This window comes from Electrophorus electricus, chromosome 16, assembly GCF_013358815.1.
Source record: "Electrophorus electricus isolate fEleEle1 chromosome 16, fEleEle1.pri, whole genome shotgun sequence".
Classification (NCBI taxonomy): Eukaryota; Metazoa; Chordata; class Actinopteri; order Gymnotiformes; family Gymnotidae; genus Electrophorus; species Electrophorus electricus.
The window spans coordinates 5,593,122-5,665,210 of record NC_049550.1 but is presented as its reverse complement, the minus strand read 5'-3'; the positions used below and the strand labels follow the sequence as shown (position 1 = coordinate 5,665,210).

The window sequence follows — 72,089 nt, the reverse complement described above, 5'->3', positions numbered from 1 at the left end:
CTTGACTTGCATGTCTCCTTTTGGGTATATGTTAGTTAAGGTTGCAAAACCATTCCCTCTGATTGTGTGGTAATCTATCAGCCACTCTGGCTCCCTTATCTCCTGACACGTCATTACTTGGTGAATTTAATATATACATGTTGATGGCTATTTCACAGCTGCTTGTGATTTCAAGCTGTGCTTGATTGCTCTAATTTTAAGCAACGTGTTGATTTCCCAACCCACTCTTATAGCCACATACTTGGCCTGGTTTGTTCATCTGGTCTAAGCAATGTCAGTGTTTCTGCATCCCAGATAGGTATTTCTAGTCACTGTCTTATTGAATCTAGTTTTGGCTTCCTTCTGCCTAAGCAGAAAAAGAGTATTAGCATAACCTATCGCAGGAATAAATCAGTTGATCCCCAATCATTCTCTGCCTCTACACAAGCTTTATCACTCTCAGACACTACTACATTAACCTGCACAGATGATATCCTCTCTAATTACAAACACACCAACTCTATAGCTCTTGATGCATATGCAGCCTTGAAAACCAAGCTTCTCTCACTCCAGGCCTTGAAAGCAATATGCCTAGAGCATATTTAAGAAAAAAAAAACAAAAAACAGCAACAACAATAAAACACCAGCCTTAGTTTTCATTATAGACTATAATTACCAAATGCCGACATAAAGGTCTGTTCTCAATGCTGCTGGCTCATCCCATTTCACCTAATTAACAGCTCAAATTGGAGGCCTGGACACTTTTCTCTAGTGTAAATCACTCATAAGTGCCATTGCCTCTGGTGCCATAGGCTCTGCTGGGTTATGTGAATCACTCCTCCATGTCTTTCCAAACAATATTTGCTGTATTTTTAAAACTTTACTTACCATCTTACTTCTGAGTTCTCACCATTGTTCTTTTTTTTCTTTTTTAAATTGAACTCCCTGTTTACTCTTCACTGATTTTCTCACCAACTCTCAATCCTTTATTAAGGAGTAATTTACAAAATCTAATTCAACATGTCTTGCCTGCTTGTTTGATATTACTGTTCCTATTTTTTTAATTATTCAATACATCTCTTGCCTCTGGCATTGTGCCACTAGGTTAAAAAATTGGTGCAGTCACAGCAACTGACTGAAGTTTTAAGAAAAGTGATTTAAATCCTACCAATCTAGACAAATACTATGCAAACTCAGATCTGTTGTTTGTTGCCAAATTGATAGAAAGAATTGTTGCCTCCCAGGCAGAGTCAAACAATCTCTTTGCACATATCCAGTCTGGTTTCTTTCCACATACCAGCACAGAGACTGCTCTCCTAATAGTTGTTACCAACACTCTTATTGCTTTTGAGAGAGGAGGCCTTAGTATTCTTCACCTTGCCCTTAGCATTGCATGATGTGCTTATTGCCAGTGTTTGTGCAATTAGTATTACTTGAACTGCCCTTTCTTAGTTCAGGCTCTACTTCACAGACATTTCAATTCAGCAACATAAATCTTCCACTGTTCTGTTTCCACAGGGCGTTCCCCAGGGTTTCGTGTTTGGCCCTCTCCTCTTCATCATTTACATGCTGTACCTTGGTTTTATATATGCAGTATATATAGCTGACAGAAACCAGATTGCAAGTGTTCAAAGACATTATTTGATTGCTAGGTGTATACTGCCTGGCCAAAAAAAAAAAAAAAAGACACACTCCAATATTTTGTTGGACTGCCTTTAGCTTTGACTATGGCATGCATTTGCTGCAGCATCGTTTCCACAAGCTTCTGTAATGTCACATTTATTTCTGCCCAGATCTGCATTAATTTTTTCCCAAGATGTTGTACTGATGATGGGAGATTTGGATCACTGCGCAAAGTCTCCAGCACATACCAAAGATTCTCAATGGGGTTCAGGTCTGGACTCTGTGGTGGCCAATCCATGTGTGAAAATGATGTCTCATGCTCCCTAAATCACTCTTTCACAATTTGAGCCTGAAGAATCCTAGCATTGTCATCTTGGAATATGCCCATGCCATCAGGCAAGAAAAAATTCATTGGTGGAATAACCTGGTCCTTCAGTATATTCAGGTAATCAGCTGACCTCATTCTTTGGGCACATAACATTGCTGAACCTAGACCTGACCAACTGCAGCAACCCCAGATCATAGCACTAGCCCCACAGGCTTACATGGTAGGCACTAGACATGATGGGAGCATCACTTCAGCTGCCTCTCTTCTTACTCTGATGCACCCATCACTCTGGAACAGGTTAAATCTGGACTCATCAGACCACAAGAACCTTTTCTATTGCTCCGGAGACCAATCTTTATGCTCCCTAGCAAATTGAAGCCGTTTTTGCCGGTTAACCTCACTGACAAATGGTTTTCTTAAGGCTACACAGCTGTTTAGTCTCAATCCCTTGAGTTCCTTTCACATTGGGCATGTGGAAATGCTCTTACTTTCACTATTAAACATATCCCTGAGTTCTACTGTTGTTTTTCTACAACTTGATTTCACCACATGTTTAAGTGATCGCTCATTACGATCATTCAAGATTTTTTTTCCAACCACATCCCTTCCTCGAAGATGATATTTCCCCACTGTCCTTACACTTTTTAATAATGCAATGGACAGTTCTTAACCCGATTTTAGTAGTTGCAGCAATCTCCTTATATGTTTTCTCTGCTTGATGCATGCCAATAATTTCACCCTTCTGAAACAGATTAACATCTTTTCCACGACCACAGGATGTGTCTTTCGACATGGTTGTTTAACAAATGAGAAGCTACTCACTGCATCAGTTAGGGTTAAATAACTTGTTGCCAGCTGAAACATAATCACCCATGCAGTAATGATCCAATGGGAGGCTCCTACTTATTTGCTTAGTTAAATCCAGGTGGTGACCTTGGCCAGGCAATATATATATATATATATATATATATATATATATATAGAGAGAGAGAGAGAGAGAGAGAGAGAGAGAGCTAGAGAGATAGGTAGTAAAAATTAGAGTGGAGTACAAACAATGTTTCAGACAGAGGCCCTTCTTCAGCTAAAGAGCACTGCTTGCAGATAAAGATCCATTGGCTAAAATGATCTGTTTCTGTTACCTTTCTCTCTCTGTATAATGTACATATCTGTCTTTCTATAGACACTGAAAAATTGATGCCATTGATGCTATTCTTCTCAAACTGTCTGCTATCTTGGTAGCATTTGACTCATCACACACTCGTTCATTGTTACAACTAAATCTTGCCGCACTCTGCCCCATACTCAACAGCAAAGGTGCTGAGACATTACTTCATACCTTCATCAGTTTTCTACTTGACTACTATAATGCCCTTTTTTGCTTTCTGCTAAATTACACAATAAATTAAAGTACATTCCAAACTCTGTAGCCAGAGTCCTCTCTCACATCACACCCACTCCCACTTTAGAAACCATCCACATCACACCAGATCTGTAAAAACTGCACTCGCTACATGTGCTCTTTTACACTCAATCTAAACTTCTAAACGTTAATATAAACTTCATGGCCATTCATGCAAGAAAACACATTACAGAGCTCTTTCGTCGCTACACCCCAGCCGGTAAATTTAGGTCCTCCAATACTGGTTTTCTTGTGGTTCTGTTTTAAACTGTCCTTAGCTGAAGTTGGAGGTCCAATATACATTATGTACAGATCCACAAATGGTTAATAAACTATTTTGATTCTCAGGTTAGAGATAAATTTAGCATTAGGTTTGGGAATGGGGTAAAAGTTAATGCTTGGGGTGGGGTTAGGATTAGGGTTATATTTTATTAAAAGATTATTGCATTTAATTTATATTTCAGTTGCATTTAATTGATATTCAGATGAATGTTATTTAACACTTGTGTGATATTTGTGTTTTTTATCTCATGGACCCACATCATTATTGGGGTTTTAAAGACAAAGTAATCATCTACAAAGCATCTACAGGGGCCCGCATCTCCCAACTGTGTTCCATACACAATCTCAAACACAAACTATGAATCACACTATCAAAGTCAACATGATCTTTCTTAGATTTTCAATCACAACTCAAAACACATGTTTTCACTCAGTATTATTTCAATCCCAATGCACTGGATCATTTGTATTGACAAATCTCATGCAGTCCCCTGTACAGTTAGTCTCCCTGTTTGGTTTTCTGTGCTCCCTGTTGGTCTAATGTCACTCTATTCTCCATTTTGTCTCATATTGCTATGTCTGATTCCAATGTTTTTTTGTTTATAGATGTTTATTTGTACTGTATTATCTCCATCTGTTATATGTAGCCTAAATTATGATTTTCATTAACATTTTAAAGTGACACTTGCTGCCCGACACCCAAACAAACTACAATACCCACCATGCAGTTAGTCTCTAGGACAGCGACTCATCCAATTGTCGACATTTCACCATATCCTTATCGCCTGCATATTGAGTTCACCTCTTTCCCAGGTATATAAGACATTCTAAGACTGTTTGTTGTGAAATATTGCTTCCAGTTTTCCTGTGCATACCGAACGTTCTATTCCTGTTTTTGATCATTTGTGTTTTTGACCTAGATTTCCCGTTACTCTCAACTTTGATTTTTGCCTACCCCTTGTCGGATTTGTCTGCCTGTGTTTTGCTCTACAGTTTTTTGGACTTGGACTGTTTTCCCTCAATTATTCTGATTACCTTTGACTGCATCTCTCTGCTTTTGACCCTGGCTAGTTTAACCCTTACGGATATGGATTACAATAAAACTCCTGCCTTTTATCCACAAGCATCTGACTTTGCATACAACGTTACAACACTAAGTTTAACAAAGGAGCTATAATACATTATATTATATTATACATAATATTTTTAATTATTTTTATGAACTCACCAGTCTTTCTGGAATTGTTTTAATGTGGCATTTAAAATGTGTTCTTTTTCAATGTACTTTATTTTTGTAACGGCCCAAGTGCCGCAGGGCGAGGAGTAGGACTCACAGACTCCCTCAACAGTGACAGATGTTTATTGAAAGACCCTTACGGCATTGGCACTCACATACAACATAAACAATGAACACAAACATGGGCATTGACATTGTAATAATGAACATGAACAAGGGCAATGTGACCAAGGGCAATAACCAACTGATGCACACCCCGACGGGTTTAAATACATAAACAAAGAACACTAAATAGATACAGGTCTGTGCAGACATGTAGGCTTGATTACAAACAAATAAGAAACTCCCACTGCACTCAGCAGGCCGTACCACGTGACTGTGAGAGAGGAGCGTTCTGGGACAATTTCATAAAGTTTAATTAGTATGAGTATGAACTGAGGAAAAACTCAATAAATATTGCTTATGAATTTCAATTTGCAAATGTCATGAATACTTTTTATTGCTGGTTTGATTTCACTGATTTTATAAGCAAACAGAATTGACTAAAAAGGTGCATGGCTCAAATAATGATTAGCATGGAATATGATGTCAGAGCACAGCTTGAAATACTCAAGGTATGAACTTTCTTAGATTGGTAAAGATACGATTAACTTTGAAAAGCAATGTTGCTGCATTGTATTCTAAAATCCTTTCCTATCATTCCTTAAATTTGCTTCATACAATACTAACTGACTAAACACCCCCTCCCCCCAACCCCCCACCTCGCTTTCTTTGTTTAATATTATGGTCTTGTTGGGTGTGTATGTCTGACTGCTAGTTATATTTGTGGTTATAAAGTAAGTTCAAATGAAAGATTTTGAAGAGCTCTGCAAATTAATGGTGTTGCTATTATTCATTGTTATGACCATTATTCATTGCCTTCTTGTTGTTCGTTTTAACATCTTTGTCAAACTCCTCAACTTTAAAAAAAATACTCAACATAGGGAAATCTGAAGCTCCAGATGGGATCGGTTGCAGTGCTTTAAAAACAGGCTGACCAGCTTGCTACTCCGCATGGTCATCTATTTCAGTGGTCACTGAATATTGGCATGGTTCCTGAATTGTGGAAAAGGTCATGGAACTTTCCAGTGCCCACAAGTAGTAGACCAAAATAATTGTATGATTTTCATCCTACAGCATTAACTTACATCCCTATGAAATGTTTGCTGGTGATTAAGCTCAATCATTTACTTCATAATACCCCTCTCTTGACCCATTCCAGTTTGTGTATAGGAATGCTAGAGGCATGGATTACCAGCATACATTCCTGGTTCCTTTAACAATATTTATGAACATTTGGAACGGGCATATGATCAAAGATCCAGTTTGTTGATTTTTTAATACTTTTCAGCTTCATTTACTGATTAGTAAGATTTTCAATTTAGGAGTCAATGACTCAAAAATAAATTCCAAGAGGCAAGTCTAAATAAATTGCATGAGGTTATCCATCAGAACAATCACTATAGGAGCTCCACAGGGGTATTTTATCATCAATTTTATATATATTCTATATACAAATTAATGCCATGCAACTCTAATCACACTTTTAAAAATGTGCAGATGACAAAGCACTAGTGGCCTTTTTAAAATCAGATTATGATTCCTTAGTGCACTTTGTTAGCAGGACATCAAATTATAGTCAGGGGTACAGAGAGAATTACCTTTAAGTCAATATAAAGATAACAAAAGACATAGTCATTGATTTTGAACAAATGAAGGCTACAGTTCGATTTACTTAGATTGACGGTGAATCTGTGGAGAGTCTCAATATATAAATACCCTGGAGTGTAGATTGGTCACAAGCTTATAGATTGCAGATCATGAAGCAACTACAGCAAAAAAAAAAAAAAAAAAAAAAAAAAAAAAAAAAAAAAAAAAAAATCACCAGAGGAAGTCGTCGTCGTCCCCCCCCCCATCAGTTGAGTTGTAATATTAATGGCTTTCCTCTAGATCCGTATTAGTTTTTTTTATGTTTTGGACTGAAGTGTGTTTGGAAGTGTATGTCCAGAATTCAACAATCAAAGTTTTTAAATATAGAACATACAATTGAAATGGTTTCTATATTTTTTGTGGATTGGTAGGTGTGAGGTGGGGGTTGGTAACAGTACTCTGTGCTGTGTATAGATGACCTCTTTCACCACTGACCAACTGAATTTCCTACTTGGATTATAAAGTTGGAAGTTAATAATAGTAATAAAGTTGAAGCCTTGTTCAAGCTGACACTCCTGCCATATATGACAACAATGCAGAAGACTCACAGCTGACCAGGGAGGCCATCATTAAAGGTTTTATTCATTGCATTAAGGCTGAGAGGTGTAATTTAAACATTTTTTAATATCCCTGACAGAGATTGCCTTTTTAGTCTGGAGTGCAGGTTGAGTCACAAGTCAGATAAGGACAAGTCTGAAGCAAGTGTCACAACCATCAGTTTGGAACACAGTGATTAAAAATGTGCTGGTTCACCACCCAAAAACCATCTGGTCAGCAGCAGTTCTGAGGTCAGAGTGGGTTTGGAAATGAATATGCTGAAACAGCAGTCACAATCACATTGGCAGTGAGTATAGGTACAAGGTAGGTGTTTCTAATAAAGTGGCTGCTGTGTACTTTTGCAAGACAAGTAAACAGTGTTAGAAGGGCCATAACTCAAAATCAAATGCAATGAACTGATTTACTGTGTGGGTGGTGTTGAGTCTAACATAATAAGAGACAGAATGTTAAGAGGATCACAAAGACAGTGGCAGTGGTTGAAAATAGCACGGCTGCTTTTACAGACAACCACTAATTTGTTTAAAAAGACATACTATACATTCAAAAGAAACCCTGAATATATACAATGCACACACACACACACATACACACATATAGACAAACAGAATAGAATATCCTTACAATTGCAAGGTTAATGATTGAGACTGACTTCCAGAGTCACAATACATTGATACTGCAGTTAATGAATGACTAAAAGAGGCTTCAGAGGATTCTTCTAACACAAGCAATGACAGAGGAAAGCCTAAGATCAATCACCAGGACAGTAGGCCATTATGGCCGAGATAAAACTGGAAGAACAGGCTGGTGTCAGATATTGGCTAGGGTCGAATGTCCATAAGAAGATCTTAACACAAAAGGTTTATACTTTACTATTTGTTACTTCTCCAAGAGAAATAACACTGCAAGAAGCAACACTGTGATATATCTCCATGAGAAATAACTGTCTTAAACAGGGTTTTCTTCTCATTTCAAACCATAGGAAGGAAAGGAAAATACAGCTCGTGCTCAGAGAGCAAGAACAGGCAGCTCAAGAAATTCGGCTGCCAAACTACTCTAGATTTGGTAATTGTTCAATTATTCTGGGCCAAGGCCCAAGGTTACTGCTTTTTGCTGCTGGGGACTGGAAATCTTCTTACATTTTCCTGTTCAGAAGGCTGCAATCCTCAAGTGGCACTCAAGCCAGCTACCTGCCTCTCTGCAGCCCACACACACAAAACGTACTAATGCAGTTTAAAGCTTGTGTACAAAATGATGGTTTCTGTTCACTGCTCTTAACTTTTGAGGACTTTTAAGAAACTCTCTAGTAAGATTACTCAGAAAGCTCATCAATATAAATTACCAGAATTAAGTTACAAGAATTACAAAGTTACAATAATTACAAACAAGAACAACAACAATTACAAGCATTTCAAACAACATTAACAAGGGACAGAGAAAAATGTCAGATAGTGTACAAGTGAAGTAAGATAAGAACACAAATGCCACGCCCTGCTCATCAATAAGCAGAAGATCCACCAATCGCACCTCATAATCACTCATCATTCACGTTCACCAATTTATTGAATAATGCCATATACCTGTTCCTTATCTCACTTGTTTTTTTGCTTTTAATTAAAGTCCACTTTTTGTGTTCTGTTCACTTGCATCATGCTCTGTGTCTGCAATATGTCAAAAGAATATAAAGCCTTTTGATGGGAGTATGTCACAGCAAAAACCTTTCTCGGCACATAGTGCCATGGTTCTGGATTTCTGAAAGTGGAAGCAAGAAAGAGTGTTGGCAATGACATTGAAATAACCCACAAGTTGTACAGCTCTGTAGATGAGCCGGTGTTCTATAGAGTGTGAGGTGAGCTGACCCAGAAATGACACCAGCGTGTGGGCTTGAAAGCATCCTTTGTTTGAGGACATGGAGCTGAGCCTTAATATAAGCCAAATATGTTTTTATTGTTACTTGGATAAAGCTGTTACTAGTCTGCTGTTGGGTATCAGTATAAAGACATTAAACATCAATGTGCAACTATGTTTACTAGAAAATACAACATTGCAAGATTCAGTTTACATATTAGTGTCATAGGTAATATCAGAAAGACATGACACTTTTCTTGGAATTATTAAAACTTGAAATAGCATTATCTTGCCTCGCAGTTTATCATTATAGGCACTACCTATTCAATCCTTAGTAGTTTTTGTTGCATAAAAACTTACATTTTTCCCAAGCATCTGTGTTGGACCCTGAAGCTAAGGAAATTTATGGTTTACTTCATACACCACAGAAGGCCAAATGGCTAATTCTGAAACTTAGCTAGTGTACACAAGTTCTCCAAAGAGACTCCTTAATGACTTGATTAGGAAGTCATTTGGATATGAGCGTCTGCTAAATGCCATAAATGTAAATGTAAGTCATTACTGAAATATCTCTTGTGGGAAGCTAAGCGCACTGCTGAACACTGCCCAAAGATAATCTCACACAGGTGCCAGCATGTTTGAGGCCTAGTCACAAGTGTGCTCTATGGAGTTGTGGATGAACTCGTCTGTGGTAAAGCTAGTAGAGTTGGGACATTATATTGTACATCAAGGCACATGAACCATCATGCCTTGTAAGTTTACACTGACATTTCAAGGTGTAGACAATATCAATGTAAACGTGAGCTGCATGAGTTTAATTTGTAACATTTGTAATTTTGACCGATTCTGATTCAGAGCATTGACTGAACTTGACGCAGTTTAAAGGCTGGTACACATACTACCGTGACTATATTATACCTCGGCCAACGTTCTCCTCCAGCACCCTCTCCCCTGGGTACAGACAAAGCCCCAGGACTGAGATGGCCTTCCCAATTATTTCATTGAGTCTGCTAGTTTTGGGATGATCCTGGGGACCAAGCACCCAGTAGCTTAATAGAAAACACTCAACATTAGAGGCTACATGTAATCGTCATGTACACTGAAGGACCTCGGTCTCCTCTTGGAATAGAGTTGGCTCTGACAGAATGTCCATACTTCTGGCCCAGGTATCGGTATGTCTGTAGAACAACAAGGCCCTCATCCTGGATTATAATGGATTGGAGAAGCCTTTGACTTCCTATGGAAGATTCATCACCATTTTGTTTCCCTGGTGTTTTCTATCAAATCCAATCTGAAATGTATCCTAGATGCTCACACTGTGAACTGTTGATCCAAAAGGCCTCTAGTCTCTTTCCCCACCAACTCTTTTACATCTTCTGTGTCACAAATCCTCTGTCTTTGGAGTAAAAAAACATTTTTGCAAGTAACTGTTGCAGTGTGGTAATGGAAGATCTTTGCTGTATCAGTGATATGAAGAGGGGAACAGAAAGAGACATAAAGATCAATAAATGATGACAATTCTGAATGAGTTACTTTATCGCATATGGATTTGGGTGTCAATTAATCCACTGGCAAAGGAGAGGGAGATGGAATGGAAAAATAGAAGTAATACAAATGAACACATTTGTGATGTATGAGTAATAAACACATCTTTTTCTCAGTTTGATTCTCTTCTATTTAGAATTCATATTCTGCAAACACTCAACTTTTCGATATACTGTGGAATTTCAGAGATGTTGAGAAACAAGGCTTGTCACAGAGCCCTCCATGGGTCCATCTTTTAGAGAGAAGTATAGTGGACTGAAGAGATGTCTGGTATGGGTCCACACAGGGGCTCCATGTGTATATCACTTACCCATATTTCATGTACAGCAGAATGCTGTTGTAAAGTTACCTGTATGTGCATCAAGCAAGAGATCCCAGTTTCCGGATGCCAAGTGATGCCCCTTAATGCAGATTTAAAATGTACTTGGGCATCTTATTTTTGAGGCCTGTAGACAAGTTAGTATTACTTCACTACATTTATACAACCCAAAGCCTTAATAGACTGGTGTCTGAAATATGTTAACATCCTTATTAAATATCTGTAAGATGTTACTGAGACATGTATTTATTCTCACAGATGATTTCTAAGTTTTCCACAAATGTTCTAGACAGCTTTTGTAGGATTTGGTAAGGTAATGTCACTGTAGGAAGATAATGTTGCCAAAATGTCAACTAAAATTTAGTTAGAATATAAACATTAATTCTAATATATTTTCAACTATGAAACTATACCATCAGTTAACATTGTTATAATGTTGGTTGTGAAACCATTGCCAAATGCAGATCTATAGGCTGGCTATAATCATATGGAATAAATGCTGATTCCAGACATCTGCAGACACTGTAGACTATGTGGTTATATGGTTTAAATGTGGAACATGTGTCTTATTGGACTGGGTTAAGATTAGGTTTAGGAATTGAGGCACTAAAATATTTATATGTAAGGCATACTCCTTCATATAAAGGAGAATTTTATTGAATTTATTGAAAACATGAGAAATGTGTTGCACTAGATCGCATGTATGCATTATGTTTTGTTTTTCCAGTTTCTTGGAAACTGCAAAATCTTACTATGTATATGGAAGCTTTTTTGTTTTTCTCAGGCCAGAAAAAAAATGATTTCAGCAGTAAAAATAGCAGTAGTGACCATCTCCTGATTTTCAGCAAGGCAGGTGACCTTGCTCGGTCTGACCTGCTTCCTACAGCAGTGTCTTTCGGGACACTGTGGTTTCTCAGGTCAGAGCAGTACTTACCAAAAAGCCTTTCTTCTCAGTATTCTTATAATGGAACTCGGTCTTTACACTCAAGAGAGACTATATATATATATATATATATATCTCCTACCTCAAGTCTCTCTGGAGTGTGAAGACTGACTTTGATTATAAGGGAACAATAAGAAGTGAATTGTAGGTAAAGATGTAGAGATAGGGGAAAATTGCACACAAAGCTTCCAAAGAAACAGGACATTTCAAAGATTCTTCATCTGCAAGCAAAAACTGTCTAAAACATCCTGTTTCTTTGAAAACCATCATCATGTACTACACCGCAATTTTTCTACCTCTTTCCAGGTACATATTCTGTCTCACATTTAGTCCTTCTATCAGATGCCTGGGAGTTTAAGGGTGTGGCACAGTGTTTTCTCTGTTTCTATGAGCAATTGCTTTTCAGCACTGAAATCGATGCTATTTCTGAGCTCTGATACAAACACCACTAAGGAGTCAGCCCCAAGCACTCCCATCACCAACTGGTCTTAACATTCAAATAAGCTCTGCGCCCTATATCCTGCCATCTCAGCTTGTTACAGTAATGAGATGTATTATGCCAATAAGCAAAGAGATCAAGCCCTGATGTTTATCTGTTTAGGATGTGTTCAGCAGTGGAATGGAAGCTGCTTATGGACGTGATACTCTGAGCCTTTATGATGTTGTATCAGTCACCAGAGTACTGGGGTGTTTGTGGTGGTTTATAATTCTGCATAAAGAGTTGACCTTTATTGTGACAGTGAATTGAGCTGGTCTCATTTATAAAATATAAGTCACATCCTGCAATCCTCTGTACCATCGTCATAATTATCTGTGGGACAACATTGCTTACTGTAATACTGCTATATCACACAGTGATTTCTAATGAATAAATGTAATTATCTTTAGATGTAGTCAATCTAACAAAAAATGTTTCCTTTAAAGGAAACACACAATTGAGAACACTTTTAGTTAAAGGTGATTATTGTGAGAAAGAGGCTGTGATCCCCCCCCAACCCCCATTATTTATTGATTTGTCTAAGGCACACAAATCTGAAGGGAGGTGTGTGGGAGTAGGATGGACTTTGCCCCAAAGGGACTGCAGTTAACCATACTGAATCAAAAGATAATAGCAATAGCTCCAAGTAAAAAAATCTGGTGTATTTCCAAGTGCATTCTGACTGCTTAGAAGGTGAAAGTTGAGTCTTTGGTCAGACAATAAAATCCATCTAGATGTTTCTGCATGAATACAAATCACAGCCTTTTAAGCAAACAAACACAGCCTTTAAGGAATGACCCCCTGAAAGCGCCTTATGAATATAAATGGCATCTAATTTCCACAACCCAGTGATTAAATATTAGAGCCGATTATAGATTAGGTTCCCAGCTATCTATATGAATGCTAATGGTAAGTGGTTCCTTGAGAAGGTCTATGGAGAAATTGGAGATTTAAGTGGTCCAGGTCAACACTTGGTGGTCAAGATTAGCATTGGTCTGCAGGGGACCAGTCAATCACACTGGGTTTTTCAGTAGAAGCCTAACATTTGTGTACTGGAAACTGCCAGTGTTCTAACACTAGAATGTAACAAAAGCATGCATATACTAAAGCATCCTACACAATGTAACACTAGTCATGCCAGGCATAGATCAGAGACAGAATGAAGTCTATATATGTGTGTGTGTGTGTGTGTGTGTGTGTGTGTGTGTGTGTGTGTGTGTGTGTGTGTGTGTGTGTAAAAAGTTTAGGCCATGCTTTTAAAAGAGATATATAGCAGGCTGTGATTTTCAGTCACTACTTAAATTCAGCATGTGGCACTTAACTGAAATCAGCTTTACCTTTTTAGTGAAGGAGAGTATGTCTCAAATACAAGTGAGTCTATTGGAGGAAAGCACCGTAGACCTGAACCAAGTGGAATTTATACCAGCCAAACCTCTATTAGTGTCAAATAGCAATCAGATTCAATTACACTGCTCAGTGTGGAAGTCAAAGTAATATAAATCAGGACCCAATACATACTTAATCAATTCCCTTGTTCTGTCTTACCTAGCTAAAGGAGAGGAAAGCTCAGTTTCTCTAATAAAACTGTGTCAGACTGGCCCTCTGCTGAATGTTTATGTCTTTAGAGCGAGTTTCCATCGTAAAATACACCATGTGCCATCCCGCCAACTCCAATACCATATATAATTAGGAACCATCTAATTATTCAATGATAGAAAATTGGTCACTGAAGTGTATACTTCAGTGGTCTAACAAGAGTTTGTGATGCATAATGACACAAAACTCTGCTGTGCACAACCATATACACAAAACCTGAATCACACTGTTTGTTTTCTCCTACACATTAGAAAATATGGCTTTCCACCTCAGCCAACTGCCAGATTAAAAGAGATGAAAGCATGCAACTAGATTTCTAAAAAAAGGGGGGCAAAACCACAAATCACAGCCGTGATATTCAAACAGAACGGCGCAGCTCACCTAAGTGGCTACCTCAAATGCCCCACACAAATGATGTAAGACAAGTGCCTTACATCTGTGTACATCAGTGTCTCACCCTGAAAGCCTAATGGTAGCAAATGGTAGCTTTAGTAATGTGGGCTGAGAGAAAGAGAGCGTGAGAGAAAGACACATGGCGAGAAGGAGAACACAGTTTTGCTTGTGCAACTTCTTCTATGTAATAACCATATTTTATCTCATTTTATTATTCTTTCATATAAAGCATTATGCTGACAGTGACTGAATGAGGTAAACCCAATGGACTCCATCTCTCTTTCAACATTCCCTCTTATCAGCTCTAATTTGTGGCCATTATGGCAATTCCAAGGGTCATTAGTCCCACAGTCTCAACAAAAAGAGACCAAAATAAATATGACGCCAGCTGTCAACTATCGCTGCCGTCAACTGAAGTAGAGTCCTCCTGTTCAGGGACAAAGAGGCAAAGGGTATAGGACATACAGACGGATGGTGGAGGGGAGACAACAGGAATGCCAAACACGCTAAGCTTGTTACAGCTGGCCAGGTCATGATGTATTTTGTAGCTTTTACGGAGAAAGACGAGGGAGAACGAGACACATAGAAGGTGTAATACATGACAAGGGAGCAAGGACCTCAACCCTTGCCACAGATGAGATGAGGCGAGATGAGAAAATGGTCAGAAAATGAGTGAGCTGAACAATAAAGTGAGAGAAGGGACAGGACACACATATACACGCACACACACAAGAAAAAAACACTGCAAAAGGCAAGGCATTGTGTCCCTGTTATGGAGGTTAAAGAGGGCAAGAGGCAGCATTGTGTAGGAATTACAAGCAGCAGCAGGCAGATGTGAAGGCAGAAGGAAAATGATCGCATGCCACAGGAACTGGTACGAATGTGGATGGCGTGGAACTTGAAATGAAAGCAGCCCAGACAGATGACAAAAAAATGAGACACTGTCACCGTGTGTATGACATAGCAGCACGGTAGGCCAACCCTGCGGCGTAAAGACACCTGCAGGACTTTGTAATGCCCACTTATGTCTATGTACATGGTAGTGGATGGGAGTATGGCATAGGGTCTGATCATCAGGACTGCCCTTTCATAAGGTACATGCGTTCAACAGTGAGGGAGCAATATGCTCATATGCATGTGTTACTTGTAGCTCATGCCACTCATATGACAAAACAAAGACGTTGTATACTTAGTTCATTTATGTTGATGGCAGGCCCAGTGAGCTGTTCCTTTGATGTGACTTTCTATAAGAACATGTTAAGCTCTGCTTTAAAGCCATTTAACAGAAATAACTTTCATCTGCACAGTATCATATCACATACTTAGCAGAGCAGTACCGGAACAATTTATAGAGGGTACAAGTCACACAGTAGCAATATGAGAACATTTATAAATAAACAAAATCACAGTGAATGGTACTGCTAAGAACTGAAAGATCACCTCCATCTGATGAAAACAATGGATATTATAAAACAATTTATTACATTTTTAGTTTGTCAGAAAAATGTACATTAATGCAATAAGGAATAATACCATAAGGTCATGTTTCCATACAGTATATTACTCTTGTGATGATAGCAACCATGATAAAGATTGTGTTGCAGGCTTTACACTCAAGTATTCTAAGAACATGGATTATAAAATCTTTACCAATTGTTTTCTCAAAAAAGGATGTGGCTTTCGCAGCAGAATGATGAACCAAAGTTCTCTTCTGCATTGCTACAGCTGTTGCCCACACACCACCAATCATCACTGTGAGACACAGACATCCCAATAGTGTCGCCAGTTACGAAGACGTGACAGCAAATGGACCGTGGAAGTACAAAGACTACTCCTGGCTTCACTGCCATGGTACAGGAGTGTTTTATCACAACAGCTGTGCGTGGGGGCTCATTTGGCTGTTTGTTTCCCCAGAGAGAGTGCTCAAGAACAGAGACCATCCACATAACATTTCACATAGCACTCTGACCTTCCACTAACCCCACAATTAAGAAGAAACGCTAATCGTTTATCCAGATCTGTCTTTTTGTGTTATAGACAATATAATGCACAAGGCATTATGCAATGCTTTTTTGTTACCTATAGGAAACGAGGAGGCTGAGATGACCCAGATATAGCGATCACCATATCTTTGGAAATTAGCTCCATTAGCCTCTATGATCTCACCAGCTGGAGAGAAGTGATAACAACAGCTAGTGACTCTAAGACACTGCTCATGTATGTGGTGTAATTTATTACTTGATGTCTGAGATGCTGGTGGTGTTACAACAGTAAAAGTAAAATGAGACTTTCCTATATCATCAGGCAATAAGTGCTGCCATGCAAATAGCACAGCAGCTGGACAGAATGGACCGATGTGTGACACAAACGTCATAGACCAATCAATTCCCACCAAAGCTAATTATACTGACAGTAATTGTCGGGACATATGTTTCTGCCTTGCCATTTCACAGCTCATTGTTTGCTCCAAAATCCAATGCTTTTACTGGCCCATTTGATGTATGATGGAAAGTTTAGGATTGTTGCTTACAAGCAATTGAAATGATCTCTTCCACAAAGGACATAATTCTAGTTCAGCCAAGCAGGGTAGAGTTACAGCCCAGGTAAACCTGTGGGGGCGTGTCCAAGTGTCATCTATAGGGCAGAGAGACAGCCCAGGTGAACCAGTGGGTGATTAAATGGACATTTACACCACAATGGGTGATTAAATGGACATTCCCTCCATAATGGACATTTACACCACATGCTGCTCTTGCAAAGCTACCAGCATTGTGGATGATCCCACACACCTCACATAAACTCTTCTCTCTCCTCTCATCCTGGGAAGAGGTACAGAAGCATTGAGGCACTCATGGCCAGACTGTTAACAGTTTCCCCCGCCACCAGTCAGTGACCAGACTCTTCAACTCCCAGAGACTGACAACAGTATGTTTGACAAATACTGTATTCCATTTAACAAATACTGTGTTCTTACTTTGCTGTACTGGCTGTTACCTAAAAGACTGCTACAAGCCCTAAGCATATCTGCTAAAATGTCATACTATGGTAAATCCTTTGCAGATTCACCCACTTTACTTCTTTTGGTACACTGGTCGGTGTTGCCCTAGATGTTATCATTGGTCCTGTATTTTATATTTATTGTTTACATTTATGTTCTTCTTTTGAGTTGCACCATGGTCCTGGAGGAACATTATTTAGTTTAACTTTACCTGTTGACAATAAAAAGCGTCTTACTGCCAGATTATTTTTATCATAACTTCTCTTTCAGTAGGTTGCCAATAACTACACAGTGATGCTGCCAGTTTTAATTCCTGCTGGTTCACCTGTCTTTTCGCTCCACCCTGCAGATGACACTTGGCCATGCCCCCACTTCCCCAGTGGCTTTATAACTTTCTGTGTAGCATCTTCCTGAGCAGCAACTGCCCCCCAACAGAGCAGGTCTCACTGATCTGTTGAAACATTAAAACACATGGTTGCCATTCCACTCATCTGAGGAAGATTACTGATAATCCACAGGTAATCCCTAGGATCAACTGCACCTCAGTTGGTGGCATGTTTGCCTTGTAGAGCTCCTAAACTCTGGAATAACATCCCAGAAAATATTCAAATAAATTGTTCTGGATAGGGAGGGTCTGCCCAATGTTGAAAATGTAAAATATATTCAGATTAAAAACTGTTTTAAAATCCAGATTAAATCCTGGCCTACATGAGTTTGTTGAGCTTCATTTTGAGCAGTTTAATCTAAAATGATCGAATATTAATTAATCTAAAATTTATATTGTTGTTGTGGTTGTATTATTATTCTTAATGACAGTCATGTTGCATTATCAGTCTGCTGCATCCTGTATATTGTATTGAGACACATGTGGAGTGACTTGACTGTTTATTTGTTTCTTAATTGTTTACGGCTGTTATAAAATACTGTGCAACATTCTTTGAAAAAAGTGACTAATTCAGTTTGCCTTAAACACTTGTCCAAACACACCTGTTATGGTGTGATTTGACAACCAGCTGAATTTAATTTGACTTTGGGCTGCTCTTATTCACAAAGAACTGACACCACTCTCAGTGATTTCATGTGTAATATTCATAGATAAGGCTTTGCAGAGAAGGTCCCTGGTTCCTTCTGCTAATGCACAGCAAAATGTCACCAATGGGTAGCATTTACAATCTGTATGTCCATGACACCCAAGAGGCTCCTGTGTTAGAATGGTCAGGAATTTCACTCATAAGAGCTGTGAGCTCCTAAAACTCTTGGGTGCTGTATTTGAGGTTGGACCAAGGGTTTGTAATGGCTGAAGCACCTGAACTGGCCATCTTTGACAATTTGTGCAGGCATGGCAGTGAAACAACCTCAGGATTTACACAGGAACTGGCTAATAAATACGAAAGCAACATGATTGCCAAACGCAGGAGCTGGAGGGTAAACTAAAAGACCTGAAAACAGGGTGGAGACGTGAGCTGGACAGCAAAGTGAAAGACCTGAAAACAGAATAGAGATGTGAGCTGGAGGGCAAAGTAAACTACCTGAAAACAAGGTGAAGATGAGAGCTGGAGGGCAAAGTAAAAGACCTGAAAACAGCATGAAGATGTGATAGAGATTACCAGGGTGCATACCTTCACATGGCATGTATGATAAGCACTGTAAGGTGCATCAGTGTGAAGCTACAATTACCAATTCCTACGCAGCTGCTGCAACATCCATCACAGACTACTGGCAAACATGATAAATGTGCTGCTGCAGTGACCAAAACTGGCCTGCCACTTTTCAAATGCAATCCATAGACCTTTCAGATGTTATCTATAATTTGATATTTAATTTTGGTTTGTAGGAATTTAGCCAACTTGCCCCTACAACTGCATATTGGGTAAAAAAAAAAAAAAAAAGACATGAACATAAGGAAGTTGGACTCTCTTAGTCAAAAGATGGGATGCATTTAAAATTCAAGGTCATTTTTTTCATGGCACTGAAAAATGTGTTGCTGTTACAGATTTTCAGTGAGGGATGCTGATAGGGTGAGCCATTTTGAAGTGTCAGTCTGCCATTACATTGCTCCTGAAGGTTCCAAAATCATTACTGTGATGCAATGACACTTTGATTCCAAGGCATTGCCCTGAGGGAAAAAAGGAAATTGAGAAAGATGATACTGCAATGAACAAAAAGAGGTGGGTCCATGAATTCCTTACTGACCATTAGTCCAGATATTCTTCACTGCATTAATAAAGCAAGAGTGGATGGTGAACCCTGGTTGCATGTTGTTTTATGAGAACACACTTTATTTCCTACAGCTCCATTGACATATCCACTCCTTACTTAAACCCATCAGGTGAAGTGGAAAGAATAAACTGATCAAAATTCTACACTGTGCATATAATGTATTCACATTTGCACAGAATTATGTTTCATTTCTGATTTCTGAAACAGCAGCAATTAACTTAATCACTGCACTTAATACCTCATAGGTATTTTTGGTATGCAACACTTGTTAATGTGTGAAGTTTAGCCTTTTTTTTTTTTTTTTTTTACTGTTCAACTGTTATGAGATAGTGTGCTTGAAGTTTAGGTAGATGTCAACTGCAAAATTAATCTTACTCACTTTCTGTATGATTTTAAATGGGGATTTTGTATCCAAAAACACCATCTTGCATAAGGTGGTAATTTCATTTTATGTGGTGCCATATTTAAGACAGTAGGTGCGATCATAAATTTGCATACAAGTCAAGTGTGTCAAACTCAGATCATGGTGAGGACCATGGCACCATGAAGGACTTCCCCTGTTGCAACAAAGCCTACCTGAATGAGCTCAAGAAGTACTTCCTAATTAGCTGATAAGTTGAATCTGATATATTGTGATGTGGTGATGTGGGCCTTCATGACCGTATCCATGGAGATTAACCTGCCAGCCTTGTATAGCCAGTCTTTTATTGCCTGGGGAGATAGCACCACTGGAATGAAGGAGAACCGTGCTTGAATAATGTGCCTGTTATGATTTGAATGAACAATTATGCTCTGTGTGAGCATGCAACTAATGAGACTCACTGCACACAATTTGTACTGAATGCCATCAAGTATCAAGATACAATTGCAGTTTTTTTTCTCTCTCCCTTTCTGGGGTATGTGCATCATTGTTTTACTCATAACACACCATGATTAGTTTGCAGTTTGTATGTAACCAGCATAAGAAAGACCGATATGGACACTGGCCTGAAGTAAAATATATTTAGCTATGTGTTTTATTTTTGCTTTAACCTCAGGTAGATAAGTTCTATATATTTTTAATATATGTATCTAGTGGCACTTGTTTATAAAGACCTGACCACTGCACCTGAAACATTTGCTCAATAGATATCCCTGTCCATTATGTATTACCGTATGTATAATGTATTACCAACATGAGATAATATAAGAAATAAACTAATCATTTTACTTTTATTTACAGATGTATTTTGTAACCACACATTAAATATTATGTAGACTATACTTAAGCCTTTTTTGACTCTATGACTATTGTCAGTCAGTTACAGTAACGTGGGCTTAGTGGTTAGTGCACTGGTTAGTGCACTTTTATGTTCGGTTTCATTAAACTCTTCAATTGGAGACTGATGTTTTTTTTCTTGCACATTTTTTTTATCTGTGACAGGATGACCAGCCATTTTTTGGAACAGAAATCTCCTATGTTTTCTTTTATTTTTTTTGTGTCTGCATGTTCTATTGGATCTTCTCCATCTTTACAGAAGACTCAGGAGCCTGGCGGACACACGTGTGTTCCCTGGAGCTTGTTGGTGGCTTGTTCCACCCTGGAGCTCTCCATGCAGGCTTGGAAGGCCTTGATTCCTCCCAGGAGCCATAGACGGTTCCCCAATGTTTGCTGCAGACGACCCTATCATTATCATACCCCGCCAGGTGTCGTGTTCCAGCTTTCTCGTTTGAAGCAGTGAGGGAGCCATGATGCCAAAATCTTCAGTAGCCCCAGACAAAGGGAGAAGAGCCCCAATCAAAGCCTTCAGTAGGCTCCCCTGGGACCAAGTGCTTTTCCAGAGTGGCCTTGGGTCTGGGAAGCAGGGGCCCCTGGGCTTCTGCTCTCCAGGGAATGACCGGTCCATGTCTGTCCTCTATGTGGGCAGTCAGGTCTGGTGGGCTGCCCAGGGGCGTATTAACCTGTTGTACTTTGTTTTGCAGGAGCGAGCATGGTGTTCGATGATGTAGGAGCCTGGTCAATGCAAGAGGGTGTCAGCTTTACACCCAGTCAATGAGAGGGGGCACCATCGACTTAGAGGGGTGATGTCTCCACTGCCCTGTCCAATTAAAGGGCCTCAGTCGATCAGAGGGGGCACTGATCAACAAAGGCCCCAAGAGTCTCCAACGAGACAACAGGGCATCGTCTCCACACTTTCGTATGCAGATGCCATGGAGGAAGAGGGTTTCAGGAAGTGTAGTGTCCTCTATGCCCCAGGCTCCAGGTGGCGCTGTTCCTGCTGGGTTTCTTCACCAACGCCCCCCCATTGTTTTACCATCAGCATTTGGTAAGGGGTCCTGTGAAAGTGTACCCCTTTGGTAGCCTCCTTTAGACAGCAGAGGCATTGCATGTGGCTTTTTGTTTTGTTTTGAGCTGTGCTCATTGCATGCCATTATAAGCCCAGCTAATGATGTTGCGCAAACTTGAATTTAGAAGCCCCCATAAATGGAATTACTTCAGTCATTTATGTTACATAAACATGACATAAGAAAACTGACATTATATTGAAGCAGATGTATCTAATTTGTAGTTAGTATAGTATGAGTAAATTGTAATGACACAGTGCTTACTCAATAACCGATGAACTAGCAAATAAATAAATAAATAAATCACTGGACAAATATATGCCTATAGGCAGAGAATGACCCACAAGGGTTAGGTTTATAATTAAACTGTGGCACCAATAAATGGAAAATGACCATATAAATCTACTACATGAGAGTACAGATGGCCAGTCATTTCTCATTCCAAATAGTCAAAGGTCATTCCATACATGCCTGGAAAGAATAACTAATGTGATTAAGACCTAGTGTGACACATGCAATCGTATAGTGGAATGAGGGTAGAGCCAGATCCAAAGACCCACACAAAAGCAAAGCAAAACGGCAGACAATTGCTTGTTACAGAAAGTCTTGCTATAGAAAAGGTTGTGGTAATCAATTCACTTGCCCAACCTGCTGCCCTTTCATGCCAGCATGTGTATTTCCTGATGGACTAGTGTACATGCATCTATGTGGCTGCTTGAGCAAGAATTTATTCCACTTTGCCCTCCTCATGCCTGATTTATGGCTCTAGCCACAACCCATTCTGGCAGTACCTCACAACAGCTGTATGACCTCATTCTGCTTATTCATCTTATTTCTATTTCATCATATCTGTCGAGTTTATATGAGAGGTTATATTGGTCTACATTGCAGGTGTCAGCAGCAAGTGGTACTGCCTCTATGTATAAGATTTATGACATGGTTAACCCTTGATGCGCTTTGCAATGTCTTTGCTCAGAATCTTCTCCATTGTGGAAAATGACAGGGTTGATATTTGGATAGTAGTAGAGCATAGAATGTTTAAATCTCTATACTGCAGAAGTGATTCCAAATTGTCTTTAAAGATATGCATGCATTTCTGCTGTTTTTTACCCAATCATTTATAGAAAGCAGGATAGCCTTACAAAATGATAATTTTGCCATCACGCTGTCACACATTACAAGAAGTTGAGAATCTAGCAAATACATTTACACACACACACACACTACATACATTTTGTGAGATGCAAAAACACAGAAGCCTTTTTAGATTTGTTTCCAGTATTAAAGAAACAGTGCCCTCTAGAGGGACTTGTAATACAAATACACAACTCAAGATTTGTATTAAATTCATTTATTCCAGTAAAGTTCTTTATAATCAAGATGTTCGCAACAAAACTACAGGATTTGAACTGTATCCAGTTACTACTGTATGCCATGTGAGACTGAGGGTTTTGGCCAAAGCACATGCCATGATGTAAAAACTATTAAAAACTAATCTGAAAAAAATTCTGAAAATCGCATGGTAATCACATCTGCCTCTGCGACAGAGACTTATTAGGAGTGAAGGGAGGGAGATGGGTCATCTGTACAGGGAAATTGCAGTCTTCCTCCTCCTCCCCGAGTGACTTTGAATCAATGTGTATTTTAATGTTGTGTCTGTTTTAAAACACATACCTTGCACCACACATCGTTTTCAAGACAAACAGAATATCAGCACAGCTTGAGTTCTATTGAAATAAGATCAGTAGACTACCTGGGACGTCCTGTGGGACTAAAAACTATGAAAAGAGGAAACAATACAGTCGTGGCCAAAAGTTTTGAGAACAGCACAAATTTTAGCTTTCACAAAGTTTGCTGCTTCAGTTTTTATGGTGGCAATTCGCATTAACTCTAGATTGTGAAGTGATCAAATGAATTGCAATTAATTGTAGTCATGAAAATGAACTTAATCACAAAAATTACTGCATTCCAGCCACTGCATTTCAGCCCTGCCACAAAATGACCTACTAACATCATTTCAGTGATCTCATTTGCTCAGGAGAAAGTGTTAACAAGGACAAGGCAGCTGATTTAATTCAACCATTTATTGAATCATCAAGAACTTTAAGGAGAGAGGTTAAATTGCAGTGAAGAAGGCATCAGGTTGTCCAAGAAAGTCAAGAAAGGACCGTCCAGGACCATCTCCTAAAGAGGATGCAGCTATGGGATCGGGCCACCACCAATGCAGAGCTTGCTCAGGAATTGCAGAAGGCAGGTGTAAGTGCATCTGCACGCACAGTGAGGTGAAGACATTTGGAGGATGGCTTGGTGTCAAGAAGGGCAGCAAAGAAGCCACTTCTCTCCAAGAAAAACATCAAGGACAGACTGACATTCTTCAGGAAGTATAGGGATTGGACTGCAAATGACTAGGGTAAAGTTGTTTTCTCTGATGAAGCCCCCTTCAAATTATTGTCCAGAGAAAAGGTGAGCACTACCATGAGTCCTGTGTCATGCCAACAGTGAGGCATCTTGAGACCATTCATGTGTGGGATTGCTTCTCATCCAAAGGAGTGGGTTTGCTCAAGGTTTTACTAAGAACACTGCCATGAATAAGGAATGGTATCAAAACATCCAAGAGCAACTTCTTCCAATGATCCAGGAGCAATTTGTTGATGAACAATGCTTTTTCCAGTATGCAGGAGCACCATGTCACAAGGCAAAAGTGATAACCAAGTGGCTCAGTGAACAAAACATTGAAATTTTGGGTCCAAGGCCAGAAAACTCCCTAGATGTCAATCCCATTGAGAACTTGTGGTCAAATAATAAAAAAAACCCCCAGAAACTGTGATCAACTCCAAGCACTGATTAGGCAAGAATGGGTTGCCATCAGTTAAGATTTTGCCCAGAAGCTGATATCCAGCATGTCAAGGCAAATTGCAGAAATCATAAAAAATAAAGGACAGCACTATATTAAGCCTTTGTTTAAATTGAAATGTATTTGTCAATATAAAGTAAAAAAAGAAACAAACAAAAAACTTATGAAATGCTTATAATTGTACTTTACTACGCCATATAAACATCTGACAAAAGGATCTAAAAAACAGGGAGTAAACTTTGTGAAAACCAAAATTTGTCAGTCTCAAAACTTTTGGCCACGACTGTAGTCGCGATTTTCGGGCCAGTTCAATGTTCAAACAAAAAAAAATCTAGATTATTCAAACTGCCATTTACTGCATTGCATCTGTGTCAACAGAACAGCTGAATGTGTCAACAGAACAGCTGAAACATGGAAATTTCTGAAAGGAAATTTGAACGGTGTTCTACTTTTTTAAAAATACCTCAGTTCCCTGTTACCTTCATAGCTATTCTGCTTAGTGTACCAAAATATTAGTCCATGTTGGACTTTGCACAGCTAATTATAGTCAAAGCAAACAATAAATTGTAGCTAAACATTAAGTCTCTGAAATCCAGGGACCTTCGTGTTTAGCTAACATTTCAGCAATCTTAATATCATGGCACTGCCCCCTGCTCCTGACTTCTCCCCATGTCAAAGGGAAGACCTGTTGGTGTTTGCCTGTGTGTGTGTGTGTGTGTGTGTGCGCGCATCTACCTGGCTACACCTGTCCTTGCTAGTCGATTATGTGTTGCACCTGTCTCTCGTCATTAGCATGTATATTTAAGTGCTTGTATGCAATTCACTTGTCAGTGTTTGACCCATGTGTGCTGTGCTTCAGCCAGTTGTAATCAGTTTGTTTGCTGTTTCATACTGCAGTGCTTTTCTTCTCATGCTTTGGTTTCATTTTGGGTATTGTGTTAATAAATGTTTATCATGTCCCAGCTCGTCTTGGTATCCTGGCTTGCATTTCTGAAAATAACAAGTAATAGTAGTTTATGCCTGGAAATGGATGACTGCAATGTCCAAGAAATCCAAGACAAACTAATCATCTATGTTATGTAGCCAGCTAGCCAAATATGTGCTGTTGTTTTTAAACTGGGCAATGTGGAACACACTAGACTAACAACAATTACCATAATGCTCATCACTATTGATGTCTCATTGAACATCCCACACTAGATGCCAGCAAGTTAGAAATGTTAACTTAATGCATCACCAACAAAGCCACTATTGTTAAAATAATCATGAATGTAATCCACCAGTACAGCTACAATTACTTGGATGTAATCCACCAGCATGTATGCTGACTACCCCTCCCCCAACCCTCCCCCCTTGGGGATGCCCTTGCTTCTTCCAGGCCGGACTGGCCGGGTGTCTGGAAAAACAAACAAACTAAAACTTGTGGTCAGATATCTCAAATCAAGTCAGTGGCAACCAATTAATTACCAGAGAAACAGGATTAAGGCGACACCTGTCTGCAATACCTGTCTGCATAATTTAAATAGCTCACCAACATATTCCAGACGTGCACAATGATATTTTCGATTAAATTTGTCTTTTAACCAAAAGTAGAACAGGTAACCACAGCATGTCAAAGCCACAGTTCTTAGGAAAGATGTTTGAAGTAGCATTATTCAGAAAACTGCAATAATTAATTTTTCAGTGTCAGAAGGATTATACTTTCAATTCACTCTCGCAAGGCATCTCTGGAAGCAGTTGTGAAAAAGAGATCATGTATTTTTCTGATATCAGTGAACATGCTGTAAAGAAAACCATCCTGACAAATTTCATTAATTTACATAATTTACCATATTTTAGTTTTAGCTAAATCTAGGCAACGATGTGCAAGCATCAATTCAAGAGCAAAATGTGTTTTCATCTATTTATTTTAATCAACAACATAACATGATCCCAAACAGTTAAAAAGTTCTGCACGAACAAGTAAAGTTTAAGACAGTAATTTACTATTAGACAATCAGTGTGAAAACAAATTAGGGAATACACCGCAAAAATGTTAATGGAGAAACTGTGTTGTAAACCTAGACCTGTAGTATAGCTACTAATTTAACTTGGTTTTGTGACCACACAATGGGGCTCTTAACTTATTCAGTCAAACCTGTACTAGGACATTAATCTTTCCAAATTGTGAACTTTTGTATTTAGCAGCAGACTTAATTAAAATTGTCATATTTTATATATATATATATGGCAATCCATAAATGTTATATGCCTGTTTAAATCATGGGATACATATTTTACCCTTCGTTAGACAAAGGGAAAAATATGCCTGTTTAAATCATGGAATAACATTTATGGATTGCCATATACAATTAAACTGTTGTTATGGACAAACAAATACATTTGGTTGATATCACAGGGTTTAAATGTCTTTCTAGATGTTTACTTGATTTACACTGACCACTGCAATCCTGAACAGCTTGACCCAAAGTAATGAATATATACATATAGAATTTGTATGTGGCATTGGTTTTAATTAAGACAATAATTAAAAAAACAAAACAAAACAAAAAAACATTTTTTTGGTAAAAATGTTATATAAATATAAAATATTACAAAAGAATCCAAACAATATGAACTCCTTTTTATGATAGTCTAAGTCTCTTTTTAATGGTTTTATCTTAAATAAGGTATATTTTAATTATTTTATCTTAAATAATTTATGTTCAGTGCATCCTATCAATTCTATCAGTTTATTGTTCTAACGAATGCGGCCCAAAAATAACTCAACAAATTTCAAATGTCTGAATTCAGTTCAATTAGTTGAATATTTAGAAAATGTTTATATTTTTACTTTAAGAAAATCTTAAGTATGAAGTGTAGGGTAGATACTTGCATGTTTCCAAATAGCTGAATAATACATAAACAAACTGAAGTTACATCAATATGTTCTGTCAAGAAGTTATGTTCAATAATACTTGTTATGCAAAATGACTGATATGTTATAGTTTCAGTTTTAGCATTTAGTCATTTTTGTTACTTAACAAAATGGAGCAAAAGGTCAAAGTAACAAATGAATAATTTTAGTTAAAAGTTTTCTATAAAGTTATAATCTACAGCAGACTAAATGTTAAATTATGTTACAGTATTAACTGTGTCTTTCTAATAAGTTTCACATCCTAAAAAGTAAATGACTTCAGACATCAGTGCTTAAACAGAACATGTAGTGGTCTGAAAAAGACAATAACTGAAAGGTATAGAATATGAAAATTCTGCAATCCTAACTATTATTCGATCAAACAAACAAAATACAAACCTACACATTTTATTATGTGCCGTTTCACTGGCTAACGAAACAGCAAGTTTCATGTCTGAACCAAACAAATCAAATATATTTGCAACAGCAAATACCTCACTACCTTCGCTACCTGTTTGGATTTCATTAGAAGTAGACCGATTGGTTGGAAATGTAGAGCCTCTGGCCACTCCTGGTCGGGATGGGTAGGTGGGGTGAGAGAGGGGCCATGGAGCATCCTGGGTAGTGCAGAGGATGACAAGCAAATGGCAACAAACCTGTACCAGATAACGTAGGAGAGAAACTCCTTGGGGAAGAGTGACCACGGAAAGGGCAATCTGTGGAACAAGTGCATAAATTCAGAGCACAAAACATCTAAGAGCTGTCCCTGTGAATTGCAAAGTTCAAATACAATTTGATAAATAATTAAAATAGAATTAATCATGTTCATTATAATTTTCATTAGAATAAAGACAATTCTAACATGCTTCTACAAAAACTACTACAAAAATGGTAATATAGTTAAAAATAATTTCTTTAATTGAAAATTTGTAAGATACTTTTTTCAACTGCTCTTTTGATTACTGATTTGTAGGGCTGCAACAAACTACTATTTCCATAATCTATTAATTTGCTCAGGGTTGTTTTGGCTGATTAGTTAATCAGGTAAAGAAATTGCAATACCTCCTTTTTGAAGTGGATGAGAGCCAAGACATAAAAACACCATACATTTTTAAAAATATCCATATTTGTTTGCTTGAGCAAGGCTGTGGGTATGTTATATGAAACCCAAATAACAGATACTTTAGCCATGTAACTCATCCCTTCAGCCAACACTACCTATTGTATTTGCTGAGCTCAAAAAGTTACCTGAAAATCAGACAATGACATGCTATATTTCATTTCTGACTAGTTTCATTATTTTGTCATGCTAAGATTCTGGATGATATGGGGGATGCTTTCTTTTCTCTAAGATGCTCAGACACACCTGTTTATAGGAATCAAGCATTTTGCAGGAAAACAACTTTTAAATAAATTATTTCCATATTTCCACACATTCTACTTTATGGGTCATGAATAACTCTATCGTAGTCTCAGCTATCTATATTTTTAGTGGCGAAGTACCTCATAGACCTGTGGCTTGTAATTCACTTTCATACTCACTCACGTTTAACATAATCTGCCACATAGGGTTTCTGTTGGCACTGAAATAGCTTTGGTTCTTCATATCAATAACATTCTTTACCCATGAACCTCTTCTAAATCATGTGACTGAAAAGCGAAACACAAATGTTATTAAGATGTTAACCGATAGCACGATTGGTAGCTGACTTTTTAATAATTATTATTACAAATTTATGGACAATGTTGATTTATTGTTGCAGCCCTACTGATCTGTCCTGTTTGCCAGGTGGTAGGACCCAAACTGCAGCCAAGGATTTCAAAAAGTGAGCATTTCACCAAGAAACTGTTATTGATGGCTGAAGTGACTGCTTTACAAGAAATGTTTTTGTAATTATGAATTATATTTTAGTGTGCTCTGTCTTGTTTTAATAATCCAGTTCCATAAAAAATAAAAAAGATAAATCTGGCAAGAGAGAGAGACTAACCAAGGTTCCAGAGTACATTGTCAGCTGCAAGTTCTTTGGCATCCTCCAGAATGGTACAAAATTTATTAGGCATGTAGGTGCTTCTAGTGCTGCTGATCACTACTTTATAGATGAGCAGTGTCTTGCCATCAGGACCTAGTGTGGAATACAAGTAGTACGCTGGCAGGGACCAGCCATTCTTTTGGCAATAATAGTCCAGCAAAGATACTGCAGAGCTCAGCTGGCTGGGTCTGAGGGTCTGTAGACTGATTGGTAGCAGGCTGGATCCTGGCAAGAGCGGATATACACACCGTTCTAAGTCAACTGCATATTGGCTACCCAAGCAAGGAGGTAATCCTAGAGGCCTTGCAGATAACCCATCACTCATGACCCCTGAACTCAATTTGATATTAGAATCATCTTTGCTTTGTAAGTAGAAGGCACAGTCATCACAGGGCACCCCCAATGCTATTTCATTATAGATAGCCCGTGATCCAAATCTTCGTCCCTCATCTTTACTGACTGGCTTAGCAAGACTAACTTCAATGCATGAGCCATCAATAAATTTGCCGTTCATGGAACGCTGTGCAACAAGGGCATCTTCACGGCTGTGGAAGTGAATGAAGGCATAGTCTGTCAACTTTTTGACACGCTCCACAGAGCCGGGCTTCAGGCGGGAAAACTCAGTCCAAAGTGTGTCCTCTGACGTGTGCAGCATAAGATTGCGTACATAGAGAACCCGCACACGTTGCATTGTCTCCTCATCTGCATCTTTCTCTGGTTCAGCCCAGTCGACCTGAATAGTGTGGCCCCACAACACTAATGTTCCTGAAAAAGTAAAGGGCATTCAGTATAAACTTTAACCTTTTTGGATAACCAAAAGTCTCTAAATCAAGAATACTGAATCAGTTCCTTCAAGTAACAGTGTATGCAGTTCACCAATGTTCTAGTTAATAAGTTAACCCCCCACCCCCAAATAAATAATTAGTAAAATTAACCAAATGCACTATTTTATGCCTTAATTTTATACATACCATTAAAGCTAGATAAAATGTACACAGTAAGCTTACAACTGTATTGGAACTACATGTAGGCTACTTTACACCTGCATGTGTGAAATAGGCTAATTGTAACCCAATGATTCCATTGTGTGCACCATTCTGTCTTGCTCATGATGGATGGAGAAGGAAACATTTTGATTTGGTATTAAAAATGCAAATACACTCAACTAGAAACATCTTGACAGCAAATAAGACATCAGCAAGCCAGTATGTTCAATCAGAACATTCTATGACATTGTGTGGCACTACATAACAGGTCAAGGTCAAGGCTCCAAAATGTAAAATGGTCTTCTGACAGATCCCGAGAGAGTGGCTTAAAGGCTAAGCACCACCTAATGGACCTCCCTGAAGATTTCACATTATCTTAGCTACTGCAAAAAAAAATGTATATGTGAATTTAATTGAAAATAACATGTTCATATCTTCAAAAAGGAAAACCAGATGTCGCTCTGGGAAATTCCATAAAGTTGCCAAATGATGTCACTGGTGGATAACAATGAACAACGCCACGATTAAACACCATTATAACTGACTTGGACTACAAATTTTCCACTGCTGGTTCTTCAAAGTCCAAAAATATTTTTGAAATTAATGAAGATTATGAATATGCTGTGACATTGGGGTTGAGCGTATATTATAACAATGAAATTCACCCATTTAGATTTGAGCCAGAGATACAAGAAGCAGCTCCAGAGAGCAATGAAGAACCTAACCCACTAGTTAGAATTGGGAATTCTGAGTGGTAAAAACCTTTCATCTTAGCCTTTATGCTGAAAATTATATTAAAAGTAAAAAGTAATACTAAAAGTAATATTGTCTATTAACAATTATTTATACCAGGGTGTCTGATTAGCTAGCTAGCTACTAGATACATTTCTCATTTTACTAGCTTGTCATCTGTCTAACTAACTAGTTATCATTGCTCACTTCTGCTAATAACCAATGTCTTAGCTATGCTAGCTAATGCATTTACTTTAGTGGTCTTACATGTGTTTTTGGTAGGTTAATCATGTGTCTAGGTTATATGTGCCTAGCCTTAAAATTTATGCATTATTATTACCTTCTCTTCTAAGTGGCTGACTTCAGTGCATTAAAAAAAACAGAAATAAAATAAAAAATAAAATAAGTGTTTAGAAAGATGCTGGATCATGATGGGAAACATCTAGCTAGCGAATTAATGAACATTAGAAACTTCAGACTGAGTTATTAATGGCAATAGCTAGATAAATGCAAATGTTCAATTATCATTACTGTTTTAAAAGCGATCTACGTTGAATTTACATTCCTAAGATACTCTATGAATCTCTGTAATGCAACTACATGGAGTATTTTTAGCCTAGTATGGCTTGGGCCACCAAGCTTAACAAGTCAGTCAGTTAGCTACTAAAATAACATAGCTAGCTAGCTAAATTTAGCTAACGTCAAATAAAACAGGCAAAGTAATTGAACTTCCCATGTACTTTCATGCACACAGAGGCTCTCACTTCTCTTTATCCAGTAGTTGTAACTATAGCTGTACTACTTGTGGCATTACAGATAACTGACACATTTTTTGGATATTTTGGGATCTTTGGGCTATTTGTCACTGTACATTGAATTATTGCAGCCAAAGACAACACACCTTTTTTCCCCATTTTGCATCACCTTCAATTCAACGTTGCTGTCCACCATCTACTTCACACATATGACATTTATGACAGATTCTGAAGATAGCAGGAAATGCAAAACAACAAATTTATAAGGCTTGTTTTTTGTTTTTTTTTGTTTTCGAACTATTGATAATCAATTGTAAGAAACTAAGCAATCACTGTATTTATGTATTTGACACTTTCGTATTAGCTGGTGTTTAGCCTTCAACTATAGGAGGCATATACTGATGATCAGGAATTTCTACAAGTGTTTAATTACTAAATCTAAATAGTAGCCATCTAAAGGTCTTTTGGAAGATGTCAGTCATAAATGCACACTGCAAGGACTATATTTCTTTAAGCAGTATTTCATTAAATATAATGGACATAAAACAACATTTAACCAAATGAATAGTAACAAAACTGGGCAAACTATATGCTATAACATAACATACATATAACTACATAGCTTAATGTTTTATAGGTTACATTAGCAAGAGAATTTTGAATGAAAATGTAAGCAACATGAATTTAAACATTAAAAAAAAATTTTTTATTTTTTTTTTTTTTTTTTTTTTTTTTTTAAACAAGGCCAGTCTGCCCAGCAGTTACATGGGCACTTCTTTTAATGGATCTGACAAGACTGCACTGGGAGAGTGAAGACTGATAAGCATATGGATTTGATTACTGACCACATTAATCATAAATGTGTTCAGAAAGGACCATATATATTAGCTGTGGCAAACCCATTCTATAGCCAATATGATGCAACCATTCTGAATGCTAACCACTAACTGAAGCAATGAATAGCATCAGGCTCTTTCTCCATATATGTGGTTTTCATTAGGGTAATCGTTCAAAGAATGGCTTAGTAGTGATGAAACAAAAATATCTAACGCAGAAACCATGGCAAATGTTAGGATGTTAGAACATGGGGCTTATTTTTGCAAAAGGTCTACACACACTGCTAAAAGCAAGCTCAAATGTACCTCCATTAGGCAAGATGTTGCGTTGTTTAATTTTGACTGAGCAAAAGGAGTTTTGTGCTTTGAAATGACTGATATAGCAAAATAATGAGGACTGAAGTAAAAAAACAGGGAGGAAACAACACTGCATTACACTGACATACATGTTATTAAAATGTATTTCCCCTGCCTACAGTAACTGGCTGATACAAGTGGCAGCTGTTTTGTTCCTCTCTGCTCCCTGTTGCACTTTAAGGGAGAGTTCACACAACACCTACTCAAACTCTCCAAAGCGCTCCGCTTTTCATAGCTGCCTGTGGAACAGCACAGACCACACCTGATGCGTGCTCCTTGAGCTTTCTCAACATGCAGTTAAATTGAGAAACTGTCAGCTTTTTGTTCGGTACAAATAGTAATACCAATATTATCAATAGTCCTTTCTTTCTTGTGCCTTATAAATACCTGGTGTGAGCTTCCTGCGGGCCATGGCAGCAGCCTTGTGTGATTCATACTCCACAAAGGCGAAGCCACGGTTCTTAGTCTTGTCCATGGCACTGGGGTACACAATCACATCCACAACGCCGTCTGTCACCTAAATTTAGTATTGATATTAGAAGTCAACATGTTAATATGACAGCTAGAATAAAGCCATGACTGTAAAAGGCAGGGCTGCTTAGAAGCCTGGATCAACATGTTAAAGTGTTTGTGAAAAATGTCATTCTGAAAACATTAAATAACCCGCAGTAGAACTGCAACAAGTCTAGATGTTTTAGCTGTGATGTTTAATGTGCTTCTGAAAAATAATGAGACTCAGAACTGAATTTGGGAAAGGCAAAATTAAATAAAGTAAATCAATTTGACAGCCTACAGTCAGACAGAGTGCCAACCATCTACCTAGGCAGCATACAATGCACAGTAAAGTTTGAAATGGGTCCATAGCCAATTACCATTACAGCACTGACATTAACCTATCCAAGATGTAGCTAAAGTGCAAACAAACTGACATAAATCTGTCCTTATAATCTTTCAACCCCTGTACTATGGCAGAGGATGTGCCCCAGGTCAGCGTTATCACAAGTGCCATCAACATCAGATGAAGACAAAAATAACAAGGACACCACCTGTGGTGACACCACATATCATGAGGTAGTGACGGCAAAGACATACATCAGCTTTACAAAACTTGGTGAGGAAGTGCTGTTTGAATCAGGTACAGCATGAAAAGAAAGCTCATCCAAACAGTACATAGGAGACCATTCAAGGTGACACAGCATTTAATGGTGCCTCAAGTCATTGTATAAAGGCCTATGCACAATTCTGGTCAACCAAGCAACTATGTTAACACATGGCCTTGGCATCATGACACTAGAGGGGGAACTGTGATACAGTCAACACAGTAGCAAAACATGACAAAAAATAAGTTATAAGAAGAAGAGAAAGAACTTGCATGTCATTGTAAATTTAAGAGGTGCCAACTACTAAATCGCTGTCAACCTAATATACTTTATGAATCATAGCAGATTATCTCCTGTGGTATCTATACATACGCAGTCAGCTAAGCACTAAAAAGTGCACTTGCTACAGTAGAGCACCTACCACTACTATAGCTTCAGTGTCATGTGCTGTCCTGCAAGATGGATATTTCAATGTCTTGATTTTAGGCTGGACATTTGCAGTTTACACCTAATGTTATCTCCTGTCTCAGGGATTAGCCTAAGTTAACATAAGTGTTAACAAACTATCTGAATAGTTACAGACAGATATAGTTTAGTTTACCATCTAAACATTAGTGATTTCAAACCTGCCCGTTGCCAGTTTTTGGCAATGTTAGCCTTCAGCAGATATTTCAGGAGTAACACAAAAACAAAACATTAGTCTCGGTTGTCACAGCATCTACACAATGTGGTGTCTTAATGGGAACCTGGCTGAACTGTCTCCTTCTTGCCATATGTGGAGTTAGATACCTAGCAACATACACGCTGTCCCAACTAAACTGTAGGCTATATCAACCAGCACAATTCCTTCATACACCAAAATAATGGGGCAGGTTAATTACCATCATTACTGCATTTGCATAGCACACACTATGTGGGTCACACATTTTATCTGTGGTTAACATACCTTTGGGAATCCTTGGGATGACTAGATCCAACAGAAGGTATTTGTATTTTCATTTTAAAGTTGTTAATTAGACCACAGTTCCCTACTTTAATGGATCTAAATACTTTGTAGTCATTCTGAGTAAATGACAAAGCACTTTTGTAAGTCGCTGTGGTTAAGAGCATCTAACTTATCCGACTTGGTTAATATCCATAAACAAAATGATTAATATAAAGCTAGAAAAACTCAGCTACTCTGACTGATGAGGACTGTGGGGGAGTTTCAGACAGGATGGCTACAAGCAGCAGAAAGAACAGGCTTAGTTCTGTCATAAAAAATAATATAATTGGTATAGCCTATAAAATGCTAAAATACTAGCTAAATTGATCACTTGTAGTAACCAGTGAGAATCAAATCAATAGAGTTTTGTTTCATCACCCTATGTCCACACAAATGAGTTTTTAGCAAGTAACAATAAAGTAGGCTCAGTGGAATGCTCTGTGAAAAATTGCAGACAATATATCTATGAAGCAAATCTAACTCCTGGGACCAGGTGATAATTACTTGGGTTGTTATGAACTGAAAATAGAAAAAAGTGGACAAGCTGGTAGTCCTTCTGGACTGACCTGGGAACCTTTCCTGCACTTCACCTTGACAAATTCTATTTTAAATTTTTGCATTGTTCACACTGTAAATGCTTTTATTAGATTCAATTAATAGGGATGGGGCCAAAGCTCTCTCCCAATGCAAGTACTGACCTTCATCATCTCTTCTTGTATCTCCTCCTTCTTCTTGTCTTTGGGAATGGAGCCAATAAACAGACGACAGTTGTCCAGACTCACACACACTCCTATAAACTTCCCCGGACGGATCTCATAGTTGTCAAGGCGATAGATGGCTCGCTGGGCAGCTTCCCGGGTGGTGTACATGACAAAGGCATAGCCACGATTTTCCCCACTGAACTCCATCATCAGACGGAACTCATATATACGGCCCATACGCCCAAATACAGGCACCAACTCATCCTCGTACATGTCCCTAGGAATTTTCCCCACAAATACCTCACATCCCCGAGGTGGAGGAGGACCTTCCCAACCTAAAACACAGATTCATCACCAACATCCTCTTTAATGTAACTGTTACAATCCTAAATTATATATGCCCTGGATGGCAACAGGATATTTACATCATAATTGTGTGCTTTTCTGAGCATTATGGGAGTATCTTCACATCTCCATAACACAGACTAACTTCATATTTCATAACAGATATTTAGAGCAGCCTATAAACAACAACAATTGGTAACAATTACCTTGTTAATTACCTTGGATCTCTTGTCAAAATGTACAGAAATATCTAAAAAAAACAACTATTCTGATAATGTAATAATCACACGACTCCGACAAACAATTAATCAGCTGATTAAATAGTTATGTCAACATTATTTCACCAATTGCTTTATGAATCATAACTACATTATAACAATTTATAAATGCTGCATAAAAAATTATACTCATAGGATTTTACAAACTTTACATGTTTTGTTTGTGTATTGTGAATGTTTCAAACAACTAATCAACTGATTAAATTGTTGTCAACATTTTTCACCAATTGCTTTATGAATCATAACTACATTATAACAATGTATAAATGCTACATAAAAAATTATACTCATAGGATTTTACAACCTTTACATGTTTTGCTGGTGTATTGTGAATGTTCCAAGTCACTTGCATGCCTTAGAAAAACTAAATGTATGATGATTCAATACATTTGCCTTTTTATCAATCCTTATACATGTTTTTTTAAATATAATTTACACGTATTTAGCATTTACTTTTAGTATAACAAATTAAAATAAATGCCTATAAAACGGAGAGCCGGCAATTTGTCGGCAGTTAAATCTTTGCTTGACAGTGTCATGCTGTTACTGTATTCTGGCAAATACAAAATACTCCAAAGTCCCTTCTGACATAAAGTAAGCACACATGCAATAATCTCTTCATGACCTTACACAAACTGAGACCCCCCGCCCCCCCTTTAGGCTAACATAAATAAGATTTCACATCATTGCTAGCATTTAATTCTTACCTGGCGGTGGACCACCAAATTTTCTTTGTCCATTTTCCTGAACCATACTGTAACCTGTGCTCTCCATCAGGGCCAACAGAGCTGCTTCATTGGGGCTTTCTAGTTTAACATCCTCACCAACCTGACTAAAACTGGGTTCATCCATTTTCACCTAATAAAACACAATATAAATATTCATGTTTGTGTTTTCCCCAAGAATTTAGATTTCTGTGATTTTTCTCTTACTGTTTTTAAAAATACTTTACATCACTTCCCTGTTTACTGGGTTGAATGAGATGCTCAAATAAGTTTACATTTCAACAGGTTGTATGGTTCCTTTTTAATGTAATAACATTAAGAGAACAAAACAGAACCACCAATTATAATTTGTGTTGGGCCTTTCATTACATCATTTTAGCACACTGTGCCAGTACTCAGAGAGCACAGCTTCATTTATTAATCTCAAATGTAGCGAACTCTCAACAGTATCGTGATTATTTTTGTAAAGACCCAGCTAGGTTACATTTCATGACTGTCCATCCCTAGTGTACCTATTAGGTACTATTAGCTAGGTAGACGTTTCTAATACGGTGGTTGGAGAATGATGGATGGTAATCGTGGATGTAAATCACTTTGTAAGGACTCGACAACTTTTAAAAGAAAGAAATGAGTGAATCATTTTCATAATCTGACTTATGGATCGTCATTGATTTACGATTATATATTGTATCACTTATTTGCCCTTATTTTAGATATAACTTCCTAACACTGTTTCACTAAATCTAGTCCAGTCACAATGTAAAAACTAAATGTCCCATAAAATCGCTTTCCAACTAGCTATTATTTAAATGTTGCTAATATTACCTTAGAAAAAAGCTAACCTAACTAGCTTGTTAGCTTGTCTGTAGTAATGCTAACTAGATTTAGTGTCCTTTATCATTCATTTTTGCATTTATTTTAAAGAATGAGCTGCTTCAACTAGACAGCTAACGATAGTTAGCTAATTACCATCATTTCTGCTCTATGTAATTTTAAATATAACATAAATAAATCGCATTTTTTCATCCCATTGACAATTCACCACCGACACCATGACAGACTCACCTCAGTACTCAACAGCTGACACAAATTTAAGACGAATGTTACTAGCTTGGCTGGCTAGCTAGTTTGGCGGGAAGAAGGGCAACTTAGACAGGGCAAAAAATAAATAAAGTAATCCGCAGAAAATCACCTTCTGACAAGACAGTTAAGATAGCTGACCATTTTAAGCATCTTGAAACATAGTTCACAACTACTTGTCATGGTAGGTTATCCTATGTTAAAGCATGTTTTGTTTCTATCTGAGGTACATTTGCCAGCTAACCAGCGCGTGAAGTGCGTCAGACAGCTAACCCCAAGTTAGCTAACCTAGGGAAGCTGTTAGTAAATATTACGTAGCTAGTAGATAAATGTTAATTACCTTGGATTTCTTGTCAAAATGTACGGAAATATCTAAAAAAAAAAAAAAAAAACTATTCTGATAATGTAATAATCACACGATTCCGACAAACAATTAAAAATTAGTTAATTTACGATACGCTGAAGGCTTGGAAGTTCTGACTCCGATGATGGTACAGACAATATAGATTTAACAGTGAGTGAGGGACGTGTGCTGTATGATGAGTTTTGAGAGCGAGAAAGAGGAAAAAAACTTAACTGCGTTGTTGATGCGTATGTGATGTTAAGTTTTTGAAAAGGCTAGAGAAATTATGTGTTTTGGTTGCGAGTCCGTAAAAAGTGAACAAAAAATGCATGGTACATCGTTGCGCTGTTACACAACATGAAAATAAATTACTTCACTTCTTAACATAATACTTGGTCACAAACTTGCACGCCCAACACAATAGATTTTCTGTGGCTATGAAGCTGCGGTCCCTTTTTCTTTTACCCAATTTAAACACAAGGTGGCACTAATGGGTTTCTTTTTTTTTTTTTTGATATTGTTGGTGTTGCTGTTGTTGTTTTGTGCTACCCCGTCAGCGTGGCATAGGGAAACCTAAAGTACCCTATGGACTGACCCCAAGCAGCAGATTTTATTAGGAATCCTTTGACTGTATCATCTGTACTGACATACGTAAGAAAAGAGTGGCTGTGCTTCGTAATGAATGCCTGTTCCCTGGATATCTCTAGAGCAAGGGTTCTGGTCTAAATAACAACAGTTATATTAAAACTATTTTCTTTTGAATACAGTATATGAAAAAAAAAATCCTTCAGACTAACTATCTTCAAAAAGTGTAAACACCCCCCCTTTTTTTCAAGAAAACTAATTTCCTGTTACTCAATACCAAGCTAAAGTTTCTTAATTTTGTTGCTTAAGATTCCATTTCCTGAGTCTCCAGTTTCTGACATTTGACTGTAAGAGATGCAATAATCAAAGATGTGTGAGCCTTTTAGATCTGTGGGTTCCTTTTAATGATCATCAATTTTTAATGTCTAATCAATGCATTATAATATCTAACCATAAAATTACTAAAGTATTCTCTTTATCTAAAAAGAAAGCTACAGAAAAGGGAAGTTCCTCATGTCTGAGAGTGGTTTTAAGTTGCTTTAAATACAGCTTGTTGTTCTTTCCTAGGGAAGTCTCATATGTTTAATCACCTAAATGTTAGCAAGTATGCACCTCAGCAAAGTGAGGCTCACAAACATTACAAGAGCAGCACAGATATCCAGGCATCAGCAGTATGAATGGACATTGCTGAACATAATTTGCAAATTCTTGTTTTCTGTGCTGAGAAACCACAGTCATTGTACGCACAAACTGAATCCTGATTAGCATGATTCAGAAAAGATGATTGTGTCTGCACATCAGAGTTAAGACTGCCCCCAATTTGTATGACATCTTATCCGTCAGGTCTGAAAGCTCATGCTGGTGCCATATCTGCAGTACATGACATAATGCTCACAGTTGTACCACAGCAGGCTGTAGGTCACCGAGCCCAGCAGTGTCTCTGCCCGACTGGCCACCTCTTCGCCAGCCAGTGGAGGCAGACTGCACACCCCATCCATATGGTTGACCAGAACCTCTGCTCCATATGTGAAGTCACCCACTGTGTCAATGCGCCTTCTTTGCCATCACTCAGAGAAGAAGCCGCAGGTTATTTACCATTGTCGCAATGGTGCTCTCATTGGTGGAGATAGCCGGTAAGATGTCCGGGATGAGGTGTGCCACGTGATCATTGCCTAGGTGGATTCCATAATGCGTGAAGAGTGTCCGGGGCACCTTGAGAAGATCCTCTCTTTTCAGCACAGAGACATTGTATGTGCTTGCTTTGGGGTGCTTCCTCCCCCTCTCCCCTCATTGGAGGTTAAGGCCATGAAAAAGCAGCTGAGGAACTCAAGGGGAAGCATTCTCCAAGGGAAATGTTGCATGTTTCTGAATGGCTTGGCTCTGAGCAGTTTTATCCATTGAGGCCACCCAGGGAGGGGCATAATGATAAGTCCTTTGGCTATTTTTATGCAGACCGGTAAATAAGAACTTCGCATGGTCCATTGAACAATACATACTTATTCAATGATTGTGTGGTGGTCTCTTTCTCTCATATAGAGGTTAAGAATTCATCTATATGCAGTAATCTGATTGCATTTGTTAGTACAGGTCAGGTCAATTATAACCAGGTTATATTATATAATGCAGAAGGTGGTAAGGATGCAATTCTCTAGAATTCTCTTGTAAAATTATCTTGAAAACATGTCATGTTACAGAATTTGTTTCTTTACCCAACCTAAAATTTGCAATGGTAATTAAGCACAGTATTGCAAAGATTGGGTTTGATACCTAAACATGTACTGAAGCAGAGCATTATTAATCTTTTATATATTTTATTGCAAACTAATGCAACCAAAAGCGTGAAGGTCGTTTTAAGACAATATTACTTTATTGATACTTTCTTTGTGGAAACGTCATCACAATTAAGCAACAAGAGTAATGTGTGTTTTGTTCATTCTGTCCTCCATTTTAGAAGAGTGGTATCCAGCTATAAGATAAAGTTATAAAGAGAAACCATTTATATACAGATTGTTCTGAACACGTATTAATGTTGACCGTGTACAGTACGAAATATTTAAATTTTTACTAAATTGTAAATTGTACTAAACATATTAACGTTTCTGACATTTTGATGTCACTTGTTATTTGGTAAAGTGAATAAACTTAGATAAATAACATTTTTAAAAGTGTTTCAGCGGCACATATCTAGCTCCGCCGGGTATGGACATGACAAAAGTGTTTTAACCAGCCATCCATAAAACGAAGGGAATGAGAACGGTTGGAAGTGCTGTGGCCGGCGTTAGTCCTAGGAAAAATATGGAAAACATTCCGATGAGAGTCGTAATAAGGACGCTTCTCTGATCTCGGATAACGGACTTCAGGCACTCACAGAACTGTTGAGGGAATGGGGAAACACGTTAGCTCTGTTGCATTTCGGAACCAATTTGTAAGTCAGTTCGGGTGTCGGAGGGATTTGGGGTGCTAAACGCGCCAACTACATAAATAAAATTCCAGCTCCATGTTAAAAAACAACTCAGTAAAGCTGTTCTCTGCATTTCAAAATAAGCTAGAAGTTTTCTAGAAATAAAATAGGATTTACGATGGGAACAGCTAGGTTTATGTTGAGCGTAAAATAAAACGGGGGTATCAAGAAATATGGTTTTAACATTCTTCTAACATTTCATATAAATTTATAATTTATATAAACCTGTTTTGTTCGCCTACCTAACTCTTCATAAATCGTATTTTTTAAATGTCTAAAGTGAAGGGCGTCTGGATATTAGTTACCTACTTATTACTTTGCCTTTGTTAATCGTGAAAAAGGCGCAGTTTACCTTGTCAGTCTGCAAGCTGATCCCTGTGCCGTAGCGGCAGTATGTGACGAAATGTTCACAGTTATTCCACAAAAGACTATACGGAATCCTGCCAACGAGCTTTTCTGCTCTTAACGCTACCTCTTCGTTAGCGAGAGGTGTCTTTCTCAGCGTTGTGTCCATCGTGTTCAATGATATTGGTGATCCATATGCAAAGTCCTCCACTTTGTCCACGCGAATGGTGGCGTACTTGTAGAGCACGCCTAGAAGCAGTCGCTTATTCGTAACTACATTTTGTATATGACACTTATTTCTCGTCAAAACTGGCAGGATATCCGGCATGAGATGTGCCACTTTGCCGTCGCCCAAATAAATGCCAAAATGAACGAACAAAGTACGTGGAACCTCCAAAAGGTCCCCGCGCTGAAACTGCATCGTTTCTTCTGTGCGCTTTGGACATTTGATGTCCTTTCTCTCTTTTTTGAAAGGTATTACACTGAAAAAATAAAAAATCGCAACAACGAATGCTTTCTCCAACAGGAGTGCCAAAGAGTCTAACATTGTGCTGAGCAGCAGATGCGCACGGTACCAGTACTCAACTTGGCATTATTCTAGTAGTAGCAGTTTGTGCTTCTGGCTATGTTGTGACGTCATGGCAGTGAAAGGACAGTTAGCTATAATTATTGAAATTTGGAAAGGCTTTCGTATACCAAGCTTACAGCTATCTCGATGAAATGTCTGAAATGTCGCATTTCGGTTAACCGTGTAGCTCATGTATTCTCAGACGCCAAAACTACTAATTTTTAAAGTTCAATCAAGGATATAAGGAAGGAACGCGAAATACCGCAGCCAACTACCTGATCATTTACTTCAGAATCATTTTTGCTTAGCTTGGAGCTTCCTCAGGTGTGGATTTTTTTTTTACATTACTAGTTCTGTTTTATTCTCCATATTATGAAAGTAACATGGCATTAAGTCCTCGCTATAGGCTAAAGATACGAGAAGAATGTGCACGCCGATTACAAATACTAGATATCGTTAAAGCAGATCTCCACTTACTCATGGGAACTGAGACTATTAAACACATTGCTTACATCTGACAATGTCTAAGTGGGTTTCTGCCAACTAGTTGTTTTTTTCTTTTCTTACCCCCCCCCCCCTTTATTTATTGACAAAATAGTAAAGCGCTAAATCTTTCCACAAATTAGTGTTACTTGACTTATGCGCTTTCTCACACGTGCAACTCCCCCATCCCCCACTGTCTTCCAGTGGCGCGATAATGAAGATTGACAGAATGAGAAATCAGTTGTCTTGGTGATAACAAAGGTCTGGCATTGAGGGGTAAAAGCTGAATATGTAGAGGGGATTACTCTAGACCTTTGGGGTTAAGCACCATGCAGTGCTCTAAAAGATGGTGGGTGATAAATGACAAGATATTTGTCTTTGTCAGTTTTTGTTTGTCAGTATCCCAATGTTTGGATGGATCACTTGAACAGGGCTATGTGATAAATGTGTGGATCTTGAGGGATGAATTGTTAAGCATTGCACTGAAATGAGACAATGCAGAGTATGTCTGCATGCAGTTGATAAATTACAAGTTACTCCAATTTCACTCTCTCTCCCCCTCCTTAGTGCAACAGTTGAGTTGGCACACCAGACATATACCCACACCCCCAGTCTGGCTCCTTCACTTCCTGTGTGAACAGATGCCATGAGTAACAAAAGTTGGTATCGACAAACTTCAAAGGTTTATAGCTCCAGCGTCACCTCTGCAGCAAGTGGACAGCTCAGGATAACAAATCCTCAAAAGCTAGTTAGCAGCAGAAACAAACATCTCTTAAATAGAGCACTCGCTTTTCTATAATTGCAGTATAAGCTTTCAATCAAAAATAAATGGAAGCTAAGAGTGACAGTGGATGAAATTCTACACTAAAATATTAACAACAGTGGCTGTGGTTTCTCCAGTCTGAGACTTTTCAGCTGCAAACAATTTCCTGTTGATCCGATTTAACCCACCACAAGAACAAAGAGAATCATTTATTAGAAAAGCATGGCACTTGTTAAAGTACTTACTCTCCAGAACAGGGATTGTACAAGAAATGTATTAATGCTCATAGTAGACAGAACAAGAATATTAATTTTTTTATAATTACCAAAAATGGTTAATATCACATCTTTGTTATTCAATCTAAATATGAAATAAGGAAATATGGAAAAAAAAGGTTTAATGGTGTATTAATGTATTAAATTTAGGCAATTTTGTAATATACTCATTACCAGTGATGGTGAAGTCAGTATCTATTTAAATCAATTTTAATTGTACAATAAGATACATAGGCTGGCTTAAGATAATGTTTATCTTACACTACCAACTACAAGGTCTTGTACCCTACATGACTCACTTATACAAGGTAGTTGTTTTTGCTTGCAAACATTTATTGCTTATTATATTTCTTCATAGCATGCCCTTTCCTCAGTGAACAAGTGATGCAAGGTCAGGTAGGCCGGTCAGTCTGTAGTCTAGTAACATCTGTCCATAGGCTTTTCCCTAAGGAGGAAACAAACATAACATGCTTAGTTGTGCGTTAGCACTGAACTTTAGTTCAAATCAGTATGGGATCATTTACAGTATCCTCAGGACGCCACTTGTATGCAGAAATTTTTAAACAAAAAAACAACAAAAAAAAAGCTTTATTTTAATGGACACTGGAAAAAAATGGAGGCAACCATCAGTACCAGAATAAAGTGAATTATTTTCAATAATTAAATGCTCACATATTAAAGAGACACACTAAAAATGGAAAATTCTATCAGTCCTATCAAAAATGTCTTGGACACCATCTTAGAAGCCCAAATATCTTGATTCTACAGTTCTTTCCAAAGAAGGCGTGAATGAATGTGTGTTTATACTTTAACATGGGTGCGAGTATATCTGATTATAATGTTAGGCATGTAGTTGTGTGTGTGCATGTGTGGTGTTACCTGAGGATCACTCCTTAGAGAGGCCACACCTCCCCCTCCAAGAGAGTTGCGCAGCACGAAGTTCAAACCACAAATACCAGGCAACTCGTACCTAGGAGCAGTCACACATGCTTGAAAAAATGTAAAGGCATTTGTGTAACAGCCACCATTGCTCTGAGCCATTGCTGCCAAATGCTGTGTTCCCGATTCCCCTTACCGGATCACAGAGGGCAGCTTGCGCTCATCCTTCTTAACCAGGTACTGGAAGTATTTCTCTACCACTTCAGCAGTCATAAACTTCTTCAGGTAGGGGAAGTACACTGGATGTCTTGCAATGATCCCTGAAACAGATAGAACAGGTTTAAAATGAAGTGGTTCAAAAGCCTCTTAAAAATTGCAAGTTGAGCCATTTCTGACTGCATTAAACCATGTACAGTGCACTGGAACCCATTTACAAATATTTGTGTGTGTGCGCGCATGTGTGTGTACGTGGTTGTGTGATTAGAATCGCATCAAATCTGAGATACAGTGGCATCTAGCATACAAGGCTGGAGCAAGGTATAGTAGTCTATGATTAATAAAGTTTATAATGCATATGTAAATAACTGAAGAAAAATCTCACCAATATTTGCTGAGTCTCCTTTGTCTCCACTGCGTGTGTAAGCCAAGTCCTCAAGTCTGTAGTGATGAGGACCAGTGGGAAGATCTGAGCAAAAAGAACAAGAACGTTCCTCAAAAAGATAACACCCCCCCCCCCCCCCCCCCCGCCGCAATTAAGTAAATTAATGCATGTAGTGGAAGTGTTTGATAAAACTGAGAAACACAAATTTTTTAATTATTAAATGATCATTTTTACAGACAGATGGTATGTGTAAGTCAGTCAAATGTGACAAACTTTGAAATTAAAAAACAGGTATGAAAACAGGTGTGAAATAACATTTTCAGGTTTATGTTAAATTATCACATGTGAATACAACATGCATTTTTTAAACATCAATAGCTTCAAAATTATTAAGTAAAAAATCCCATTGCATTTACTTGTGGTAAATTAAACACAAAATAGCCCAAATAACTTCATGATTAGAGACTGCTGTGTTTTAGTCTTTATTGAAACGTGGCTCAGCGACAGTTTTCCAGACGCCGCCATTCATCTAGATGGATTAGTCTCAATCCGTGCTGATAGAGACAATGCACTCTCTGGCAAAACACGCAGCGGAGGAGTATGCATTTATATCAATGAGTCCTGGTGTAAAAACTCTGTGCTTGTCATTAAGTACTGCTCAACGCTGGTGAAGTTTGCTATTGTCAGATGCAGACCTTTTTATTTACCGTGGGAATTCACCTCCGTGTTTATAATCGCGCTGTACATTCCACCCAGCGCGAACACGAGAGGTTCTCCAGGAGCTGTATAGAGCGTTTAGTGAACCGCAGAGCGTTCATCCAGATGGACTGTTTATTGTTGCCAGAGACTTCAACCACGCAAATCTCAAGTCAGTACTGCCTAAATTCCATCAACATGTGAACTTTGCAACGAGAGGAGCTAACGCGCTGGATCTCGTTTACAAACATCTCCGGTGCGTACCAGGCAGAGCCCCGCTCCCACCTCGGATACTCTGATCACATGTCTGTAATGTAGACCGTCTGCATATAGACCGATCATCAGACGCTTGAAACCGCTTCTGAAGCAGGTGAGAACCTGGCCAGCAGGAGCCATCTCTGCTCTTCAGGACTGTTTTGAGCAAAAGACTTGGATCACGTTCAAGGAGGCTTAACCTGGAAGAGTATACAGCATCAGTGACTGGCTACATCAGCAAGTGCATTGATGATGTTACTGTCTCCAATACCACCTTCAAACTCCCCAACCAGAAGCCATGGATGACTGCTGAGGAGCGCATGCTACTAATGACCCATGACTCGGGCTTCAGAACAGGTGACAGAGAGGCTCTCAGAAAAACAAGAACCAAACTGTCACGTGCAATCAGGGAAGCAAAGCGTGCACACACACAGAGGATCCATGGACACTTCAAAGACACTGGTGACACACAGCACATGTGGGAGGGCATTCAGGCCATTACTAACTACAGGAAAACATCACCTTCCTGTGACAGTGATGCCACCCTCCCAGATGCACTGAATGACTTCTATGCACGGTTTGAAGCACAGAACAAGGTTGCTGTAGAAAAGTCCATCCCTCTGCAAAATGACCAGGTGCTGTGCCTGACTGTGGCTGATGTGAGGGGTACTCTGCATGGAGTTAACCGACGGAAAGCTGCTGGACCAGACAACATCCCGGGTCGTGTGTTCAGAGAATGTGCTGACCAGCTTGCAGATGTCCTGACAGACATCTTCAATATCTCTCTGAGCTGCGCTGTGGTCCCAACATGCTTCAAGACCACCACCATCGTCCCCGTGTCTAAGAAGCCCACGGTGTCGTGTCTCAACGGTGTCGTGTCGCACTCACATCCATCATCATGACGTGCTTCGAGAGACTCGTCATGAGACACATCAAGACCCAGCTTCCCCCTTCTCTGGACCCTCTGCAGTTCGCGTACCACTCCAACTGCTCTACAGATGATGCCATCTCTACCATACTTCATCTGGCACTCACACATCTGGATAAAAAGGGCTCCTACGTAAGAATGCTGTTCATAGACTTCAGTTCAGCATTCAACACCATTGTTCCTCAGCATCTGATTGGAAAGGATTTCTTGACTGGTAGACCTCAGTCAGCCTGGATCGGGAGCAGGGCAGCATACTCAGCCCTCTGCTGTTCACACTGCTAACTTATGACTGTGCACAGATGCACAGTTCGAATCACATCATCAAGTTCACTGATGACACAACCGTGGTGGGTCTCATCAACAAAGACAACAAGTCAGCATACAGAGAGGAGGTGCGAGAACTGGTGAGCTGGTGTAAGGTCAACAACCTGTATCTGAATGTTGACAAGACAAAAGAAATGGTTGTTGACTTCAGGAGAGCAAGGCGAGATCACTCCCCGCTTGCCATCAACGGCTCCTCAGTGGAGATCGTCAAGAACATCAAGTTCCTTGGTGTTCACATAGCGGAGAACCTCACCTGGACCCTGAACACCAGTTCCATCACCAGGAGAGCCCAGCAACGTCTTTACTTCCTTCAGAAGCTGAGGGAAGCCCATCTCCCATCACCCATCCTCACTACCTTCTATAGAGGTACTGTAGAGAGCATCCTAAGCAGCTGCATCATTACCTGGTTTGGGAACTGCACAGCCTTTGGCCGCAAGACCCTCCAGACAATAGTGAGAATAGCTGAGAAGATCATTGGGGTCTCTCTTCCCTCCATCATGAACATCTACATAACACGCTGCATCCGGAAAGCCACCAACATTGTGAAAGACCCCGCACACCCCTCACATGAACTGTACACCCTTTTGCCATCTGGAAGAAGGTACCGCAGCATCCGGTCCCGCACCTCCAGACTGTGCAACAGCTTTTTCCCAGAAGCCATTAGACTCCTGAACTCTGGCTAACTCCAATTCAGATTCCAAAAATGGGCACTTTTATACACACACACACACACACACACACACACACACACACACACGTTTTGCATCGGACTAGTGCTGAAGTCAAACCTCACACAAATAAACTATACACTCTTGTTGCAGTCTTGCACATTATCCTACTTGCTGCTAGAGTACTGTACTAAACCAGCACTATACTCTGAACTGTTCTGGCTGCTACTGGTGACTGCTATGTTCAGTGTAGAATGTCACTGACTCCTATGCACAACTCACTTTACATATGCCCAGTACTGTGTACTGGACTAAATAATTGCACTGTCTACTCATTTTGTATTTGTCCTGTATTTATTATTGTTTATTTAATGACATTTTTGCACTATATTGGACTGTTTGCACTTGTGTAGCATGTTGTCTGTTGCACTGTTGTTTTGTGTTGCACCATGGTCCTGGAGGAACATTGTCTCGTTTTTGTTGTGTACTTGTATATAGCTGAAATGGCAATAAAACCTCTTTGAACTTTGAACTTGATTAAGTAGGGGTAACTTGCCTTACTTGGGGGTACTTTAAAGGTTTTGCAGAACAAAACATTCTAACTGATAAATCTTGATTGCTGTTGCGACATTTGGATGGTAGAGTAAACAAGCTTCAAGAGTTTTAAATCTGATGTGGGTGACAACACAAAGCCAGTGGACAGGACAAAACAATGGAGTGTTGTTAACTTAAGAATATTGAATAAGAGTCAGCTGCATTCTGGATCAGTTGCAAGGGGCTAGTGGCATGTGCAGGAAGGACTGCTAATAGTGAGTTATAGAGGTCCAGTCCTGGACAAGCAAATAAGCAGCCTCTCTGGAAATTAATGTCTACATTCTCCTAAGGTTATATAATAGAAGCCTGCACGTCTATCATGTCAGTAACATGGGCTAAGAATTATACATTGTATTTCAGATGATCAAATTACTGATATTAGTGGAGAAATCATTTGTCCTTGGCAGTGGTGGGGCTTGAACTTGCCACCATTCCAATTACAAGTCAAATACCTTAACCACTGAGCTACTACTGCTCCCCGAAGAACCTGAATTTTCAGTATATGTACTTTCATAGAAAATGTGAATGCCAGCATAAAGATTTTGCTCAGATCGTGCCACCTTATTCGTTTGCTGTAGTTCAGACTGTTTCCCCTCCTTAAATGAATTCTTGTAGGCTTGGGTAATAGGAGCTGCTAACAGAGCACTCACAAACAACTCACTGTCTACTAGGACTTGAATGATTATGACTCAGTGTTACATGAACTTGTGTGCGCCTGTTTAAGTAAATAAGTAGATGACTAATTTCTGTGAGGGGAAAAAAAACTGTTTAGAGCAATTTTTCCTTCTAAAATCATATGACATTTCTCAGGGAGTTTGGTTTCCATAAAAAAAATCAAATAGGTGAATAAATACATTTTAAAACTGTGAATACCAAAACTGGAGTTATTTTCATTTCAAAATTGCATGCAAGTGTGAGAAGGTGTGCTTTGTTGCATCCTTGCCCGTGTTGTCAGCCTCTAATAAAAACAATGGTCCTGAGTACTTGGAAAGTGTTGAAACTTGTTAATCTCACAACCACGAAATGGCTGAAGGATAAAAGCAAGTGTGGTCAGTCCTGCCAGATGACTGAAAAGTGCTTGTGCTTTTCAGCAGCCTATGCACAAAGCCCCCTGGGAACACAAGTACTGTAGAACTGTGGATCCTGCTCCTTTATATAACCTTCTTTATGCAGCTGAAGGGGGGGAATCCTAATCCTGGTTGAGATGGAAGGCCTGATTTAAACCTACTGTCTATTTATCCTGCCTGCTTACAAAGCACTCCCACCCCCTGTTCATCATGAAGGCCTTGGTTTTAATCATGAAAGGAGTCTGTGTTGCACATGGATTTGTCATGGTTTAAAAGGTAGTAGGAGTTCAGTGTGAACTGAAAACAGTGGTGAAACATTATGAAATGTTTACTGCACAAAAGTGCATTTGTATTTAAAAGAAACGTTTCCAGATTCAAGACATTTTAAATGAATGTGTCACTGTTTATTAATTGCTATATGTGAAATGATTTTAGGAATATTCTACCATTGCTTTTAACATAGTGCCTTGTGTCTAGTATAATGGGAAAACCTAATTTAAAAAATTCTAAGAAGGAACAATACTATTCCAGTTGTATAAAAAAAAAACTAAACACAATTTTTAGACATTTGACTTTGACTACCCTTCAAGTTGGAAGTAACCATCAGTCTAAAAAAGTAGAAAACAAACCTGTGGGCACGTAAATGGGTTGTTCCAGGACGCGAGGTGGGGCATGTCCTTCACTCAATGAGGACTCAACATCCCTGTATGTTTCCACTAACTGTCCATTGAGATGGATGCTCACCTGAAATTATTTATGCATATATTTTCATTAATTTACTGATGCTTCTAATGCAAAGTTCCCAAGATTTACTGCCATACAGAATTTAGTTTCAAGCCAAATCTAACACATCTTGCTTTAATTTTCAGATGTTCTGAACACTCACAGTTAGTTCAGGGTGCTATAGTAAGATTGGTACTAAACTCTGCAATGATGTCCATAATCAGGATTGACAAGGGCCATTCTAATCCTGAACACATTTGTTATAATAAACACCAAACATGGAGAGTAACACTAATGCTTGTTCAGTAACATCTGATTTCAAATGGTGCAACAATCAGTTTTACACAGAACATGAATATATCAGCTGTACCTCTACGTCTTCTTTAGGATGCAAGAAGAAAAATGGCTTCAGTACTGGTGATCTGAATAAAGAGGAGACAGAAAAAGTGTTCAAAAGACTGCAGCAATTATATCTGTAGATGTGCCTCCATTTGTGTTTTACACATATAGTACGTATAAAACTAAGAACACTCACACTCTAGGTCGACCTCCAACAATGCCTTGGAGTCCAGGAGCTGTGAGTTTAAGACCAACAATTAAATCTTTAATAAGACCAGGCAGTCTCTGCATACAATTTCCCAAAATTTACATAAAAACAACCCAGAGAACAGATTGCATAAGATTTCAGTCTTTCTTTTCACACACCGAAATTACCTCTTAAGTAACCGGCTCTTTTCTCCAAGTACCATAATTACTGGGCTTGAGCTTACCAGTGGGCAACTGAGGTGTTCTGTAATTTTTTATCAGTGTCTAGGAGCTTCCCAGGTTACTCAGTACATTTCAGAAAACACATGCAGACCAAGAAATGTCCCAAGTAGCTCGCAGACAAGGTCATCAAACTCTCTCCTTCACAATCACCACTGTCATTCACCATCAGACTTTCTTTCATTCACTGTCAAGAATGCCTAAGACTGAGAGTGTGTGTGTGTGTGTGTGTGTGTGTGTGTGTGTGTGTGAGAGAGAGAGAGAGTATGATGGTGTATGCAAGAGGTTTGATAGTGAGTGTGCGAGATAAGTTTTAACAATGGCTTAAATGGCCTCTCATACTCATGTCAGAACATTTTTCATATTATTGTTACATTTCTTGTAATTTGGTCAGATCAACAAATATTCTAAATCCAAGTAAAGTGGTAACAGTAGTTTTACATGTCTCTTAGCAATTTAGAGACCAGTCTGTTAGTGGTTTATGCATGAGGCCTGGTGTTTGGTGCAAACCTAACATTGCTTAAAAATCATTGTATGCAAACAGTCTCCATCCATCTTAATTGAACTTGATCAATTTTGCCAAGAACAATGGACAAAAATTCCAAGTTTGACATTGCAAAGAAATAATACTTGCTGCCAAAGGTGGTCTTACCAAGTATTTAGGAGGTGAATACTTGGGCAATTAAATGTTTTGTCTTTATATGTAGTAATTAAATTAGAAACATGAATGTTTTTACTTTTAAACCTATAAAATGAAAAAGGTAAAGATAAATGCTGTTACCTACCCATGCCAGTTCCTGCAGGAGCCACTTCACTAGAGAAAAATTCCAGAGCTTTCTTCTGCTTGTGATGGACAGCTAACCAAAGTACAGCTTCCCGGAGACCCTTCAGTGGACATTTATGAGCAACATTCTTTAAGACCAAACACCTAGTTCCAGTTTGGCAAAATGAATGGCATCAGTTTAAATGAATACTTTGGAAATGATCTTTACAAATGATATTGTGAACATTCTTTCTGCTCCCTACTTTGAAGCAAATGCCTGCTAAATCTATAAATAGGGAGTTGTTTGAGCACTTGGTGTTCTACTTGTGATATCTGACAAAATAACAATGTAATTTTGTGTTTCTTATAAAAATGAAAAGGGTACAGAAAAATCCTGCTCTGATATGTGAAAACCTGGCTAAATAAGATGTAGAGAACAGATTCAGAATATCCATCTGAAAATTGAGGTTCTGATATTTTTGTGTGATCCATTTCATTAGTACCTCAGAAGTCATGCAGCAAGTTTATAGCAACACCATTGAGTATTTAGCCTCTGCTGTAAAACAGAATTTCATTAGGGTTAGAGATAACCTCAGTGTTCACTGCATGTGGTCCATATGTGTCCTCAGCACCCAGAACCTGGATGTTGACATCACTGTAATCCTCTAGTCCCAGCTGCTTGAAGACACGCCTTGTCCTAAACAATTGAAAAATTCTATAAATTAGCTTCATTTCGTGCAACTGTGCAGGAGTGATGAAGCATTTTTTGTGATTTATCTATCAGCCACTCTCACTTGTTTGGTGGTGTGGGATTGTCACAACACTACAGTTCCAGTTTCCCGTTAGAATGAAGTTTATATGACCATGTAAGAGTCCAGATATACTAATGGTAGGTATATGAACATATACTTATTAAGACAAATCTCACATAATAGTATGCTTATCACTGCTTCAAAGGATCTTAAAATCATTTTGTGATGGAATTACCTTTTTGTGAAGAGTATAGGCAATGCTTTTTTTTACGCCAAGATAAATATATTAGCTTGGTTGGTTCAAAGGTCTAATATAACACTTGTATTTGTCTCAGATAAATGCTACAGCAAAGATTCTACAACAAAACCTTTTGATAATGCCTTCTGCTGTCCTTCTGGCCTTTTCCACAGCTCTTGGGCCACCCACAGGACAGACTGCTGTTGCCCTGAAGCCATCCATATATGTGGCACACACCTTGAGGAGATAATCATTCAGAATAAAGACAGTGGAATTACTGTTTGGAGGTATAAACTAATCCTGAGAGACAGATTGTGACAGACAATTTAGCCACCAATCTCAAATAAAAAGTACTGAGAAATGATTCATGAGCGTTTTCTGAGGTGAGTGAGGTAATCACTGCGAACCACTGCTTACTCATTATTCACTGCCAATGTCTTTGTATGTGAATGATGCCAAACTGCAGAGATGTAGTCTCTTTAATTTCAGTCACACTGTTCCTGAATTCTATGGCATTTCTACAACAAAATCAAATGCCTAATTCTGAGACTAAAGATTTACTCAAATACTTTGTATAACCTTCTTATAATGGAGTCTCTCTTACTGTGTAAGGTCTGTGCCCCTTTATACAGATTATGTCTTTACATGACAATATAACAAAGATAGGTACACCTCTTTTGTAGCTGCATGGTATTCTTGTACAAAACTACATTGTGGTTTTCAACCTGTGGTCTGTGGCCTCCCAGTGGACTGCGGTGGTACTGCTAGGGGGCCACTGGCCAAAGTTTTTTTTTTTTTTTTTTAATATTTTGCAAGGTAAAAATGTAATATACATAGATATTCCATCTAATTGAGATTCCATCTAAAGTAATATCAGATGAGACAGATATCAAGTAAATTATTTTAAAAAATAAAACATTTTATCAAGCTCATTGATTGTACAATGCCTGAACAATCACATGAGCGACAAAGCTATCTGGTGGATTAGCAAGATAGTTACGTTAAATTAGCGTGCCTCAGTGAAACATCTCTATTGTCTTGTATGAGTTTTACCCATCAGGGATAAAAGGTTAAAATATTGAGTCAGAAAAAATTCTGTATATGTTTAATGTACATTTTGTTTGATTATGCAATCAAAATTTGACAGGCTACATTGACTGTTGTGCCGTATTTGTTTGGGATGTAGCTGATTGATTACAATTTAATGCGGTCCACAGAATGTTTTGTGGTGGATTAAGTGGGCCTTGAATTGAAAAATGTTGGGAACTGCTGCTCTAGCTCATCTTTTGGCCTGTGAGCCACCCTCCAAGCCATTCACGAGTGATCAGCATCAGATTACTGAACTGGACCACAAGGACACGTCTAGTACAGTGATGTTCCCAATAAATCTGTTGTTTAATGAACATGACTTAGCAAATTCCCTCAAACTGGGTCTGTTTTTATATTTCATACAACACATATGCCAAGATTATTAGTGATCAGCTGTGGTAAGTGAAAAAGTGTGAAAAGTGGTAAAATCACTGAAAAATCAGACATATGAAGCATGATCTTGAATCCAGTTTAACTGAACTTGCTGGATAGTTAACTAATACAGATAATAACTAAAAAAAACAAGATATCCATTTCAAACAAACAACTAAAACATCTATTTGAACAACCACAGCCACTTTCCCAGCAATACCACCTATAGTCCGATGGACTATAAAACCTCCCCTTTAATACCCCACATGATAGTTGCTCAAAGGAATACAAGTTTATTAAAAAATAACTATTAGAAACAGCTTACTTGAGCTGTATTTGTAGGTGTACAATTAAAGACTATATAGTGACTGAAGGATATGTACAGTGAAACAGGGCCATGTTTCAGATATAGGCCTGGTTCTTCTCATCATGCAGTAGGGCACACAATAACAGTGGCCGGTGACCAATTGGAACAGTGAGAAAATCAAAAACAAGCCTTAAAAATATTCCTCGGTCTACTGGAAATGAATTCTCTCTCATTTCATTTCAAATGACATTGCTGAAGTAATGAAGTCATTACCTTGTAGTCACCTGATGGGGGTGATCCCTTTGCTCCACCTACTCTGACAGCACCTCCAACTACTCCTTCAATTTAAGTGGTAAAGTAAGATTAACCCACTTGCAGCATATTTATTACGTCTGCACAAACAATAACAGTCAATTATAGCTACTTAGAAGTCTGTTTTTTTTTTTTAATGAAGCATCAATTAAATAATTACTAATCAATTAAATGATCTGACGAGATTTAAGTACGTTTTTTTTCTTATATCGGTTTGCGAGTACCTCTATGTTTATTTAGTGTGTTCCTCTAGAGGCTGAGCCACTCTCCTCACCTGGTATCTCAGTGATGGTGACCTCCGAGAAGTCACATGATACATCAGGCAGGAGGTAACATTGCGGGTCACCAATTTCATATACCAACTGTTCTGCTACTGTACCAAATGAGACAAGTCCACCAGTTTTGGGAGGTTTGGACAGTGTAAACGACCCATCAGCAGAGCATTCAACCACTGGAAACCCTATGTTATCCCTATAGTCGAAACCATGAAAAGAAATAAATTACTCATAATATTTAAAAGTATAAAAAGGGCATCATGCCTGTTAAAAAAGAAATAAATCATGGGTTTTAGGACAAAGTGACAGTCCTGGTACCATGGTCTCTGTAACAGTCAAGGAAGGTGTGAACAATTGCCCTTTTACCAGTCAGGAACTTTGTGCCAATCTGTAAAGATCCCACCAGTGACCTGGGCACCACATTCTATCAGGTGACCTGCAAGACTGGACAAAAGAGATAAGTGGGATACTTGTCAACAATTTGTGCAGTTTATATATATATATATATATATATATATATATATATATATATATATATATATATATATATATATATATATACACACACATACATATACATACATACATACATACATATACACACACACACACCTTTTTTAATTTAAAAATGGTTAAAGTGAAATTCTTAAATTATCAAATGTCTGATTTCTTCTAAAGAATATAACGCAAGCTAGTTGACATGAGTGCTATTCTGAGATACAAAGTTTTCATCTTATCAACACTCAGAATTCAACTTAAATTTTAATTGTTCAAAAGAAAAGGAACATCCCAGGTGGGGAAAAAAAAATTTCTAGCACAGTTAAGAAGGTTTATTTGTTGTATTTTATTGCAATACTGCTGAAGGGATTCACACTATCACAGTATATTGAGTTGTTTTCTGTAAAGTGTTACTTAACCTCCAAAACTCTTGTAGGTATGTAAACCTATTCATGGTATATATTAGCATATTTTCCCACCCTTGTATATCAAATACACATTTACTTCCTTTGAAGCTTTGTGAGAACATCGTAGTAACTTTTTCAGTATAGACACACTCATCCAAATAAATACTTAAATTTACAAAATAAATTCCACACTGTTCCTTTACTCTTATAACACTTCTTTTTGAGTGCTATTTGATCCTTGTGTCATTTAAAAACAAAAAAAGAAAGAAATTGTTATATTACCTTCCAGCAGCCATGAAATCATAGTTTTCCTGCTCCCAGCCAAACTGTACAAAATACACAACCACACTGAATACACCACCACTGCTAAAGTTTAATGTAATATATGAGATATATGTGAAGACTCCAGGGAGTAACTGCAGTGTACTATAGTTAAAGATATAGAGGTAGTAAACATTTCAGTCTGGTACACAAACCGTACTGAGTGCATCAACGGACCAAGCACCACTGCACTGTCAACACAGCGTCCCGTCACTACAATGTCAGCCCCGAGGTCCAGGCACCGCTTTATAGGGAGAGCACTACAGAAGACAAGAGGGTAAAAGATCAGAAATTCATACCTCGTTCACTTCTAAAAGAACATGCATTAGAAAGCTGGAGACTGTTCTGGTAAGATAATTATGTTCTACTGTATACCAGGGATGGTCAGTTTTTGGCTTTTGTGTTAAAACGAAAAAGGGTTCTGATTTGTCCAGTCAACCAATTAAAATGAATAAACCAATAAATACAAAAGACCTGATCCATTTCTTTGTGAAGCACATGCTACCAAGTGGTGAGCCTTTGCTCAAGGTTATATTTTTAACAGAATGTGACATATAGTGTTTAATATGTATACAGCCTTGGTTTATAAATTTTCTCTGGAGGTTTAAATGGCCTGTTGTACAAGTGAAACTGATGAAGCAGAAAAAAATTAAACAAACAGTACAACAATAATCATTTGATATTTTACAATAAGCACACACCACAGCAACATCTCTCAGTCAGAACACAGATGAATAGAACAATAAAAGAAATTATCTGTAGCACAGAAGGCGTGTGTGTGATGGTAGTCTTGAAGGAGAAGTTTTCTCAAAGAGATGAGAATTGCAAAGAGGTGAGGGAATGGCATTCCAGAGTGCAACATGTTTTAGGGGAAGGAGGAGGTGATTGAGGGAAGGAGGAGGGTGCTTGCATAAAGGCAGTGTCTAAAAAGGCACTCTGTAAATATGAATCATATTTACATTCTCATGGACCTCTTACCCCAGGTATGCATTAATACTGTGTACAGTTTTAGGAAGAGGTTTCTGCTCTTCTGAATCAGTCAACCTCAGCATACTAAGTGAATCTTTCTAAATAAAACAAAAACAAAAACAATTTTAAAAAGTGTTTTACCCCCTACCCTGGCAGTATATTAACTACAGAACTGCAATAGCAACTATAGCTTTGCCATATGATCTTCAAACCAAATGACCAAGCACTTACATCTCATCAGATCTCATTCAATCAGAGCTATGAAGAAGTAACTCCCATTCCAGTATTCCAAGGCTGATTTTACACTTTTACAAATCTTTCACACTGAATTCAGTCTGTTTCTCTGTCTGGGATGCTGCAGAGAGAGGTTGCAATTTGATGTGCAATATTACTAAACACACAATGTCTCATTGTTAGGACAGCAAGATTTCTGTTTCTGTATTCAATCTCTTTTTTCATTATCCCCCTGCGTTCTCATTGTAGGTCTGGTTTCTGTTTTCGTGTTAATTTAAGGAACAGCCTACAAAGTGCGCAGAGGTGTGGGTGCACGAAGTGAAAGGTGTACAAAAAAGTCAGAATACTATCCTTAAACTGATTACAGGAAGACTTAGGGTCTGCTTTTTGAATTATTCTGAATGAAGCACAAAGTAAAGGTGCAAGCAATTTGATTTAGGGAGGCTTTGCACTGGACCTGTCCAGGTTAAGCCAATTAAGACAACTTAGCTGCACTAGTTCAAGTGCTAGCTTTATTTCAGGGTCTTGGTAACATTCAGTGTGAAATATTTGCAAAGTGGAGAGAATCAGACAGAGGTTCCGTTTTTCACAGCACTGTAAGTGAAGGACCAGTGCATTCTTCTTGCCTGTGGCATTAAGTCATCCCCGGTTACCACAGCAACCTTTAGGCGGAGACCAGCATTTTGCACCACTTCCTGTATAGCGGCAGCACATGCAAGGGGATTTGTCCCGCCAGCGTTGCTGACCACACGAATACCTGCAAGAAACACAAGAGTATCACTGTGGGATAATTCTTATTTTCCCATAATATATGACCTCAAACAATTTGATGACCGTTCTGCTCTAAACCTGACGTAGGTCAAACCTGTTATGTGGAAAAGTACTGACAAAACTACCCAAAACACATGTTCTTCATTTGTCTTGTGTGGTGCACCCAACCCCAACAAAGTCAAAATAGGCAATGTGTGATTTACATTGTTTACACTTATATCTTCATGACATCAACTACTTTTGTCAGCCATCAGTGTTTCACACAATCTGTGACTCAAGACTAAGATGATGCACACTGTCTGATAACACATTTAATGATGTTCATGTGTAGCATGTAAAATGCAGTTATTTGAGCTTTTTAACTACAGTAAATCAGGTCATTTCCTGAATGCTGTACCTTTTTGACTTATGTCCTTGATGAATGGAGAAATGGCTGCAAGAACAAAGTCAGGAGCATATCCCATATTCTGGAAGAGATTAACATGGTCACAGCATCATTGATGCGACACACCAAAGCTATTTCTGTGCTAATAGTGGCGTATTATGTGTGAGTTAATTAGTTACAAAGCAGGTCGATGAGGTGCTTTGCAACTAAATAGAGTATCAGCTGCAAAGCACTGCACTTTCAGTATGCACTCGCCAATGCTTAAATTATGCAAGATGCAGGCAGAAAGTATTCTCTGAAATCTTTATGTGGTTCTATCACACATCTTGTTCTGCAGTAAGGAGTCTTCTCCACAAAAAATCTCCACATAATTTAATCTGACAAGGGCAAAACCATCCACTTAAGAAAACTATTTTAATTGTACCAAAACTGCTGATTAAAATGTAAAATTAAAAATATATTCATAGAATAGGGGTAGGACCTCCCAATTCAAAATATAATGTTTTGATGGAATTTGCTCCATGTTGTGATAGAGTACATATGTACATAAAGTACCATTATTCTCTTAGAAACCTTGCTGAGGAATATTTCTTTAAACATGCTTGTACCAGGTTCATATTTAATGACTTTTCCTTCCAATTCGGTCATTGCTTATAACAAACAAACTCAGGTTTTAGTCATCCAACCCCAAAAGGCTTTTTACTGAGCATATAGTTATATCAACACTATTTACTTGTTTACATAAACATTTTCTTCAGCATGATGTTAAAAATTGCCAGTACTGAAGAACTCAGTGTAACAAAATCAATTTCCTACCACCATTATCAGAAGAGTAAAATAAATAAATAAATAAATAAATGAAAACAACAGGATTTTAGGGGGCTCATATACATTGGACTTTTAGACAGAGCTCATAGAGCAATGTAAACAGTGAGTGCAATACAACCAACAAATCTCACTCAGGGTGGGATACCTTCTAAAAAGAAAACTTCCTTATGACACGGCTACTACATTGTTTAGGGGAAACGTCAAAGTCAAATTTATTTAGATAGCATGTTTTACAATAGCTACTGTCACGAAGCAGCTTTAGAGATGTTTGAGTCCAAACACAGGCCAAAACACAGAGTTTAATTTCACTTTACTGGGATATGAAGTGATCCTATTGCTCATAATGGTTGTAACTACCAAATGGTGGCCTTGACCACACATAGCCTTTAAGTTGAAAAGGGAGGACTTCTCTTAAAGGGAGACTACAGGTGCTTTGAACAGGGACTTCAGATGTGGAGAGCTATGTTTGGCAGGCCACTGGGGGCTAAGAAATAGCTCAACCAATTAACAAATCCAACTCTGTTGTCATCACCAAGATGCTAGAAGCCCTGAAGGCTCATGTCAAAGACCAGGTCATTACCATGCAGCGCCTAGAGGTGAGACAAATGAAGGCAAAGTTTCCACATTAGTAAAATCCACAAACAGAGCAGAATAGAATATCAGAATCTCTTTTAGTTCTTTTCCTAATATGTATCCATGTACTTAGTTTAGGTTATCCTCACTCTTAAAGAGCAAAGTTCATCGGTGATTGATTAGATTTTAATGTACAGTGTGGTTCTTGTTGAGTACCAGGGTCCCTACACCATTAATTGAGGCTTTGATCATTTAGCCAAATTATTTTTTACCACCATCTACTCAAAGTTTCCTTTGAAATTGAAACCTAGATTTCCAAATGCTGTAATGCTTTGGCTGAAGCAGGGGAGCCTGTTCCACCAAGGCCAAAATCTTTACACTCACGAACCACTTCACTCCTGCTACAGGTTGACATTGACATCAAGCTGCGCAGCTGCAAGGGATCTTGTGCCAGGTACGCTGAGTTCTCTGTAGATAAGGAGAGCTACGTGGCCCTGGACAAACAGATGGACCGCCTGGACTCCATTCGCAGGCAGAGTGTGGAGACCATCAGCACTCTGAAAGTCATGAAGAGTAAGCCCTTGAAGGACTTGATCTTGCCCTCCATCTACAAATCTGGGGGGGAACGGGCAGAGCAAAAGCAGACAATCTTCCCTGACGTGGGCCAGTTGCAGCTCTCTCTGGAGTCTGTGGGATCCTCAACGGGTTCGGCTGCCACTGTCAGCAAGGGCACGACAGGTATGAGCACATCCTCCTCTTCCTCAAAAGTAACCACCACGACTGTGACCTGCACCAAGACGCTGCGGAAGGTGGTGACAGAAACCAAGGACGGCATCCAGGAAAAGTATGAAGTAGTTGGTGGCACTGGGCCTGAGTGTGAAGCCATCAAGGACTTGGACATTACTGACAAAGACATTCTGACTGCAGCCAAGGAGGGTAAAGATCTCTCTCGTGATGACTTTACTGTGAGAGTCATCGGTGGAGACTCAAGGTCCATCACCACATTGACCCGCGGTGATGCAGACCTGGGTGGGTTGGGTGGAGAATTCTTTCAAGGCTTAGGCACTACTAGCCAGGATCGTAAATTCTCATCTTCCTCCTCCTCTTCCTCCAAAACCATTATGAGTAGTGGAAGCAAAAGCTTCACCTCTAAGACAGTCCTGGTCACCCCGCAGCCTGGTGTTTTTGGGGATGACCTAGGGGCATTTTTGCATGGCGAGGTGGAGGACGACTTTCCTGACATCCACGCACGAAGTCTGAAGTCCCGCACTGAGCGCAAGGCTGATTTTGTTGGAGGAGGTACACTTGAGTGACACTCATCTCTACCAACATATGTACAAGTGAACCATTTTTAAAAGAAATGAATGTTTTTAATAGTTATTAAGAAGACCATTCTGTTACAGCTTCTGTTACAAATGTGCTATAATTTCAAAAAAATAAGTTATTTACAGCCAACATATATTTGAAAGAGAGTCATATTGGGTCAGTGACTGCAATGAGTACATTTATTTTTTTAATGAAACAGTTGTGAAATTTTGAAGGAAACAGGTTTCAGTGAAAAATTGTTAATGAAGGCCTCAACCAATTAACAAATCCAACTCTGTTGTCATCACCACAGACGATCTTATAAAACACGGTTGTGGAAACCAGGTTGCCCTGTATATATGCTGAACTGTATATGACACAGATCTTGTGCCATCCCTGGGGTCGGCATAAAAAAGTCCACAACACACAAAAATGCCTGAAAATTGCAAAGACAGAGGGCCAGATGGACTGACTACACATATCTAACAGAAGATAGCCATGGAGGTCACACATCAGCCCAAAACTAAAGCACTTATGGTCACCACATCCTAGAGTCAGAGCACATATCCTGGCAGGATATCTGCTGGTAAAAAAGGTCTGCAGCAGTAAGCAACAAACCATCAACACATTCCAATGCCAGATGTCATTTCCAGTCAAAGATTAATATTGTGGAACACAAATGCCATATGCATGAGACATTCATATTTACCAGGTCATGCAAGTTAATAAAAAAAAATGTAATTAAATTAAAAATAAATAAATAAAAAGAGAGAGTGAAAACACTTACAGGCATCTTGGCTTTGGCTGCTGTCAGCAGGGACATGGTGATTTCAGACAGGTAATCAAAGACAAGGAAGTCAAGTTGACCACCATGTACAAGCTGGGGAACTGAAAATCAGGACGGAATATTACGCGAGTCAGATATTTTATAATATGAAGATACTGTCCCCTCTGGAGTAGCCCAGTGGCTTAAAAAAAATAAAGGTTTAGATAAAGCAATGCTATAATGTTCCACCACTGTCTTCACAGGTTACAAGGTCTCAGTTTATTTTTGTTTTGTTATATTGATAACCAGCATATCTTGTTTTGGACACTCTCATTACCCACAATGCTGCTAAATTTGTCTGGCGGTTTGTCATTATGATGTACATTACAAGCCTGCTAAATTATCCATGCAAATATTTTATATATCCTGCCTGGGTAACCAGATATGTACACTTCATAGCACCTTTATTCAAGCCATTGGGCCCAGCATTTGACCAAGCTTGACAGTTCCAGTAAGACTCAGCTTCTCAGTCAGCATTCACCAACACTGGAACAACCAGAAATGTATGCTGTTCTTTAATAGGTGCTTTTTGTTTGTAAATTTATTTAAATTACTTATTTCGATATAGGCCTTGCACAAACCCTGGCACTGACATGGTAGTGGTGAGAGTGCATCAGACATGCTGGACTGTTTCCACATCATTGCAGCTTTTAAAGTGATTAGATATTTTTGATAATCTGCCAACAGCAGTCCTTTGGTCAGAAACTGACCCATGAGGATAATGTCAGAGGATGGCTATGATTCTCTCACAGTGCATCTACAAGGTATTTAAATAAGCATTCCTGTTAGAGAGGACGATAAATCTAATTTTGGAACTAAGGCAAGAGCAAGCTATTGAAACATGACTCTTTGCCACCCCCTGGTGCCATGTTCTTAAACATGCTCCAGACTCCGAGTGGGCGTCATATCACCAATGAGCAGGACAGTCAATTGATTGGTAACTTTGTCAGTTTCCAGAATGAAACAGGAATGTTGACTAAATTTCTTCAGACAGACTTCATAGTTGTAAATCAAATATTTTGGACTGCATTCTTTGCTTACATATCAGATTACTCTGTATCAGATGTTTTGTATACAATTTCGAAATTCGAAATGTATTTCTAGTATGAATTACAGTAAAATGAAACCTTTATTTTGGGTCGTATAATATAATTATTAGCTACATGTTGATTCCCATCATTGCAAATAATAAATGAATGCAGCTTCACTGCTCGCTTTAAGGTGGAACCATAATATTGAAACACAGACTGCTACTGCGCACTTTATCCGATCATCTTAAAAAATAATAATAAAAACCGTGATGTGACTGCATGGGTTTAGTTTGTTACCTGATGTCGCAGTGTCACCCCAAAAACCTGATGCACACCCTATTCGTACAGTTTTTCTTTCTGTCGAGTAAAGCCTCATACAGTGAATGAAACAGAGCTGTCTCTGATGTTTGACGTTTTTAAACTTGGTAAGAAAGTTCAGTGTACGGCCAAAGTTATTTTCGAACACAAGGGTAGTTTTCGAATAAGTCCGTAATGTCCGCCGCTGCAAAGTGCATGCTATGGTAGTACGCGCAAAGTTTGCCAAGGTTAATAAACACATATTTTTGGAATGCGATATGCTTTTTCTATAACGGTATATATATATATATAACATAAACTGCACCTTTTGCTGACAAACTCCAAAAGCCTAGGTCAAAGTAACACACTGCGTACTACATTAAACACAATCCGTGTAGGACAAATCACGGCGATTGTGTTCCTACCTTTTTATGGACGCGGGAAAACATGATATGTACAACTTTGGTGACAGCACTAATCCCAGTGACATAAATGTATTATTTTATTGCTGAAAAGGATTTGATAGTCTTCTGTAGGTAAACCTTCTTTAAAAAAAAATTATGGGAGCACCACACTTACATGTTCACCCAGCTTTTTTTTTGTACTTCATAAAAATTAAATAAATCACAGATCGGACACAAAACAATTTGCTTAATAACGGAACATTCTAGTTTCCTGAAACAAACCACGTAATTTTAATTAATGCTTCAGAGGAAAAATTAGTACTTTGTTCCTTCTTCTCTGGCTTTTATTATGCCCTGAATTATTTGAGGCATGATATAAAAAAACAACATTCTGTATCAAGGTGGTTCCAAATAGCAGTTTACAGATACCCTACTTATACTTGTATAAGTACTTATGCACAAGCAAACACATGGACTGGACTAAATAGTGAGAGAGAGAGAGAGAGAGAGAGAGAGAGAGAGAGAGAGAGAGAGAGAGAGAGAGAGAGAGAGAGAGTGTGTGTGTGTGTGTGTGTGTGTGTGTGTGTGTGTGTGTGTGTGTGTGTGTGTACGTGCGTGCGTGTGTTAGGGTTAGAGGTTGATGTTATAGCATAGGTAGCCTGACACAAAAATGTGTATTTCACACCTTGGCCCATTGGTGTCAGTACTAGACAGGCTATATCGGCCCCTGCCATGTCGCAGGTCATGCTTTGTGTACTTTTTCGTTAGTATTCTTACAGTCATACTCTTGGCCCTTTTGGGGTAGAATTCTTGCAGTGTCAGTCATTCAGAAGTCACTCTTTCTGCAATTTGGGGTAGGAGTCCTTTACTCATGAGGCTTATCATCAATCATGCACACTTTTCCTGATTTTGTATAATGACACATAAAAAACAAGCATCTATCCATGAAATTTGTATTTGATATTAATTAATTTATAATAATTAGTCCATAAATTGCACTCTTTACCAATCAGAACCACAGAGCTTACACAATACTGGATATGTCATTAGAAAAAGTATATTAGCTTGTATTGAATGCAAGGGATGAATGTCCATTTGTGTGCAAGGTTTGAACAGATAATGTCTCAGAAAGATGAAAAAGCATTAAACTGCATGAGACATTTCCCTGTCAGCAAGAGGAAAGTTACATACAGTGGAATGCTTCCTTTAATTTCTCCCATTATATTTATTCCCTGTGTTACACTTTATTTTCTAACAATGACATGACTTTACATATATATTCAAAATGAGATGACAGTCCCTCTGACACTCACAGCTTGGGAAGAACTTCACAAAAAACAATTGTGTCCTCAATTTACTCTCCTTTTCAGAAATCTACCTCCTAGTTTGACCTAATTTTCCTAGGTCCTGTTGATTTCTATTAAAATACTTAAAGGTTTTGGAAATGTTAATGGAAACAGTGTATTTTAAATATCTTCAAGTTATTGTTATGCTACTTTAAAAAAATGTGAATTTCAAGAAGGATTTTTGTTATTCACTAGTTTAGACCACTGATAGTAAGTTTTTATCCCATACTGAAAAAAATATATACACAGTGTGTCAGGTTTGTTTCCCGTATGTCCAAGACCTTCTATTGTGTAATAAGTTGCTTGTTGAATCATACGTTTTCCAGGCTAGAACATAACCTTTGTGTCACTCACACTCTCTCTATCTCTCTGGAAATGGGCCAGGTCTTACAAGCTGTATAACTCCAATACTCTGCTCAACAGTCCCCCAAAAGTTCAGCAAAATGTTGCGCATGATTGTCAATCATTCACAGAATGTCAATGTTACGAGTTTAGTAACTAGGGCTGGTCAATAATGAGTCAGGATGTTGATCAACCAGAAGGATTCATATTTGATGTGTTGTGAGTGGGAAGAGTCAGTTGTCCACACAGAGACACGAAAGATGAAGCTTCAGTATTCGTTTCTCTACCTATGTATAGTCCTGTCCACAGCCTTGGTAAGTATATAACATCCATCTATTGTCCTGCACTTTATTTAGGCCTATATAAGAATAATATTAATGCTAATAATAACAACATATAGTAATTAATAATAATGATAATAATAATAACAAAAAAAATTGAAAATAAAAAAATAAGAAGTGATAGTATTCAGTGACCATGTTCATAGACAGAGTTTGCTGAGTTACACATTTGGTGTTCCAGTCGGACGAGACACAGCCTAAAGTTGTGGACCCAAGAGGTGCCCGTCCAGTTGAGCATGGCTACAAGGCTGACAGCTGTGTTACAGAAAAAGAATGGCCGATCTGCACAGATGATGACTGGGTACATACTATGATTGTATCATACCTGTTGTCTTTATCACCCCAAACTCCACAGCTTGGTTTTTCAGTTCCAGAATGATGTTGGAACAGTTGCCGTCAATGATGATTGAGCTTGGAGATGCATCACAATAATGTTGTACAGTTGAACTGTAATGCCCCCTCTCTAAATAAATAAATGAATAAATAGCATTAAAAATGAAAAAATACAATGTAATGAAACAAGAAAATAAAACCTAAAAATGAAGAATAATACATTTGCAGCATCCTGGTTCATGCCCGTATGTCCAACCTAGGGTAGAAAGTGTCCATCTGGCTGCCGTATACAAGGACTACTGGAAAAGACTGATGGTGAGCTGACCAGCAAGATCGACAAGATTCGTAAACTGCTGGATGAGGGAAGAAAAATGCATCGATCTGCTGACCAGGTATCCAAAGAAACCCACAACTATCTGAGAGAGCGCCTTGTTTCCGGTTCAGGTACATAATTACATTCCTGCCTATCTGACAATGTAACTTAATTTGTTGTATAACAAATTGGATTTAGTTCAGTTGCATTACATTTTCTTTAATTGTTGTAATTTTATTAATCCAGTTAAATAAATGTATTTTTAAATGACTGAATTTAGCAAGTACTGCTTTATGCAAATGTTAAGCTATTCACAATTTAAACTGAAGAGAAACTCAAAAGAAGAACAAGAAATTGGTATTGCTGTCTTTTTCTTTTAGATACTGACAGCAGATATGCCAGTTTGGCTGAACAGCTGAGGCAGAGGATTGTCGAGATGAAGATTAAAATTGACCGTCAGATCAAGATGCTAGAAGCCCTGAAGGCTCATGTCAAAGACCAGGTCATTACCATGCAGCGCCTAGAGGTGAGACAAATGAAGGCAAAGTTTCCACATTAGTAAAATCCACAAACAGAGCAGAATAGAATATCAGAATCTCTTTTAGTTCTTTTCCTAATATGTATCCATGTACTTAGTTTAGGTTATCCTCACTCTTAAGGAGCAAAGTTCATCGGTGATTGATTAGATTTTAATGTACAGTGTGGTTCTTGTTGAGTACCAGGGTCCCTACACCATTAATTGAGGCTTTGATCATTTAGCCAAATTATTTTTTACCACCATCTACTCAAAGTTTCCTTTGAAATTGAAACCTAGATTTCCAAATGCTGTAATGCTTTGGCTGAAGCAGGGGAGCCTGTTCCACCAAGGCCAAAATCTTTACACTCACGAACCACTTCACTCCTGCTACAGGTTGACATTGACATCAAGCTGCGCAGCTGCAAGGGATCTTGTGCCAGGTACGCTGAGTTCTCTGTAGATAAGGAGAGCTACGTGGCCCTGGACAAACAGATGGACCGCCTGGACTCCATTCGCACGCAGAGTGTGGAGACCGTCAGCACTCTGAAAGTCATGAAGAGTAAGCCCTTGAAGGACTTGATCTTGCCCTCCATCTACAAATCTGGGGGGGAACGGGCAGAGCAAAAGCAGGCAATTTTCCCTGACGTGGGCCAGTTGCAGCTCTCTCTGGAGTCTGTGGGATCCTCAACGGGTTCGGCTGCCACTGTCAGCAAGGGCACGACAGGTATGAGCACATCCTCCTCTTCCTCAAAAGTAACCACCACGACTGTGACCTGCACCAAGACGCTGCGGAAGGTGGTGACAGAAACCAAGGACGGCATCCAGGAAAAGTATGAAGTAGTTGGTGGCACTGGGCCTGAGTGTGAAGCCATCAAGGACTTGGACATTACTGACAAAGACATTCTGACTGCAGCCAAGGAGGGTAAAGATCTCTCTCGTGATGACTTTACTGTGAGAGTCATTGGTGGAGACTCAAGGTCCATCACCACATTGACCCGCGGTGATGCAGACCTGGGTGGGTTGGATGGAGAATTCTTTCAAGGCTTAGGCACTACTAGCCAGGATCGTAAATTCTCATCTTCCTCCTCCTCTTCCTCCAAAACCATTATGAGTAGTGGAAGCAAAAGCTTCACCTCTAAGACAGTCCTGGTCACCCCGCAGCCTGGTGTTTTTGGGGATGACCTAGGGGCATTTTTGCATGGCGAGGTGGAGGACGACTTTCCTGACATCCACGCACGAAGTCTGAAGTCCCGCACTGAGCGCAAGGCTGATTTTGTTGGAGGAGGTACACTTGAGTGACACTCATCTCTACCAACATATGTACAAGTGAACCATTTTTAAAAGAAATGAATGTTTTTAATAGTTATTAAGAAGACCATTCTGTTACAGCTTCTGTTACAAATGTGCTATAATTTCAAAAAAATAAGTTATTTACAGCCAACATATATTTGAAAGAGAGTCATATTGGGTCAGTGACTGCAATGAGTACATTTATTTTTTTAATGAAACAGTTGTGAAATTTTGAAAGAAACAGGTTTCAGTGAAAAATGGTTAATGAAGGCCTCAATGCAGACGTCCTCTTACATATAAGGGAACAAAAAATAGTTTGCTGTGCATCTTTGCGCTAATCAGCAGGTGTGTAATCTTTTTTCAGATTGTGTTGATATCCTGCAGCACCATGCCAAGGGTGGTCAGAGCGGCCTGTTCAAAGTAAAGCCGGCAGCCTCCGACAAGGTAGTGGAGGTTTACTGTGACCAGGCCACGGGGCTGGGGGGCTGGGCTCTGGTCCAGCAGAGGGAAGACGGGTCAGTTAACTTCAATCGAACATGGGAAGAGTACCGGACAGGCTTCGGAAAGGTGGATGGGTCAGGGAGGGGTGAGCTCTGGCTCGGGAACCGCCACCTGCATCTCCTCACTCAGAACGATACTGTGCTGAGGGTGGAGCTACAGGACTGGCAGGATAAGGAGGTTTACGCTGAGTACATTGTCAGAGTGGGCCCCGAAGCGGAAGGTTTCCTGCTAAGCGTGTCATCTTATGAGGGAGATGCAGGGGATGCGCTGGTGAAGGGACATGATAACATGGGTTCTTTCCTCTCACACGCAGGTATGAAGTTTAGTACCTTCGATAGGGACAATGACAAGTGGGAGGAGAATTGTGCTGAGATGTATGGAGGTGGCTGGTGGTACAACAACTGCCAGTCAGCCAACCTTAATGGGGTTTACTATAAGGGTGGGCAGTATGATCCTGGAAGCAATGTCCCTTATGAGATAGAGAATGGCATTGTGTGGTTGCCTTTCAGACCAGCTGATTATTCCCTTAAAGTGGTTAGAATGAAAATAAGGCCAGTATAAGAAATGCAAGGTGAACAAGACCTGGAGATCTGTAAGAATGATAGAAGTTAAAATACATCTGTTGCTATGTTTCAAATGAAAAAGTGAATGTACAATATGTTTATGTAAAATGTCACAAAACAAAATGACCCCATGTTTTCAATAAAGAATGTGTTCACTTCACTTTGCTTAATTTCTTTACTTTGAAAACACCGTCACTCACACATTGTCTAAAGTGACACACACTAAATGTGAAGCTTCACACAATATGAAGTTATGCATCAAAAAATATATTTTACCTCTGGTCCTTACCACTATGGTTTTATGGTGTAGCATTTATGAACATTTGAATACAGTTGGGTACACCTCACCAAACACTTCACAGTTACAGAGTTAACTCTGTATTGAACTCTAGTTCATTCTCCAAAATGACACAATCCCTATGGGCACCAGAAAAACTTGGACAGTGTCCAGCGAACAAGTACTCCATGTGTATTGACGAGGAGGTGGTGAGTTTACACAGTGATGTTCCAATAAAATCAGGGTCCATATTTATCAAATGTCTGACCATAAGAGTGCTAAAGTCAATGCTTAGCTAACCTTTGCCCATTAAAAAATGTTCACTTCATTTGTTTATATATTTATCTTGTTGTTAAAAAATATAATTTTCTCTGAAGTAGCCACTGCTGCTTGGCAGGCTGTTATTGTAAATAAGAATATGTTCTTACTGACTTGCCTAATTAAAATAAAGTTTGAAAATATTTACAAAATTAAAGGCACATATACGTTATTTTCGCATTGTTTCACAGGCAAGTATACATTCTGCTGGATATATATATATTCTGTAAATGCATAAATTATATAAGATATGGCCTTTATTTAAATATCACACTGTTTAAAATACAATAAATAAATAGATGGATTTAAATAAGTAAATGCCTTAAAATATTGTTATTTTATACTCTCTTCATGATGGAGTTTATAAATTAGCATTTGTAACATAATTCCTTTATTGACTGTACTGACTGGAGGTATATGTTGTCATGGACTTTGTCTCCAGGGAAATAAGTGCTCATCAAGCTGTCATCTTCAGGGCCTTATTGATAAGACAGAGGAAGATATTTCTGAACAGCTCAATCAAATATGTAAAAAGACTCATCAATACCAGAGGGCATCTTCATCTACAGTGCTTAAAAGTGCACAGTTCTACACAGCACAAAGAAAAATTATTGTCAAAACATACAGTATGTAAATATTTTTGTGGTCTTATTACTATTTGACAAAAATACTAAAATCAAATTGTACAAATATTTACTCTAAAAATGTACTTGCTTTAAATGAATCCAACGTTTCATTCACAGTTTTGACTGAAATCAAAGTTGATTTCGTTTGCAGTGGCAGAACTGAGATATGCTGAAGTTGCTGAGAGACTTCACAGGAATCTAACACTGTTATGGGAGAAGTCCACAGAGCTCGCCAGAAAACTACAGAGGTCCCACAGTCAAATACTAGAACAAATAACTGAAATGCACCACAGTGAGGTATGAGGTTCAATTTTGGATGACATATCCCTGGACAAGTTTGCCATTTGTAATATAAATATGGCTTTAAAAGTTTGGTTTTATAATCTCGTTATGTAAATTTTTACTAACCTTTAGTGAAATTGTCCATGTCAATGTTTTTCTTATTTACTCAAAGTTAAAATATAACTTTTGGTTGATTTGATTTGTGTCTTGGGTTTTGGACATAGGTGGACATCGTCATCAAAGTCCGTGCATGCAAAGGATCATGCAAACAAACCTTTGACCT

At 38.6% G+C, this 72,089-nt stretch overlaps 4 protein-coding genes and 1 pseudogene across 4 annotated transcripts; 1 reads left to right on the top strand and 4 right to left on the bottom strand.

The window, feature by feature from the left end:
- Nucleotides 1-28,092: 28,092 nt before the first annotated feature.
- rbm46 (RNA binding motif protein 46) lies at nt 28,093-37,524 on the bottom strand. The gene is made up of 5 exons (XM_027006179.2): nt 37,380-37,524; nt 36,047-36,384; nt 33,651-33,780; nt 29,556-30,362; nt 28,093-28,283 (listed from the first exon to the last, which is right to left on the bottom strand). The coding sequence occupies exons 1-5, from the start codon at nt 37,522-37,524 to the stop codon at nt 28,093-28,095; spliced, it is 1,611 nt and encodes a 536-aa protein (XP_026861980.2).
- A 2,275-nt stretch (nt 37,525-39,799) lies between these two features.
- Nucleotides 39,800-41,149, bottom strand: LOC113574914 (annotated as a pseudogene).
- A 101-nt stretch (nt 41,150-41,250) lies between these two features.
- On the bottom strand, nt 41,251-42,809 carry LOC113574913 (lecithin retinol acyltransferase-like). The gene is made up of 2 exons (XM_027006138.2): nt 42,219-42,809; nt 41,251-41,777 (listed from the first exon to the last, which is right to left on the bottom strand). Exons 1-2 carry the CDS (start codon nt 42,756-42,758, stop codon nt 41,625-41,627), a joined length of 693 nt encoding a protein of 230 aa, XP_026861939.1. The 5' UTR covers nt 42,759-42,809; the 3' UTR covers nt 41,251-41,624.
- A 1,394-nt stretch (nt 42,810-44,203) lies between these two features.
- Nucleotides 44,204-64,717, bottom strand: LOC113574922. The gene is made up of 20 exons (XM_035534958.1): nt 64,679-64,717; nt 62,987-63,087; nt 59,506-59,575; nt 58,964-59,094; nt 58,113-58,201; nt 57,295-57,394; nt 57,096-57,139; nt 56,275-56,352; nt 55,908-56,104; nt 55,595-55,659; nt 53,684-53,790; nt 53,155-53,260; nt 52,586-52,685; nt 51,571-51,610; nt 51,406-51,457; nt 50,942-51,056; nt 45,781-45,864; nt 45,376-45,499; nt 45,180-45,270; nt 44,204-44,745 (listed from the first exon to the last, which is right to left on the bottom strand). Exons 2-20 carry the CDS (start codon nt 63,020-63,022, stop codon nt 44,671-44,673), a joined length of 1,704 nt encoding a protein of 567 aa, XP_035390851.1. The 5' UTR covers nt 63,023-63,087; nt 64,679-64,717; the 3' UTR covers nt 44,204-44,670.
- A 1,973-nt stretch (nt 64,718-66,690) lies between these two features.
- Nucleotides 66,691-70,301, top strand: fga (fibrinogen alpha chain). Its single transcript, XM_027006171.2, has 6 exons — nt 66,691-66,759; nt 66,968-67,087; nt 67,380-67,563; nt 67,813-67,958; nt 68,343-69,234; nt 69,604-70,301. Exons 1-6 carry the CDS (start codon nt 66,706-66,708, stop codon nt 70,299-70,301), a joined length of 2,094 nt encoding a protein of 697 aa, XP_026861972.2. The 5' UTR covers nt 66,691-66,705.
- Nucleotides 70,302-72,089: the final 1,788 nt, after the last annotated feature.

Bases quoted from the DNA above. Each gene is read 5' to 3' on its own strand.
- rbm46 (XM_027006179.2), bottom strand. From the start codon at position 37,524: ATGGATGAACCCAGTTTTAGTCAGGTTGGTGAGGATGTTAAACTAGAA. The intron at 36,385-37,379 runs GTAAGAATTAAA...TCTGTGTTTTAG, and splicing joins ATTTGGTGGTCCACCGCCAG to GTTGGGAAGGTCCTCCTCCA. The intron at 30,363-33,650 runs GTATTTATAAGG...TTACTTTTTCAG, and splicing joins CCGCAGGAAGCTCACACCAG to GAACATTAGTGTTGTGGGGC.
- LOC113574913 (XM_027006138.2), bottom strand. From the start codon at position 42,758: ATGTTAGACTCTTTGGCACTCCTGTTGGAGAAAGCATTCGTTGTTGCG. The intron at 41,778-42,218 runs GTAAACTGCGCC...TTCCCTCAACAG, and splicing joins TCAGCTTGCAGACTGACAAG to TTCTGTGAGTGCCTGAAGTC.
- LOC113574922 (XM_035534958.1), bottom strand. From the start codon at position 63,022: ATGTCCCTGCTGACAGCAGCCAAAGCCAAGATGCCT. The intron at 52,686-53,154 runs GTTATCTCTAAC...TGTCCACTGAAG, and splicing joins CACATGCAGTGAACACTGAG to GGTCTCCGGGAAGCTGTACT. The intron at 44,746-45,179 runs GTAACACCACAC...TTTCCTCCTTAG, and splicing joins CTCTAAGGAGTGATCCTCAG to GGAAAAGCCTATGGACAGAT.
- fga (XM_027006171.2), top strand. From the start codon at position 66,706: ATGAAGCTTCAGTATTCGTTTCTCTACCTATGTATAGTCCTGTCCACA. The intron at 67,959-68,342 runs GTGAGACAAATG...CTCCTGCTACAG, and splicing joins TTACCATGCAGCGCCTAGAG to GTTGACATTGACATCAAGCT. The intron at 69,235-69,603 runs GTACACTTGAGT...ATCTTTTTTCAG, and splicing joins GGCTGATTTTGTTGGAGGAG to ATTGTGTTGATATCCTGCAG.